General features: G+C 51.0%; 1 protein-coding gene and 1 non-coding gene across 3 annotated transcripts; one reads left to right on the top strand and one right to left on the bottom strand.

Moving 5' to 3' along the window:
- Positions 1 to 20,084: 20,084 nt before the first annotated feature.
- On the top strand, positions 20,085 to 41,430 carry Wdr5 (WD repeat domain 5). Of its 2 annotated transcripts, none has more exons than XM_020177348.2 (14): positions 20,085 to 20,190; positions 22,792 to 22,958; positions 23,673 to 23,781; positions 24,076 to 24,149; positions 24,415 to 24,504; positions 24,687 to 24,776; positions 24,929 to 25,012; positions 28,927 to 28,982; positions 33,594 to 33,640; positions 36,460 to 36,535; positions 37,511 to 37,544; positions 37,883 to 37,957; positions 38,691 to 38,778; positions 39,540 to 41,430. In XM_020177348.2, the coding sequence occupies exons 2-14, from the start codon at positions 22,878 to 22,880 to the stop codon at positions 39,638 to 39,640; spliced, it is 1,005 nt and encodes a 334-aa protein (XP_020032937.1). In that variant the 5' UTR covers positions 20,085 to 20,190; positions 22,792 to 22,877; the 3' UTR covers positions 39,641 to 41,430. The 2 variants fall into 2 exon arrangements, with proteins under 2 accessions (XP_020032937.1, XP_020032938.1); XM_020177349.2 differs by having other exon boundaries at positions 20,088 to 20,190; positions 22,805 to 22,958.
- Positions 41,431 to 44,130: 2,700 nt separating this feature from the next.
- LOC141416032 (U6atac minor spliceosomal RNA) lies at positions 44,131 to 44,256 on the bottom strand. The gene has a single exon (XR_012440959.1). It is a non-coding gene; the product is annotated as a U6atac minor spliceosomal RNA (small nuclear RNA).
- Positions 44,257 to 68,782: the final 24,526 nt, after the last annotated feature.

The following is a 68,782-nucleotide window of genomic DNA, read 5'->3' as shown; positions in this document are numbered from 1 at the left end:
GAATGTGGCAGTTGGTGTCAGAACCATGATTGCCTACAGGTATTACCATCAGGATCCCCTGCCTCCTGCCCATAGTAGGACATCGTCCACACGATATCAGGAGGTCCACAAAGATCAGGAAGAGCAGGGACCCTGGGTTAAGGAACGGGTCATAGAGTGAGAGTTAAGGAACGGGTCAGAGAGTGAGACTGCATGGTTGGGGTGACCTCCCAGAGCTCCACAGAGCTGAGGCTATATGGCAGAGGGAGCCACAGCCCCAGTGGTCTTCCTGAGAGCCTGGCATCCTAGCCATCCAGAGCGGCAATGGCAAATGTGACAAGGAATGGAGTGTGGATGCTCCCTCCCCTTAGATGTCACCACCCTGCAATGGACAAAAGGCCTGCAAGACACTCTCCTGGCCACACAAGAGGATTGTGCTCCCTTGCTTAACCTTTAAGGTCTGAGGCATGGCTCAAGTGGTAGAGCACTTGCCTAGCAAGTGCAAAGCCCTGAGTTCAGACTCTAGTACCGCCAAAACCAAACCAAAACAAAAAATCCTTTTATTTGGGCATAACAATATTCACAGAAAGTTCCTGTAGACCCCTCCCCACCTAGTTTCTCCCACTGTTACGTCTTACGTCTCATTGAGACATGCCTATCACAACCAAGGATGGATGCTGGGTCAGGAAGTGGGATGTCTCCAGGGCCTTGCTCAGATTTCCAAGACTGCTTCAGCTATTGTGAGTCTTCTGTGGTTCCAAATGAATTTTAGAAATGTTTTTCTGTTTCTGTGAAAAATGGCATTGGAATTTTGGTAGGATCTGTAGCTCACTTCTGGTAGGGTGGAATTTTAACAGCACTAGTTCTTCTAATCCGTAGACCTGGGTGTCTTTCTATATCTTTGTGTCTTCTATTTCTTTCATCAAATTTTTTTTTTTGGCATTACTGGAGTTTGAACTCAGGACCTCCCACTTGCTAGGCAGGTGCTCTACCATTTCAGCCATACCCTCAGTCCTTTATGCTTGGTTGTATTTGAGATAGGGTCTTACCTTATGCCCAGGCCAGCCTGGACTGTGATCATCTTACTTATCCTTCCAGTGTAGCTGGGACATCAGGTTTGCCGTAGCACCCAGCTTTTATTGGTTGAGGTGGGGTCTCTTGAATTTTTTTTGCCTGAGCTGGCCTTGAACTTTGATTCTCCCAAGCTTTACATCCCAAGTAGCTAGGATTACAGGTGTGTGAGCCACCATATCTGGCTCATCAATGTTTTTTTGGTTTGGGGTTTTTTTTTGGTGGTACTGGGGCTTGAACTCAGGGCCTCACACTTGCTAGGCAGGAGCTCTTATCACTTAAGCCACTCCACCAGCCCTTTTTTTTCGGATAGGGTCTTGTGAACTATTTTCCCAGGCTGACTTTGAACCACGATCCTCCTGATCTCTGCCTCCTGAATAGCTAGGATTGCAGGCGTGAGCCTTCAGCACTGGACTCATCCGTGTTTTTATGGTTTTCAGTGTACAGGTCTTTCACCTCCTTGGTTAAATTTATTCCTTAAGAATTTTATTGTTTTTGAAGCTTTTGGAAGTGGGATTTTTTTAATTTATTTTTTGGCTGTCCATTATCCATGTGAAGAAATGCAACCAATCGTCTATGCTAATTTTCTATCCTGAAAATTTACTGAATTAATTTATTAGTTCCAATCAATTTTTCTGGAGTCGTTAGGATTTTCTACACATAGATCATCATTTGCCACTGAGAAAATTTTACTTTTTCATTCCAGTTTGGATGGCTTCTAGTTCTTTTTCTTGTCTGGTGCCTGGAGCTAGTACTTCAGTACTATACTGCATGGAAGGGGAAGAAAGGGTGTCCTCACCTTGTCCCTGTTTTTAAGGGAAAAGCTCCCCATTAGCTGCTGGCTTTATATAATGGCCTTTATTCTACACCTAAATTATTGACACTTTTTCTCAAGAAAGAACGTTGGAGTTTGTCAAATGCTATCTTTCATTCTGTATGTCATGTTGACTGATTTGCTTCAGTCACATCAGTAGATTACAATCACCTTGATATATCACATTCACTGATTTGCATCTGTCTTACCTGGTCATCATGTACACTCTGATTTCAAAATATATTAAGACATTACAGTAATCAAATTGATATGGTCCTAGCATAAAAAAGATACACACAGATCAATGAAACAGGATAGCAAGCCCAGAAAGAAACCCAAGCATATACGGTCAACTAATGTTTGACATGGACTCCCATAAAGGGTGCTGGGGAAACTAAATTCCACATGCAAATGAGTGAAATTGGTCCCTCATCTTACAGCATTCACAAAAATCAACTCAAGTGGATTAAAGGCCTAAACATACAACCTGAAGGTGTTTAAGAGCCCTGGGGAAGACACAGGAGAAAAGCCCCTTGATGTTGACCTTGGCGGTGATATTTTCAATGCCACACAAAAACCTCAGGCAACAGAAGCAAAAACAAACAAGTGAACAGACATTGGACTAAAAAGTTTCTGCACTGGAAAGGAAACAACCAGTGACATGAAAAGTCACTGGTTGAAAACATTTACAAACCATATATTTGGTACAAGATCAATACCCAAAATATGTGAGGAACTCATACAACTCAACAGCAAAACAAAACTTCAAAAAAAAAAAAAAATCCGATTAGAAAATGAGCCAAGGGCCTCAACAGACGTTTCTCCAAAGAAGATGTGAGCATGCCGAGGGGTTCGGGGTCAAGTGATGGTGCTCTTCAGATTCCCAGGTGATGGGATTAAAGGAGGTTGTGTCATGATTGAGTCAGGAGCGCACCTCCCTCGTGAATGAGGTTACTGCCTTACACAGAGGGTGCCACGTGAGGACAGCGAGTGCCACCTATGAGAAACGGACCCTCAAATGAGTCATTTGGTGACACATGCCTGTAATCCCAGCTCCTGGAGAGGCATAGGCGGGAGGATCACGGACTCAAGGCCAGCCCAGGTAATATTAGCAAGACTCTATCTCCAAAAAAAAAAAATCATAGAGGGCTGGGGGTGTGGCTCAAGTGGTAGAATGCTTGCCTAACAAGTGTGAGGCCCTGAGTTCAAACCCCAGTACCACCAAAAGAAGCCCCTAATCATTAAAAATGGCCATCTCTCTTCTTGGTTCATATCCAAATGAAATCAGCACCCCACCAAGACGCCTGGCCTCCCATGTTCACTGCAGTGTTTTCACAATAGCCAAGATATGGAGCCAGCCCAAGTGCTCATGGGTAGGTGACTAAGGAAACTGTGATGTGTATGGACACCAGAATGTTACTCAGCCTTAAATGTCAGAGCTCCTGCTTCGGTGTGGTGGTGCAGGCGAGGCAGGAAGACCTAGAGTTTGAAGCCAACTGGGGCTGCTGAGCGAGACAAACGGATAGGAGATTCTGCTGTTTGAGACACTGTAGATGCACCTGGAGGACATGAGCGAAATAAGCCAGGCCAGGGAAACAAACACTACATGACCTCACTTCCATGTGAAGCATAAGCAGAAAAAATATCAAACACACAGAGGCAGAGAGCAGAGCAGAGGCTATGGGAGGGGACATGGGCCAGGGGGACAGCCCTGGGCTGAGGGGATGAATGAGTCTAGGGACCCGGTGGGTGGTGTGTGGACTTGCAGCTGATAATGTGTACTGCATACCAGAAACTCACCGAGAGTGGCTTGTAGGTCTTATACCACACAAAAAGAGGGGTGACTGTGTAGTGACAACCTGCTTGACTGTCTGAACTATCCCATCGTGCATATCAAAGCTTGTGCTGGTGGATGGAGGGGATGGTGTCAGGAAGGGGATGCACTTGGGTACAAAGAATCACTGCTATTACTCTACAGCGTGCCAGAGCAACTATGGTTGGCTAACTGTATATTTCAATTCTTTCTTTGTGTTGATGTTATTTTTCTTTTATAAGTCTATCTATGTAGCCAGTAGAAGCCAGGTGCTGGTGGTTCACGCCTGTAATCCTAGCTACTCAGGAGGCAGAGATCAGAAGGATCATGGTTTGAGGCCAGCCTGGGCAAATAGTTCAGGAGACTCTATCTCAAAAAAAAAACCCATCACAAAAACGGGCTGGTGGAGTGGCTCAGGGTGTAGGCCCTGAGTTCAAATTCCAGTACCACACACACAGAAAAAGGCAATAAAGGGGAATTTGTTTCTTTCTTTCTTTTTTTTTTTTTTGGTGGTACTGGGGTTTGAACTCAGAGCCTAGCACTTGCTAGGCAGGTGCTCTACCACTTGAGCGCCTCCACCAGCCCTGTAGAGGAGAATTTGAATGCTCCCAATACAAAGAAATGGCGAAGGTTTGAGGGGATGATATATCAGTGACCCGCTTTGATCATTACACACGTGTACATGCACTAACATGCCACACTCTATCTCATAAATATGTATGATTAGTATCAATTTTAAACTATTTTTAAAATTATATATTAAATGGATATAAATGTCAGGATAAAGAACCTGACATTGGTGCGCTGCTATCAACGAGACTCAGAGTGCATTTCGACTTCACCAATGTCCATACTCCCGGACAGAATCCAACCCAGGCAACCAGGCAAGGTGGCTTACTCCTGTAATCCCAGCTTCTTGCAAGGCAGAGATCAGGAGGATTAAGATTTGAGGCCCACCCAGGCAATAAGCCAAGACCCCATATCAACCCATAGGCTGGGTGTGGTGGTGCACGCCTGTCATTCCAGCTATGCAAGAGGCATAAATAGGATTTTGGTCCATGCCTGCCTAGGCAAAAATGTGAGACCCTATTGGAAAAATAGCACCTGCCTAGCAAGCATGAGGCCCTGAGTTCAAACACCAGTTTGAACTGTCAGAAAAAAAAAAGTAAGAAATGAAGACTTCACCCCAGGGCATGGGTCACTCCCATCCCTCACTGTTCATCAGTCTTTTCTTTTCTTTTTGTTTGTTTGGTTTTTTTTTTGGCAGTACTGGGGTTTGAACCCAGGGTCTCACGCTTGCTAGGCAGGCCCACTACCACACCACTCCACCATCACTTTTTTTGTGTTGGGTTTTTTGGAGATAGGGCCACTACTTGCCCAGGGCTGGCTTCTAACTGCCTTCCTCCTGATCTCTGCCTCGTGAGTAGCTAGAATTACAGGCGGCAGCCACTGCTCCCAGCTCATCACTCTTTTCTTATTGTCCATGACTGTGACAGTGCTGGGAAGTGCTGGCATTCCAGAGACTGTCCCTCAGCCTGGGCTTGTCTGAAGTTTTCCCAGGATTCATCTGCGTGGTGGGTTTTAGGAAGAAGGCCACAGAGGTGGAGTCCTCTCTGGTTATGCCCATCATGTTGGCTTCCTGCCACCTGAGTGCTCTCAGAACCCAACGCTGGGCCTGCCAGGTGTCTGAAGTTACTTTACTGTGTCCCCACCCTTGGGGGGCAAGGGCTCCACCTCCTGGCAGGGCCAGTAACTGCACACGGCCCTGGAGATTCTCTTTGAAGAAACTTACACAGTAATTTAACTTTTCAGCATGGCTTCATTCACTTTATACTCTGGGTCATAATCAAGTACTATGTTCTTTATTTTTAACTTGCTCAGATGGTTCCAACTTTGGGCCCCAGCACTCTTAGTTGGCTCCTGTGTCCTGGTGACTTTCTCCTTTCTTCTGGGTTCTGACCCCACGCAGTGCTCCAAGCTTTGTTGAAAGCTGTCACACTGACTGACTCTCCTGTCAATTCACTTAGTTTTTGGTAAGTTTTTTTTAAGTATATATTTTATCTTGGTTAGTTTTCAGTTGCTGTAACAGAATGCCTGAGACTGGGTATTTATGAAGGAAAGAAGTTTATTTCTCTTACAGTTCTGGAAATCGGAATTTCAAGGCCTGGCTAGGGCTTCCTGCTGTTTCCACTCGTGGTGGCACATGTGGCAGAGAGAAAACACAAGTGCAGCCCTGGCTGCCAGCAACACATGCTTGAGGCTGAGCAGCTAATCCAATTTCATGAGAAATGTGTTAATCACGCTTAATGAGTTAATCACCTCTTAAAGGCCTCACCACCTCTCCACCCCAGGATGCTGGGGACACAATTTCAACATGAATTTCAGAGGGGACAGACCACATCCAAGCCATGGCAACCTACTACTTCAGTAGACCAACTAGGAATTAGTTGGTCTTTATGAATTATTCACACCCTCCATTCTTCATCAAACTATAGCTCCTGTAGTGATAAATACCTGTAATCCCAGCTACTCAGGAGGCCGAGCTCAGGAGGCAGGAGCTTCACCTGAGTCCAGGAGTTCAAAGCCAGCTTGGGCAACACAGCAAAATCCCCGTATCAAAAATAAAAACAAAGCTGGGTGTGATGGTGGATGCCTGTGATCCAAGCTCTCAGGAGGCAGAGGCAGGACATTTATGAATTTGAGGCCAGCCTGGGCTACATGGCAAGATCCTGTCTCAAAAAACCAAAACCAAAACAAAGACACTACAAAAACAGCAACAACAAAAACCTCCACTGGCTGGTGGAGTGGCTCAACTGGTAGAATGCCTGCCTTGCAAGTGTGAGGCCCTGAGTTCAAACCCCAGCAAGCACCAAAAAAACAAAACAAAACAAAAACCACCACCACAACTCCAAAACAACCCAGCAGTCTGCAGGGTGGTAAGAGGCTTGGGGAATTATGGTGAGTATGACACTTGAGGTCCTGCCCTCACTGAACACACATTTGTATGTGGGGCAAAGAGACCTAAACTAATAATTAGAGCAGCTATGGGATCAGAATCCTGATCCCAGGAGGAGGTCAGGGAATGCCTGAACCCTTCGAGATGAACGGAGACAGTAAGTCTTGACTCTACCCTGGATTTTGGGAGCAAGCCACTGTTGTGTCCTTTCTGCAACTGTGAGGCACTAGACAGTGTGCAGGTCATTCTGTGGAAACCAGGGATGGAGCAGAACACCATGGTTGGGAAACACCAGCTGGTCCAGGACCTCAAAGCCCTTGACCCTCTTCCAAGCTGGTCTGGGTCCAGCTTTCCACACGGAAGGGTAATGGGAACCACAGCCAAGGTGCAGTGAACAGCGATGGTCATGGGGACCAGTGCAGGCATCCTTCCTGCTGCTGGACACACCTTCACCATTGAACCAAGCCAGCCAGCCTCTCCATGCCTCATTTCCCCATGTGTGAGTAGATTCTGCCTCCCAGGCGGACATGGATCTCAAGTGAGATCATGGGCCTCAAGTGAGGGGGCCTCACGTGAGGAGGCATCCCTGGGCTCTGACACACAGTAGGCGCTCAGTGGTGCTCTTGTAGCCTGGTGATGCTCTTTTTATACCAAGGCAGAGGGAACCTGTGCACACGTCCATCATACCAAACTTCCCAGCTGCCAGATATCTGTAACCATGGCAACCAGCCTCCAGGCCTGTCCAGCAGCCCTCTGCAGCAACCTGTAGTGCCTGCGTGGGCAGCAGTCTCTGGTCGCAGGCCGTGCACTCGAGAGGCTGGTGTTCTGTGCAGGACAGAGAGCCAGGCCTCAGCCTGGGGATGTCCACACTCACTGGGATTCTGGGATCTGCATGGGATAGGATTCTCTGCCCCCGCTCAGCACTGGGGTGGAAGACCTAGAGCCCAGGCAGTAGGAGCCCTGCCTTTGTTTTTTTTTTTTTTTTCACCATGCCAGGGAAAATGATGGAGAATGGAGAAAGGGAGGAATGAATGGTTCTTCTTTACCAAGAGGTGGGGAAACTGAGGCAAAGGAGTGGCAGCTGAGTTTGTGCAGACAGCAATGCATGCACCCATGTGCACTTTCTCCCTCCTGACCTGGAACTGAAGCCAGAGTTGACATCCCTTAGATCTGGGTTGTGTCCCCAGCCTTGTTTCCCTCCCGTGGTTCGTTGCCTGCTGCTAGTATTGTTGCTCCTTCCAGAATCTTGAGGCTCAAAGGACTGAGCCTGGGGCAGAGCATCTGCAGACCAACAGCCACCGGCTCTGCCCGTCCTCTGGCACCCTAGTGTGCCTGGAAGGGAGACGGTGCTTCTGATCCTCTGGGGTCCAAGAGGCTGATTCACCAGGGTGGTGCCACTGGGATATGGAAGAACCTTTGAGAGGCATGAAATGCAGCAATAAAAAATATCAGTCTGGGCATGGTTGTTCACGCTTGTAATCTCAGCATTCAGGAGCTGAGGCAGGAGGACTGTGAATTCAAGGTCAGTCTGGGGTATGTAGAAAGACCTTCTCTCAAAAAAAATTGTCAAAATAGATTGAAATCTATAACTATAAGCAACTCACTTTAATTATAAGTAATTTAAAAGCAAAAGGATAGAAAATGGTGTATGTGTTAGTCAGCCTTCTGTTACTATGACAAAATACCTGACACAGCTAATTTAAAGGAAAGAAGGTTTCTTTCATCTCATGATTTCAGAAGTCTCAGTCCATGGTCTCTTGGCCCTGTTGCTTTGGCCTTATGATAGCACAGAACATCATGGTGGAGCAAAAAGAGAAAAGAGGAGGCCAGGGTCCCAATATCCACTTCAAAGACACGCTCAATGACCTAGCTTCCTTCCAGCAGGCCCACTTCCTGAAGGCTCCACCACCTCCAATGGCACCACAGGCTGGTGACCAAGCTTTAATTTAACACATGGGCCTTTGGGGAACAGTCTAGATCCAAACCATAGCATGTATGAACACCAATCAAGAGGACTCGAGTGCTAACATCAGACAGAGTAGGAAATCCATGGCGATGATGAGGGCTGTTACATAATAATAAAGTGTGGATTCTCTGGGAGACACAACCCTACGTGTTCACACCTCACAGCAGACCTTTACAACAGATGTGCGAAAGTGATGCCTGAAAGGAACAGGTGCAAAGCACAATGATAGTTGGGCTCTTGAATTCTTTCTCGGTAACTGACAAAAGCAAGCACACACACACACACAAAGAAGAAAAGAAAAGAAAGAAAATAGGTGACTTTGGTTGGTATGGTGGCTCATGCCTGTAATCCCAGTTTCTTGGGAGCCAGGTTCAAGAGGATCTCGGTTTGAAGTCAGCCTGAGCAAAGTCTTTGAGGCCCCATCTCAACCAATAGGCAGCTGGCTGTGGTGGTGTGTACCTGTCATCCCAGCTCTGTGGGACGCATAAATAGGACTGATCAAGGTCCAGGCCAGCCCAGACATAAACTCAAGACCCTATTCCAAAAAATAATGCAAGTGAAAAGGGCTGGGGGTGTGGGTCAAGTAGTAGAGCCCTGAGTTCAAACCCCAGTACCAAAATAAATAATAGTGAATTAAAAAATACGTTGAAAAATTGAAAAATATCTGACCCCGTTGATATTTCTAGAACACTCCATCCAATAAAAGACCAAAATACACTTTCTTCTAAGTGCCCACAGACTACTCACTCACATAGATTGTATCCTGAATGATAACCAGCCTTGAAACTTGAAAAAGAAAAGAATGGACAAAAAAAGAGGAAAATCTCTATAATTAATTTCATGTTACTATCACAAAATACATGATACAGGCTATTTATGGAGGAAAGAGAGGTTTATCTAGCTTAGGATTCTTCAGGTTCCAGTTCATTATTTAGTGGCCCCTTCACTTTGGGCCTCGGGTGACAGTGGTCCAAAGCAGAAGACATTACAGCAGAAGGGCATGATGGAGCCAACCACTTACATCTCCACCCAAGAAGGGAAAGAGGCCAAGACTGGGGTTACACAATAAAAAATATTGGAAGCCAGGTGCTGGTGGCTCACGCCTGTAATCCCAGCTACTCAGGAAGCAGAGCTCAGGAGGATTGGGCAAATAGTCTGCGAGACCCTTTCTCAAAACACCCATCACAAAAAAGGGCTGGTGGAGTGGCTCAAATGGTAGAGTATTTGCTTAGCAAGTGTGAAACCTTGAGTTCAAACCCTACTACTGCCAAAAAAAAAAAAAAACCCACAAAGAGGACAGAGGAGACCTTGGGCAACCTGTGCCTAGCAATTGTGGGTGAGGCTGCAAGGACAAGGAGTAGCCAGATGCCCACACCCCACTGGTGAGTACGAAGTGGTGCCACCACTCTGGGAAATAGCCTTGCCATTGTAAGAAGGCAAACCTATCCTTTCCTAAAGATCCCACAACCCCAGCTCTGTGGATTGACTCGGGAAATGAACAAAACCTCTATACAGATGTTTGTAGCAGCTCCACTCACGAGCACGAGACACTGGAAGTGACCCAAAAGTCCCAGTTTCATCCTTGCGATGGAATAAAAAGAACAAACTCCAGGATACGCAACTGCACCAGTGAGGTTCAAGAGCGTCGTGCAGAGGGAAAGCAGCCAGTTCTGAGAGTCTGCAGACTGAGCAGCCCCGCTGATGTGTCCCTCATCTGGAAAAGTCAAAGGCCAAACCAAAGTCCTGTGGTGGCACACAGACCTACCCATCTGCAAGACTCACAGAGCTGTATAGCCCCTACTCAATTTTGCAAGTTATTTCATTTTTGCAGTTCTGGGGATAGAACCCAGGGCCTTGTGCATGCTAGGCAAGTGTTGTACCACTGAGCCACACCTTCAGCACTATGATTTATTAATTTTAGAAAAGTGGGCTGGTGGAGTGGCTGTGGTGGTAGAGCACCTGCCTAGCAAGTGTGAGGCCCTGAGTTCAACCCCCAGTACCACCAAAAAAAAAAAAAATAATTTTTTTGTGAAGAATGGTATCTTCTGATTGGTATCACTGCCATTTTACAGATGAGGAAATTGAGGCATAGGGAGGTGCCAGGGTGTGTGTGACTCCAAAACCACCTTGTGGAATTAAGTTCCAGGTTCACACCACTTCCTGGTCTGAGAACTGAAGGCAACACTGGGTTGGGGGGAGACAGGGAAAATGCTTGTGGTTCTGTCAAGGGCGAATCTGGACTCCTACTCCTGCTGACCACTCAACAGGAGGCATGCAGGGCCTGAGGGACAGACAGAGGAGACAGGAGGGCCAAACCAGTCCGTCCGAGTGCACAGGCCAACTGGTGGTATGTTCATGAGTTGTCTGGTGGCTACCCTTGGTGGGACAAGGCAGCTGGTCACCTCACAGCTGTCCCTAAACTCCCCTTGGCCATCACGGACTGCCAAAAGGGCAGCCTTGAGCTGCCCCAGTGTACCTAGTCTCCAGTCTAGCTGATGAGGAGGGTCCAGGCTTTGGGATGGCCCTGGTAGATCCAATGTGGCAAGGCTGTCCACAGGAGGAGATCCTGTGGCCTCCCCAGCATGAAGAGGAGCCAGAGCCGGGAAGGTCACAGCCCTGGTGCAGATCTCTGCCAAGTGGGGAGCCAAGAGCTGGCCACAGGGGGACAGGGTAGGCTGTGAGCCCTGTCCATGGGGCACCATGTCTAGGTCACATTGGGCTGGACAAAAGGCAGAGTTTTTCCAAGTATGGCCAGGATCAGATAAGTGGTTAGAGTTGGAGATGCCTGGGCTCCATCCTAACCTACTGGGTGTCTGGAAACCTGTATTTCGCCAGCTCCTCCACAGGATTTGCTACACCCCGACATCTGAGAGAATTTTGCCCAAGTGAGGAGCCTGTGACCTCACCTGTCTGCAGGTGCAACTGTACAGCTGTGCCTCTGTGTGGGCCGGGATAGCCCATAGCCTCTCTGTTTTTTTTTTTAATTTAACATTTTAAAAATTATCATATTATTGTTGTACTGGGGGTACATTGTGGCATTTACAAAAGTTCTTACAATATATCATATTTGAATTCACCCCCTCTATCATTTTCCTTTATCTCCCCTCCCCCCATTCCTGGAATAGTTTCAACAGGTCTCCTTGTTCTATTTTCATGCCTGAGTGTATTTCCACCACATCCATCCTCCTACACCCTTTCCTTATATCCTCCCCACTGCAGCTTCTCCATTGTATTGCACCAAGTTCAGGGAAAGCCAAGAAGCCTGAGCCTTTATGGTGGTGCACACCTGTAATCTCAGCTCTTGGCAAGCTGAAGCAGGAGGATCTTGAGTTGGAGCCCAGTGTGGGCTACACAGCCAGATTCTGTCAAAAAAAAAAAAAAATGAGGAGGCAGAGAAGCAGAAGAGGAGAAGGGGAAGAGGGGAAGTGGGGAAGGAGGATAGGAGGAGGAGGAGGAGGGGAGAAAGAAAAAGCCTAAGGAGAAATCAATTCTGTGGGGACAGCTGTGGAGAATGGATGGAGGGACTCTGGCCTGTCCCGAGGGGCCCAAGGATGGGTTTCTCAGGTAGCCTAGACACAACCTCCCAGAGGGCAGATGGTGTGGGAGGATGGGCTGCTTGGTAGGGTCATGATGAGTGTAGACATAATGAGTATGAACTTGGAGCCAGCTCTGCGCAGCACATGAGCCCACTTCCCCCTTGGGCCTGGGACTGTCCCCCCCAATAGGACATGCTAAGAAGAGGAGGAGGAGGAGGAGAAAAAGAAGAAGAAGGAGGAGAAGGAGGAGGAGGAGGAGGAGCAGGAGGCAGGTTTGTCCCTAGGGATTGGGCAACCTGTAACAGGTCCTAGGCCAGGAGGCAGGCATGATTGAGTTTTAGTCCAAAGGGGTCAGTATGGGTGGCTGTGTCACTTAGGGGGCAAAGAGCCACCCCTCCCCCAGGCTCATGCAAGTCTGGTCAGTGTGGGCCCCAGGCTTCTCAGCTACCTCATTCTTTGGAGGCTGTGAGTGTCTCTGTGTGCAGATAGAAGTACTGTGAGCAGTGTACCTAGTCTCCAGTCCTGAAGGACAGGTTTTGGGAGAAACTAGTCTTGTGTTTTAATGCTTGGGATATATTTTTCTATCAGTTTTAAGGGTCCATATTTAAACCACCTGCCTGCCCTCATAGTCCCTAACCCTCTGGTCTCCAGCAGCTTTAACAGGAAACCCTAAGATGGATCAATGTCTGGGGTCAGGACTACCCAGAACCCTGGGCACCCCATGGTGCTAGCACACCCCCTCTCCCTGATTTTGCACAGGCCCACCCTTCCTACAGTGGACTCACAATGGTGAGCCTGGCCCAACTGGGCCATGAGGCTCTGGCCACGGGTCTGGGCGTGGTGGGTTGACTGCTTCCCTACTCCAATGTTGTCTTCCAGGCTGCACTGGCCTCAGAAAGACAGCTGTGAATAAGCCGCAGACCTACAGCCTCCCAAAGCCTCCTCCACATTCCTGCAGATGCTCTGGCCTAAGTTGTTTTGGGGGAAGGGAATGGAGGGAAGGAATAGGCAGATGGAGGGGCCATATTGGGGGAGCCAGGGATGGAGAGAGCTTGTCTGCAGCTGGGCTCTGAGTCCAAGTCCAGCAAAGGCCTCCGACTCTGGCCCCTTGCGTTTCCTGTGTCAGCTGTTCTATTTTAGGCTGCTGGCTCCTCCCTCAGGGAATTGTCTGTGAGCCTGTGGGAAACCTAGATAGGCAGCCACTGGGTCTGTCTAGCAGCCCCTGCATCTATCCGGCAGCCCCTGGGCTCCTTTCTTCAGCCCCCCAGGATTCCTGTTCTGTCTGGATGAGAAGCACAAACCATGCTGGCATGCTCGCCCAAACACGGGTCACCCCTTTTGAGGATGTTTCTATCTCTTGGATCCTGGATTTTATCCGAAACAGTTCATCACTGTGAAATCCCAGGAAAGACAGAACCTTGTAGCTGAGGGCCAGGAGGCAGCAAGAGGCTGGGAAGTGATGCTGGAGAGGAAACTGCGGTGTTGAAACTCCAGCTTTGAGTCTCCCAAGCTGCTATGGGCTTGTTTCCCTCCTCCAAGAGCCAGTGTGGTACTAAAACCAGAGTTTTGGACCCAAGGCCCAAACTCCTGAGATTCCATATGTCAGGTCCGACCACCCGCCCCTAAACGCCAAATAAAGAGGCATAGTGAAGGCAGAGAAAGGAGAATTATTTATGTCACAGCTGGGGACATGCCCTGGGAAGAGGCAGAGTAAGCACTCAGCTCATCCTCAGCCATCTTCTGGGGTACAGACATGAGCTATAGGTTTAAATAGCGAAAAAACCAGGGGGCAGGGAACAAAGGTATGCATAAACAGTCCCAGTTCTGGTTGACCATTATCTCAGTCTCAGGGTTGGGGTGGGGAGGGCCCAGAGAAGGTGTTATCCCAGTGTCCTCACTTGAGCGGAGCAATCTGGTTCCCATGGATGATTGCTCCTGCTCCAGGGTGCAGCCTCATTCATCATTATAAGTCATTGTCCTCATTTGGAGGGGTGGTCTGTCCTGCATGTTCCACTGTTCCTTATGGGAAGTTGTAGTCCCTTGTCACAAAGATGTTATCAGTTCTGTCCTTTCTGGAATCCAAGGTGATTGTAAAGTGACTGTGAAGAGCATGGCTTAGAGCAAAGACAGATACAAAATGGAGGCAGGAATGCCAAGCTTCTCCTGTTTTTAGTTAATTTATGGGCCCAAGTAAGGAGTCAGTGCTTTTTAGCAAAAGCAGTTTGAGTGCCTCTTACAGTTCCAGAACGTACTTGGGGCCTATGGAGGTAGAATCAAGGCCCAGCATGGCATTCCTTGCTATGTGACTTTGGGCAAGTCACTGAGGCTCTCTGAGCCCCATTTTCATCATCAGAAGAGCCCCTGTGATTAGGATAGAATGTGATGACTGAAAAGCACACAACAGGCACTCATAAAGAGCAACTGCGGTGTACTTTCGTTTGTTTTCAGTACCAGAGTTCGAACCCAGGGCCTTTCACTTGCTAAGCAAATGCTCCTTGCTCTAAGCCCTTTTTGGTTTTAGTTCGTTTTTGGACATATCTTTGCCCAGGCTGGCCTGAAATCCTATCTTTCTGTCTCTGCCTCCCCAGTAGCCAGGATTACAGTAGGTATCCACCATGCCCATCTCTAAGGAAGTTTGAATAACACGGACACATGGAACTAGTTTGGCATGATGGTGAAGCCCAGGTAGAATATTAGCAGCCAGATTTATATTTTTCTTTTAAAACAACCCCAAAACCCACTATCCCACAAAATCTAAAGCCTTTGAAAATTCCCCTTGGTTTTGGGGTCTCTGAGCCCTGTGTGGTCGGTTACAGCCTCGCCTTTCTCCCTGATCTTTGTCAGGTCCTCCCTCCAACCAGGGGAACATGCCTGCAACCAAGGAGGGAGGGGCATCCAGACCGCGCCAGGTGCGGCCTGGCTTTGGAGGCCCAGCTGCATTCCTAGGATTCCTGTTAGAGACTCGCCCGCCCGCCTGGCCAGGGGCCAGACTGTCGCCCTGATGCATCCGGGCTTGGTTGCTGAGTTCCCAGCACCACCTGGAGGTTGAGCAGGGCCCATCTCAGGGGACACTGGCCTGGAGTAGGCTGGAGGCTGAGGGCGGATGGACATAGTCAGGAGTCTGAAGCAAGTTTAGCACAAGTTTCAGTTCAGCAGGAAGTGAAAGAAAATACCGAATGATTCATGCACCTACTGTGCAGACACCAGGTTTCCACACCAGAGGGGTGGACAGTTGAGTAGATGCCAGCAGGAACAGTGGTGCCTTGAGGAGGGAACAGTCCTGGTTGCCAACTGTCTGAGTTTCAGCAATACTGGGGTTGCCAGGATGGGGACTTTCTCTTTCTCATCAGGGAGAGTGCCAGGCAACTAGGCTGAAGTCATCCTGGACAGCAGCAACCTACAGCCATCCTTAAAGGGATGCATGGGAGTAGTAGTCGTGGAAGGGATAAAGCAAAGACACTGGGATGCTGTGAAAAAGCCCCACAATCCCTGTCAAGATGGAGGTGGGCTCTTCCTGTCTGGCCTGATCTTCCTGTACCTGGGAAACAGGCCAGGGGAGGAAGGGAACAGCTGTTAGAGCAGTCAGGCTGAAGCTGTCAGCTGAAGGCCTACAGGAACCCAGGGCACAAAGAAAAAGTACCTGTCTTGATGACCATCAGGGAGGTGCTTGGCACAGGAGGAGGAGCCCAAAGACCCAGAGATGGCAGCATGAATCCACCAAACCCAAACTCGCAGCTCTGGCAGAGTTAGCAGGGGAAGGGAATTTACACAAAACTCCATCTATCTGGCTGGCGGACAGCTCCTGGCATGGTGGCTGAGTGGAAGAGGGCAGTCTAGTTGAGAAATCTGGTGAGAAGCTCCTTGAACCCCTGGGGTCCTGGTCATCCCCCTTGTCCCTTGTCAACAGCCATTGGAATCTACCCCCTCCCACCCAAAGTTCTGGACTCACCATTAAAGGGCCAGTGCTTCTCCAGCACCTGCTGTGGACACCACAGCCTTCCCACCATGGCTGTTCCTCTGCCACCTGCTGGCACACCCTCTCTGGGTGGGGCAGTCCACTGTTGCTAAGGAAATACTCGCTGATATGTGGCAAAATACAGTTTTCCAAAAGCTCTAAGTCCTAGTGAATGTGATCACAGCTCTGCCACCATCACAGACTCTCACCCTACTCCTGCTCACGCGGGGATGCTTTCTTCCTTGAAGACCTAAACTTTCTTATCTCTCCCTCATCTACCCACCACCCCATCCATCCAGATAAGCACTTATCCACCCACCCATCACCCATCTAGATCTAACCATCCAGCACCCACTCATCTGCCCACATAACCATCCACCTGTCCACTTACAGACCCACTCATCTATCCACGCATACTGTGCCGTCTGGAGTTAGGAGTGTAGGCTCTACCTAAGCCAGGCAGGCATGTTCACTGGCTGTGGGGTCTTGGGTAGCTATGTGAACCTATTTTCCTCATTGTAAAAGGGAATGATACAGGCAACCATTTCAATGGTTTGTTATGAGGGTGCAAGGAGATATAACGAACTTAATATAGGATTGCACACACGAGTGCTCAGCCATGGATAGGATGTCATCTCCACCTCCTGTGCCACTTCCAAAAATGCTGTGTGAGGAGCCCGACTCACCTCAGCCAGGCCCAGGGAACACTGAACCAAGAATTGGTGATGGAAGAGGAGTGGTAGGAGTTGAGTATCGGAGAACTATCACTGGAAAACTCACCCACTGAGGGTCAAGGCAGGAAGCCCTGGTGAACATTGGCTGCTGGGGGTTCCCTGAGGAGGTGAGTCTGGAGGAAGGACCTGGGGAGTGGGGAGGGTGACCAGGCCAGCTTGCACTGTCTGGCTGTTAGGAGAGCCTTGGTTCAGGGTAGGGATGAACTTTCTAAAGATGTATTTGTAAAAACTGGTCATAGAAAGTTTCACCTACCAATTCACTCCCTGTGGTCAAAGCCCAGATAATGTTCTGAAAGACTTCTCCAGCACGTCCCCCATTTTCTGTGGTTCTGATTGTCTCTTCCATTTTCACCTGAGTTTTCCCAGGCTGTCGCCACTTTCCTTGAGTGGCTCTACCCTGTGGCATTATTTGCTTCCGGGGTTTGATCTATAACTGCAGGGTGGATTGTGAAAACACTCCTCAGAGTGGAGGAGCCTTCCTCTTCCACCAGAAAGCTCTGCCTCTGTGGGAAGGGCCAAGACCATGTCACCTGAAATTCTGTCAGGACCTCCATCCCATCTGGCCTGCAGGGTTGAAGGACAGAAGTGCTTTGGATTCTGGAATGGAACTTGGGGGTGCACAGCTTGGGAGGTGGTGCTAGGCTGGAGAGGAAGGTCAGGTCTCAGCTTGGATTGGATCGGAGGGCAATGGGAACTTCAGCAGGGGAGTGAGATCAGAGCTGGAGAGCTGGAAGTTCCTCTGGTCAGAGGGGAATGGAAACGTTCGGGTCTGAGGTACAGGGACAGGGGCAGAGGAATGGACGGATCTGAATGCCATGTGAGAGATGGTGGTGGGACTCCAATCCCTGGTGGGCTCTGTTTCTCGTCCAGGTGGAGAGAGACAGCACGCTGTTCTTCACCACTCACACTCCAGGACACCTGGCCGAGGGATTAGGCCTCTTGGGTATGCAGGTCCAGGTGGAGCCCTCCCTGTATTTTTCCTGGACAAACTGCCAATCTTTCTCACTTCTGTAGCTATGGCAACCACACATCTCACATTCCCTGGGTATCTCCATTTCAAATGCTCTGCCTCTTTGTTTGCACAGGTTCCTGTGTCATGTTTGGTATTCTCAGTTTTAACTGGAAAAAAAAAACAGATCACAGGTTATTCTACTTACAGGCATGGGGCTGCAGAAGTCATGACTTCCTCCAAGATTCTAAGACTCCATGTGGTAGCAGAAGTTGGACGGTGAAGTGAGAACGTGTAGACCTGCCTTCAGGTTCTCCCTAGCACCTGTGTCCTCCTCTCTGGGCATCCGCTTCCGGGGACTGAACCCAGAATCTTGCACTTGCTAGACAAGTGCTCTACCACTTGAGCCACACACCATGCCTCTTCCCTGTTTGTAAAGAAGGCAGGGGTGGGCTCACAGGAGAGAAGGCTGTGAAGTCATTTGCCAACTGCAGAGTAGCCTGCCTGCAAGTGACTGTTACCATTGTGAAAATAAAAGGAAAGGTATGATGAAGCAACACTGAAACAAGGCAGGACATACAGGGAACAAGGCATGGGGACAGGAGACAGGAATGCAGAGAGAAACACCGTGTTAGTGCATACCATGATTAAAAGCACACAGGTGCTCCTTTCTTTGCTTTAGAAGTCGCCTTCCTCACTGAGCTGCAATATAGTTAAAAAGAGGCTGGAGGTCTGGCACAAGTGGTAGACACCTGCCTAGGAAGTATGAGGCTCTGAGTTTAAACCCCAGTACTACCACCAGCAGTGCTCTCCCTCTGACCTTGCCCGCTTGCCCAAATGATTACTAAGCTCTGAGACCTGAGCAAGGGTGTCTTAGAGAAAGACACTTGGGGGAAAAAAGCATGACTCCTTGAATTACAAAAATGTTTGCAAAGGAAAAATGTGTTAAGGACAGACACCTGTCTTAAAAGGAGCAGCTAGTAAACAAACAACCCACAACCCATCCTTTGTTTAAAGGGACTGTCAAGGAAAACACACTGTCATAGTGACCCAAACTTAGTAAGCTGACCAGACATGGTATCTCTGGGCCCAAATGATAATGTCAAAATAGTGTAACAGCAAGAATTTTAACTAAAGTGCACCAGGTGTTCAGAACAAGGAAAACCACTTCTCTCAAGGGGTGTTGAACAGAAGCCCCCTATCCACTTTTTTTTTTTTAAATATATACAGTGGGATTTATTAGAGAGAAAGGAAAGGCTACAGCTAAGGTACTGCAGCAGAGCCTGGAAGCCGGTGACTCTCCACTTTTTCCTACAATGATGTTAAAGCACTCAGCACCTCCTGCCAGATGTGCCCACACCCACGTCTAGGTATGCACTGCCCTTTCCTTTACCAATAAACTGTCCTGATCTCCACCTCCATGTGTCCCAAGTATCTGTACCAGGTTGGAGAGCTGAGAACCTCTCCCTCTGGGGATTTCCTTGGCCCACCTTGGTCCGGGTGACAAAGAGCTTCCAAAATGGAGCTGGAGGCTATATGGGAGCAGGACTTAATGCAGCCCCCCCCCCCATACTTTAGTGCTGCCTGGACCGTGACCTCAGGCATCTGAAGTGTCTCAGCTAAGGGACAATTACATTGTCCCAGAAGCTCAAGATGCACATCTAGTTGCGTATGGGACTCTTGTGTTATGGACCACTTGCATTCTGTCTATACATTTTTGTCTGTGTCTTCCAAACCAGGCAGCTCCAGCACCTTCTCAACCCATAGGCATTTCCTCCCCTTCCCCTAACACTGATACAGAGCTCTTTGAACCCTGTCTCGAATTGCAATTCCTAAGAACCCAGATAAAGTCGTTTTTCTGAGTCTGCACTGGTGCACAGTGCAATGTCCTTGTCGCACGGCTCAGAGCAGAAGCAGGTGTGTCCGCCTGGGCTCTGGCATGCGGAGGCGGCAAGCGCCAGTCCTGCGGTGGGCTGCCCGCGGGGAATCCGGGTTTCCGGACCGTGTAGACACCCAGGTGTGGTGCTGGTTCATCAGAGCGTCAAGAGGATTCCTGTCCGCAGGGGGACACCCCCTGTGACACGCGAGGAGGAAACTAGCACGTTCCCGCGCGTCATTCTATACCTGGAGCTTCAGAAGGGGCAGAGGAAGGGCCTGCACTAGCCAAACCCGCGATGCAGGCCTCCGAAGCGGAAGCGCGAGCTGGGCACTGCCCCTTTAAGGCGTTGCGCCTCCCAGGCTTTCTGACCCTCGCTGCAGCCCGTCGCCCCGCCCCCCGACGCCGCCCCGCCCCTCGCGCACGCGCGCTGCGGCCCGCCGCCCGCGCCGCCGCCGCGTCTAGCAGCTTGTCCGCGCTCGCGCGCAGGGGCGGCCGACGAGACGCCCGAGCGCCCGGCCCCGCCGCCGCGGTCCGGCAGGTAAGCGGGCGGCCCGGCCCACGGGCGCAAGGCGAGTGGCGGTGGGGCGGGCGGGCTCCCCGAACCTAGGCCGCCGCACGTGTGTCCCGCGGGCCTCGGGCCCGGTCCGCTGCGGCCGCGCCCCGACCCGGCCACCCCAATCCGCCTCGTGGCCACCCCGCGCCCCGGCGCCCGCCACGCCGCTCGCGCCCCGATCTTCTTTCCCCGGCGGCCCGTGACAAGACCTGGGCACGACCTCTTTTCCCCTCCTCCCCTCTACTGCCCTTCCAGAGACCCCCCCACCCCCGGGCCTGGGAGCCCCCGTCCATGTGCGGTGCCCTCGCCCCGCCGGTCCCTTTGGCCCGGGCCGCCAGGCCCACCTCGTCCAGGCTGGGGTCCCTGGGTTGCGGTCCTGTGTCGCCATGGGGGGAACCAACCAACTTCTCTCTGGTCTGCTAGGGTCAGCTTGGGCTCTTGTAACACGCCTCTCACTGGGTCCCCATGGAAGTTCCTACCTGCTTGGCACCTCACTTCCGTAGCCAAAGGGTTTCTAGGCTTTGGTTGGGGCAAGTGCTCTGTAACCCCTAGGGAAGGCAGGTAGGTAAGTAGGCAGTGGTCCCAGGCAAGATGCCCACAGCGGGTACCCTGGAGCCGGGTCAGGTAGAGGTGTTGCCCGGATTTCAGTGCGACTGGCCACCTGCGATCACCCGGGTGCATGTTTAAAACGCGATTCCTTCCTGTCTCTCCACACCTGTGCACTGAGTCTCTGAGGTGCAGCCCAGGAGACTGCATTTGACGCCAGGCCTGGAAAAGCTCGCAGAGTTAGGTACTGTATCTTCTGTGGTCATGCTCACCTGGGTGAGAAGCTGTGTTTGCCAAGAGGTGGCTGCGGAGGTGAACTCCTTCTTCCTGATCGCTTGTAGCCTGAAAACTGTTGCTCCACAGAGACACCTGAGTGTTCTGAAAGATGCTTAAGCCTTGGACCTTTCCCATGGGCTTGTTCATATGTTAATGTTTTGTGAGCCTAAACGCTTTCTTGTAAGACCACCTAAGGGTTGTTTCTTGCCTGAGGGCAGCCACTTGTCTGCAGGAGTCACCACACACCCCACATGTAGGCCAGTCTCCTTTTGCTAAAAAGAGCTGCTTCAGCCCCACCCCTTCACCAGGGCAGGAGTGGTGCTAGCATCTTCCAAATGAAACTTTCCAGCTTTTTTTTTTTTTTTGCTTAGTTTTCCTCAGTGCCTCTCTCCTGCTGTCAGTTCAGACCACCAAGGAAAAGATGGCCATGAGGTTACCGTGGCACAGCCAAGTTGTGTTAAGAATAAGTGGCCAGAGCTCTGACTCCTGGACAGATCCATGGCACCTGCCCTTCTCCCACTCTGTCCCTGTGTTCTACGCAGTCGGTGTTGTGATTTCTCTCTGTCTGTGAAGACAATGCTCTTTTTTTTTTTTTTGGATGGCCTCCATTTCACTTTTGTCTGGGCCTGTGCAAGATTTCAATTTTAAGCTCCAAGCTGGAGTTTATCGTGTGCACACTCATGTTAATGGTTGAGGATCTGATGGCTGGTGACATCTGCAAGCATGTCAAGCATGACATCTGCAAGGTGGCTCTCCTTTTTTGCCCAGGCTGGCTTTGAACTGCAATCCTTCTGATCTCTGCATCCTGAGTAGCTAGGATTATAGGCGTGAGCCACTGGTGCCAGGCTAGTGGCTCTCCTTTTTAATAATTTGTCTCTTTCAGAGTCATTTGGTGTGCTTTTGAGATGTAAGCCATAACAGCACCTGTGATAGAGGAAACTGTCGCTCATTTGTTTCTGGTGGTCTGTTGTCAAGCAAACCAGATTGAGCTGCAGTCCTTTTTCCTCTGCATCCTATTACTTGTGTGCAGAGTTTTGGTGGTGTACTTTGGGCGGCTTTTATAGACATTAGGACATGGAAACTCTAGAGGTGGGCCCCTTCTGGTTTGCTCTTGCAGGTCTTTTGAAGACGGTGTCCTGTCTGGTGCATGGTAGAGCCCTGTAGAGTGGTAACTTTCTGGTAGACAGCCTTGCATCCACCCCTGAGGCAGGCTGCCAGGAGCATGTTCCTCTTTGCAGACAGGGCTGTTAATGTGCCGAGGCCCTTGGACTTGTCTTAGGATTTGGATGAGCTCCCAAACACTTGCACCCTGAAGCCCAGTTTGCTGTCATGTGGCCAGGTAGTTTCTGTCAGAAGCCTTGGGTTTTTTGTTTTTTAGTGTGTCAAGGACTCTTTGAAGCGAATTGCATTTTGTTTGCGTACGCTGTGCTGCATTGCTGTAGACATCCTAGGTAGCACAATTTGAAGTTCTCTTGAGGGTGTAGTCTTAGGATTGCAAAGAGCAGGGTATCTCAGTGAGTTGCTGAAAGTGTTAGCCTGGAGTTAGGGATAGTCAGGTTGCTCAGTTTGGAACAGCTTAATTGCTACAGGGCACAATATGATGGTCACATGTTTTTCTTTTTTATCCTTTTTCCTGGAAATTCATTTTTTTTGTGGTGCTGGGGATCAAATCCAGAGACTCTCACGTGCTAGACAAGCATTCTCCCACCAAGCTACATCCTCAGCCCCCCAAATTCATTTTTAAAAGGAATGATTTGTTTATAGATCCCCTCTGTAGGGTTCGGTTAGCAGACAGCCTCTTCCATTGTGAATCCCCACCCACGGCTCCCTTCCTGGTGGGCTACTGAGCCATGGCCACGGAGGAGAAGAAGCCCGAGACAGAGGCTGCAAGAGCACAACCCACCCCTTCCTCGTCGGCCACACAGAGTAAGGTGCGTGCCAGGGCTCCTTGGGAGCCTCTGGCCAAACAGGCTTTGGAAGTTCCTGGGGGTGTTATCTCAAGCTTGTTAGTCTAGGTTCCTGTACTCACTTAAATATGCTGCTAATTTTATTTATTGACCACATAATGGAATGACAGGGATTCCCAAACCTATTGGGGGGGGAGTATAAGAAGAGCAAGTTATTCTGATTGTAAGAGTCTGTAGAACCCAGAAAACCTCTCTGAATAAGCACCTCCACCCAGTCCCACAGTTTCAGCTCCTATACAAGTCTTCAGACTCCTCCCCAGGCAACAGGAATTGGGTATTATAGCAGAGGGTGCCCGGCCTTCATATTCATTCAGGGAGGTGGAAGGGGTATGGTTCAGCCAGCAGCTCAGCAGTGCCAGGTGTTTTGTGGGGTTGGGGTGGGTGGGGCCTGGAGGGGCCTTGGACATCTAGCTTGGATGGTAGAGCTAGAGTGCTGAGGTGGGGGGGCGGGGCTGCAGGAGAAGCAGAGGTTTGAGGGGCAGATAATGAGCTCAAACTTGGCTCTGGTCAGTTTGAAGGGTGACATCAGAAGAGGTTTCTAGTGGGCCCATGGCTTATGAGTTTGGAGCTAAAAAGATAGGCCTGAGTTTGGAGTTAAATTTTAGGAACCAAGTCAGTTGAATTGGACAGTGGTGGTTACTTATGGCTCACTGAAGTTGTACTGTGTCTCTCCAACAGCCTACTCCTGTTAAACCCAACTATGCTCTAAAATTCACCCTGGCTGGCCACACCAAAGCGGTGTCCTCTGTGAAATTCAGCCCGAATGGAGAATGGCTGGCAAGTTCGTGTGCGTATTGTTGAGTACCACTGCTGGGAGAGATGGTCTGAGCTGTGGACAAGAAATGGGTGGGGTGGGGTGGGGTGGGTTGTGTGACTTCTTAATTCTGCCATGGATCATTTAGCATGCTACCTGTTCCCTCTCCAGAACATTGCCGCTCTGAAGTGAAGTGGCCTGGGGGCCTGGCCTTCCTGCACATGGCCACGCTTAGCAGCATGCTGGCTCCCCGAGTGCAGTGTGGGACAGCACAGTCCCTGTACTACATTCCTGCTCTGAGCCTCAGCTGTGTTTTGTTTCTTTTAGCTGCTGACAAACTCATTAAAATTTGGGGAGCATATGATGGAAAGTTTGAGAAAACCATATCTGGTCACAAGCTGGTAGGTCCCCTGTGACATGGTGTCGAGCAGGGTGGCAGGACCATCTGAGCATCATGCCTGGCCTGGGCTGGTGGATGCAGATGGAAGTTCCCCTGTGTTTCTTTGTGGTGATCTATTTCTTGTGTTTTTAGGGGCCTGGGAGAGCCACCAAGAGTGGCCTTTTCCTCTGGGCCCTGTGTGTGTCTTCTACGTTGGAATTTTGACTTTTTATTGGCTGTTTGGGTTTTGTCTTAAAAGATGGTAATTGTGTGTTTTCCTTTCCAAGGGAATATCTGACGTAGCCTGGTCATCTGATTCTAACCTCCTTGTGTCTGCTTCTGATGATAAAACCTTGAAGATATGGGATGTGAGCTCGGTAAGAGACTCTGGTCTTCTCCAAGGGAGGTTTGTGTGGCTGAGGAAGGGCAGGAGGAGAGCTGTACACAGGGATGGGAATAGCCAGACACTAAGAGGTGGTCAGATTTGCTGGGAAGCCAAAGGCTGGTGTCTGGGGAGATGGCTCCTGGGAGCAGGTGGTCTGATTCCACTGTGCTTTAGGGAAAGTGTCTGAAGACCCTGAAGGGACACAGCAACTATGTCTTCTGCTGCAACTTCAACCCACAGTCCAACCTCATCGTCTCAGGGTCTGTAAGTGCGCAGGTTTTCCTCCGGGGGGGAGGGGTTGCTATGATGTGCAGTGTCAAGTACCAGTGGTCAGTGTGGGGTGGGCAGGTGAGCTTCCAGGTGAGGGGTAGGTTTGGGTCCTGTGGAATCACTTTAATCTTCTCTCTTGCCTGTAGTTTGATGAAAGTGTGAGGATATGGGATGTGAAGACAGGGAAGTGCCTCAAAACTCTGCCTGCTCATTCGGATCCAGTCTCAGCTGTAAGTCCTGCCTGACACGTGGACTTGGCTTGTGTCTGGCTGATTATTCTGGCACACAGCATCTGGGTGACCAGAGGTTGGGTTCTGGGGTCACGAGACCTCTTAGTCCTGTGTACCATGGAGGATGGGTGGGTTGGGTTCCTGTAGGGAGTACAGGGAAAGCATGTGGCCAGTGTTTTTAGTGGGAGGTATCCAGCATGCCACCAGGCCTGGAAAGGCATTTGGAGAACAGGGGAGTTAAGAAATGGGCAGAGTGGCCACAGGTAAGGTGAGTTTTGAGTGGAGTAGCTTTGATTGATGGGGTGGCTGGGATGACCCACTTGTGAGAACTGTAGGTGCTGGGGCCCTCAGTAGTGAATGTATGTGGTATGTCTTGTTGCACGGCCACCATCTCAGTGTTCAGACCATGTACATGATCACAAATGGTCCCATTCTGGAAAGTGACTTAGGAATGGGGATGTAGCTCAGTAGTAGAGTGCTTGGTTAGCATTCATGAGGTGTGGGTGCCATCCTCAGCACCAACAAAAAAGTTGCCCAATAGTCCTAAGGAGCCCAAGGTGGTTCTGTAGTCATGTTTGTGTCTTTGCAGAGTAGGGTCCTACAGGGTAAGATTGGGTGTCGGCAAACTGTCCCAGTAACCCACAAATGGGCTACTCAGTTAAGTCTTGTGGGTGCAGAATCTTAAGCATTTTCAGGCTTGGAAAGCAGAAGGGTGTTCCAGCCTGTGCACGGTCCTCACTGGCCTAAAGCCACCACTAGCGTGTAGGGCCCTTTGTGCAGAGATGCATTGTGCAGGGTGTACACAGGCCCGGTTGTCTTCTGCTGGCTGCCTCTGCTCTCTAGAGCCATATGGGCTCACAATCAGGTAGAAGTCATTTTCATGCTGGGGATGGCAAGTGAGTAAGGGACACACTAGTGAAATGGTCTTCATGCAAAGGACTGTGTGACTGGGCAGTGGTTGGGAACAGTTGCAGGGCACTGAGATTGGAGGTAGGATTTCAAACCAGTTTTTTGCAGAAGTAACTTGTGCACACTTAACCCAGAAAAGTGACCCCCAAGTATAGATGGTCTGTATGGTCAGTGTGACTCTGAGAGCTCAGAGTCCATCTTTTTGGGGTCTTTTATTTTAAACATGTGTTTTCCAGCCTTCCTCACCGCTGGTCTATTTTGTTTTTTCAGTACTGGGGTTTGAACTCAGGGCCTCATGCTTGCTAGGCAGGCACTCTACCACTTGAGCCACTCTGCCAGCCCTTTTTTGTGATGTGGTTTTTCAAGATAGGGTCTTGCCAACTATTTGCTGGCTCCGAATGGTGATCCTCCTGGTCTCTGTGCTGAGCAGTGAGTATTGCAGCGTGAGCCACTGGCACCTGGCTACCACTGTTCTATTTTAAAATGACAGTGGTGCTGTCTCTAGCTGCTGTCTTCCACTTCAGAAAGGCCCCTTGGACATCTTGGATGTCCATGCAAGTCCATGCCCATGGTACACTGTTAGCCACTAACCTTCAATGGAGACTTTTGTAACCCCACTTTTGTCAAAAGGTACATTGACTGTTCTGTTTGCATGGCTTTGCATCGTTGTAGAACAGTTAAGCAGGTGTACCCTGGAGCTGGAGACATCAAGGCCCAGAGAGCCCTTTGCTGGCTCCTCCCATCTGTCAGTTCAGGGCTGGCTTCCACTGAAGGCCCTCTTCTGTCCCTACACCCTGGCTGCAGTCTGTGGCCTGCCATTTGCCTTTGTGGACACCCAGTTCTCACTTGGCTGTCAGCCGTGTTTCACCCTTGCTGATGGCTCTTGTTGATTGTTGACCAGAGGTGGGCTTTGTCTTGCTGCCCTACTTGTTGCTCCTAGACTGCACAGTATGGCCCTGTTGCTTCTCACCTGAACGCTGGTTGAATGGGAAAGCTAGGCCACTTTGGCCAGCTTCTGGTCAAGTGAAGAGCAGCTGGCCTTGTGAGTTTAGGGAACCCGCGTCTGCTCATTACTGTTCAGCAGATTGGCCTCCATAAGAGCCTTATTTTTCATGTTTAAAGAAAGGGATGAATTTGGGTAGATGAATTGCCATGGGTTGAAAAAGCTTTGAGAGGCTGGCAGCCAGGTGGGCACAGTTGAGTAGCTGGTCCTGCACGAGCATCCTGTCAGCACAGCTGGTGGGAACAGTGGGGGCGACAGTAGGCTGTCCCCAGCTGCTAGCAGGACTTTGAGAGCCACTGTACACTGTGCAGGCCACTGACTTTGGCACCCAGACACAGGTGGAGCTGGAATGTGGTATTTATGCTTTCGGATTTCAGAGACTTAGCGCAGCAAACAAGTATGTCGAAGTGTCTTGTAATAACTTTTGTAGTTTACATGTTGAAGCATCTTACATATATGCGGTTAAATAAAATCTGTCAGTTTCACCTGCTCTTGACTTTACTCATGCAGATAGCTGCCCGGAAGGTAGTCATAGCTGTGGCTGGCTCACAGCGCTCTTAGGGAGTCCAGCCTAGTGGTTTTCTAGGTGAGGTCGCTGGGCCAGCAGTGACAGCATCCCCAGGAACGTGTTTGAGAGTACATGCTCTTGCACAAGCCTATAATCTCAGCCCTTGCAAGCCAGAAGCAGGAGGGTGGTGAGTTTGAGGCCAGTCTGTACTATATGGAGAGACTGTCTCAAAGAAAACCATGTTCTCAGTCCTTACTGCTGACCCCTGAGTCAGAATTCAGAAGTGGAGACTGAGCTGCCACTGTGCTTCACAGCCCTCCAGCAATCTCTGTGGTAGTGAACCTGACTACATTTAGAGGTGGTTGATTGTTGCAGCTATATACTGCGGCATCTCACGAATGAGGGACTAGGTTGAACTGCACAGGACCCCTAACCCAGGAGTGTTAGTGTTCAGGGCTGAGCAACTCGGATGGGAGGTGGAGGAAACACTGCCTGAGCCTCATCACTGAGCTGCACAGGAGTTTCTTGTATGGCTTAATTTCACAAAGGAAATTATGTCCCATAGGAGGGAACAAGGCATTTTTAACAATGCATTTTGTTTTTAAAAAGTTTTGTTCTGGGTCACATCTGTCAAGGACTCAAATAAAATAAATAGAAATTTATGATAGGCTCTAACTCTTAGCATCATGATTCCTCTTATTACCACTGGAGATTCACTTGGAAAAGGAGTAAAAACAACTGAACTGAATCAGCCGTTGTCAGGCGCAGTTTCTTCCTATCAGGTATCTCAGTCTGCCTCTGTGGTGAGAGGGCAGGTGTCAGGCAGAGTAAATGGTTGGAAAAGCCCTTGGTTGTCTTGTGGGGCCGTGGCAGATAGACTTAGTTGCCCCCAAACACCAGGTTTCAAGAGGCCTGGATTTCCTTGATGTCTCCTGTAAGCTTGAGGGGCTCTGCCTGCTCAGCTTCTGAGGTGGCGGTGGTTCAGGTGTCTGGAACTGAGGCTACCCATGTCGCTCATTGGTGCATGCCAAGGGAAAGGGCACCAGAGCTCCAGTCTTCAGACTCACTGGAAGAGTGGGTGTTTCTGTCCAGCCCTGTAGTCTGCCATTCTTTCTTACTGTGCAGTCAGGGGAGTTACCTTTAACCATACTGGCTTTGTCAGGATGTCCTCATAACAGGACAGATGAACATACAGATCTAGACGCCACATCTCCTTCATGAAGCTGTATTTAAATGATGCTTTTTGAAGCTGATTCTTTATGTATGGTTCAATCATCCATTCTGAAACAGACTGATGGGAAGACTGCCATTTCATTTGAGTTGCTCCTGCATCCTGTTGGAGCGTCTGGGCCATGAGTAGTATTTAAAGGAAAGGCGTGGCCAGGTACATCCCCACTGTCATGGCATCCATGGGTAGGAGGGCATTGGGTAAGAAACCGTGTGCTGGTGTCAAAGAAGTAAGCTTTCTTGTCCTCTCCCCTCTTTAATACTTAGGTTCATTTTAATCGGGATGGATCCTTGATAGTTTCGAGTAGCTACGATGGTCTCTGGTAAGTGAGAGATCTTACTTCATATAACAAAGTAAGTCAAGGCCTGTGGGTTACACTGTTCCAGCTTTGGGGTTTAATGAAAGGAGGGGGCATGCACCTTCACCTTCCAGAAGCTGTGCCTCAGTGGGCTACAGACATGTTGACAGACACGGTACGTGAGTCCAAGCTGTGAAAAGTTGCAAAGGGAAATGGCAAGGCTGGCAAGGTCAGGGGAAGGGTCTTAGGCCTCCCAGGTGGGAACGGAAGCTCCTTGCAGACCCTAAGCTCACAGGAAGTGGGCAACTGAGCTCACATAGTGAGCCCTGGGCAGGTGAATCAACAGATACCAGCTTAGGAACAGGAGGAGGAGCTGGGGCTGTGGGCTCTGAAGAACTTGCAGTTAAGGCTGAAGATTGTACCGCAAAGCTGATGGGGAGATTGTGATGTAAGTGCTTGGGTTCTTTAGGAGACATAGGGAAAATGCACAAGTGAATGTTTACACTTGTTGAGTTCAAAGTGAGGTGGGTGTGGGAGTGAAGATTTTGGAGTGTATTCTGGGTTTGGAGGAGATGGTAGGGATGAAGGGAACTGTGACAGCCATTGGGTTGGGTTGGTGATGCTAGTAGGACTTCCCAGTTGATGGGAAGTGTGGCTAGAAGCATGTCCACATTGAGCAGAAATAAAAAAGATGACAGACAGCAGCAGGAATAGCACATACCAGATTATGTGGAGGAAATGGGAAGCAGTATATTAGGTTTACGGGAGTGGTGGACATGCTGAGTACCCTCATGAAGGGCTGTCAAGTTTGGGTTTTAAAAATCCTTCTGACTCAATAGTTCCTTTAAGAAACACCTAAAAGGAAGCGATCGGGAGGGTGTGAGCATGAGGACAGGCAAGTGATGTTATGCTAGTGCACAGCAAAGAGAGTGGAGTTGAAGGACAACAGAGAGAAGCCAGGAACATACCAGGCGGACTGATGAGAAAGAATCATGGAGCACAGTGACCAGAAGCTGAGGAATAAGACCTAGACACGTAGGAGAACTTGACTTCATATTTATTTATCTGGTGCTGGGCAAGTGCTGTGCAAGTGCTGTGCCACTGAACTACATTCTCAGCCCTGTGAGGTTGTTAATACCTTGCTTTAACTCTGACAGAAGAGGACTTAGGATTTAATGAAGCTGGTCAGCACCATTAGTTGTTTAGTCGCTATGTATGGAGTCTCTTGTGTACTATAAACAAAATACTTCCTTTTTTTCTTGCACAAAGTTTATTTAACAAAATAAAGTCTGTTCTTCCAAAATATAAAGAAGAGCCTTTTTGTTCCAACTGTGCAGGTTCACCATGTGCTATGTTGTCACTGTCACAGGCAGGGCAGCCCTGAGAGTGGGGCCAGGTACTTCGAGGCTGTCGGAACCCAGATGGCAGTGTACATGAAACTTGCTTTCTAGTCCGACTCCACAGAATGTTGGCCAACAGGGAACTGGGGACCTATGAGGGTGTGCCAGCTGGAGCCCCAGAGGCCCAGTCTGTAGCCAGCACACATGGTCCCATCCACACTCAGGATGGGCCTGGAGGGAGACGGACATCTGAAGACCAAGCCATCCTGCAGGGAGAACCCACCAGTGCCCACATGGTGGTGACTTTTGGTCACTAGGATGAGCTGCAGCCCCTATGCTGCCCAGTAGCAACCAAGGATAAAGCCATAATTCAATGCAGCCATTTACCAGTTTGCCATAAAGGGTACAACTCAGGAAGAGACAGGTGGAAGAGACTTGAGTGAGCCGGGGGGTTCAGCAGGAAGGGGATCTCCAGGCATCCCTTGCAGCAGCTTGGCTCCCAGCACCTTGGTGTGTTGACCAACCTGGGAGTGCTGGACATCTTAAAGCCTGGGACAGTCTCTTGAGTTGTGTGTGGACCCTGCTCCACAGAACCTTTCAAAAAATTAAGGTATACCAGAGAAGCAGTAGGAACTTGTAAAGTTAAAAGGTGGAAGAATGGGAAAGTAAATAGGAAAATTTATATCAGGTGTATTTGATAAAGAGTTAAAACCTTTGTATGCCCAAACAAGGAGAAAGCAAAAATGAGCAAGATTAGAAATTGAAGAGGAGGCCACAAATTCAGGGAGGATAGAGGAGAAAGAGGTGGCCCAGCTGCCTCAGTGTGCTCTGGGCTCTAGGGAGAGATTACCCTGCTTTCTGAACGGCCAGGGAGTAGAGCTGAGGATCCTGGGGAGGTGCCAGCCGTCTGAAAGTAATGTTGGTCCCTCTGATTATATACACAAATCCAGCCAAATACAAACTTGTAAGGTTTCTGGCTGTTTCCAGACCAGAGGAAGAGAAAGGTAATATGGCATGACTTGCTCCCCAAACCTGATTGCTAGGCCTGGAACCCAAAGGCAGCTTGCTGTACATCGATGCCAGAATTCCACAGAAAATGCTAGCAAGCTGCATCCGGCAGCACACCAAAAAAATACCATGACCAAGTGAGTTTGCTCAATAGTGCAGGATTATAATGGCATAAATAATCAGGAAACCCGTGATCTAATTATCTCAACAAGTTAAAGACAAATAGCCGTATGTAGTTTATTACTAGTAGAGGTCAAAGGTACCTGATAGTGTCCAGCAGCCAATCCTACCCTTAGCAGCACAGGCCAATATTGCCAGCTATGTACTGGGAACTCAGATTTTGTGACACATGGTGACTTGCTAAAACTGCAAGTCGTGAGCAAAGCCAGCGTGGCCATTCGTCCTTTCAGCGTTGTTTGGAGTTTCTAGTTAAGGTGATAAGAAAGTAAAAATCGTTGTGTGAAAGATGGACAGAGATGCATCTCTTTGTAGATGGTCTGTCTGTTTTTAAAAACTTAAAAGCCACTTATATGATGCTTTAGCAAAGTTTTTGTCTATTTAACCTGTGATGGTGCCTTGATTTTTCTCTGTTGATCTTCATTTCTCATTTGGGAAGTGGAGGCAGGTATAAACACCTGCCAGTTGTCTTCAGCTGGTGACAGACCAGTGTCTTAAACCATGTGTGAGCTGCACAACCCAGACTCTACCACAGGCCTTGGTGGCCATGATTGGGAGTTGCTCATTTGTGGGTGTTTGAAGATAAACTCCCTTTTTCTTTGTTAGTAATTACCAGTTAGAAGGTGGGAGAAAGGTCTCTGGGTGATAGTGACAGAGACAGATGTGCCAGGATGTTTAACCAGAGAACAGAAGACTCAGTGAGTTGATAGTGTCCAGCCTAGAGGACACACCAGAGAGTTTAGGATGAGAATGAGTTGCAGTGGTGTTCAGTGTAGTTGTCCTGAGCCTGTGTGCTGTAAGGTAGTTGCATTCATTCATTCATTCATTTATTGGTGGGACTGGGGTTTGAACTCAGGCCTTTGCGCTTGTGAAGCAGGTACTCTTTAAGAGGTACACTTTAGCCACACCCCCCGTCCATTTTGCTCTGGTTATTTTGGAGATGGATCTCATGAAATATTTGTCCTGGCTGTCCTGGAACCAAAATCCTCCCAATCTCAGCCTCCCAGGTAGGTAGGATTATAGGCGTGAGCACCAGCGCCTGGCTGCAGTTGCATTTAGAACCCTTCAGCCCTTCAGGGTGTTTTGCTACTGAGTAGAGTGGATTTAAAATCCATAGAGGGTCCAGACATGGTGACACATGCCTGTGGTCCCAGCTACTCCAGATGCTGAGGCAGGAGGATTGCAAGCTTGAGCACCACCTGGGCTGCACAGTGAGACGCTGTCTCAGAAAGTAAAGTAAAATCCACAGAGAAGTGTAATTGAGCTGAGAGAATTAGGGAAGTGAAGAGGAAGAGGACGAGAGCTGACTCTTGGTCCTCAGAGTTGGTAGAGTAACCAGGGCATTCAAGGGAACTAGTGGTGCTGAAATCAGCCTTGTAGGATCTCTCCTGATTGGGGTGGAGGGAGGGCAGAGCTCACACTAAGTAGCCATTATGGCATTCTTACCTTAGGGAATAAGGTCTAGCTTGGATGAAGATGCAGGGACGTGGAGGAATGTGGGAGGACAGTCTGTTTACTCCAGTGCGTTGAATACGTGTGTCCCCTTCATCCTGCACCCTGCTGTTAGGAGTCTGCCATAGAAGGGTGGGAGCCTGTCAGTGTGTGTTCCAGTGTCAGAGAGAGAGAGAGAGAGAGAGAGAGAGAGAGAGTGTGTGTGTGTGTGTGTGTGTGTGTGTGTGGTCAAAAGTCTCAGAAACCCTGGAACTGGGCCAGTAGCTGAGCCTGGCTTGTCTGTTCTGAATATGTTCTTTTTTCACTTCACTGAAGGGATGTCCACAAAATCACATCTTGCCTTAAGCACGTCCCACTGCAGTGGACTGCATGCTTGTCATTTTGGCCTTTGCCAGGCCAAAAAGGGTGAAGGGGAAGTACACCTTGGTCTTTGTGCCAAGATGGACAGTATAGAGGGCTTGTCCACAGTCTACTAGATGAAGGCTGTTTGCAGGTGTAGTGCCTCATCTGTCCCTAGAATGTAAGAGAAGCATAAAAAAAAAAATAGATAATGAAAGAAGGGAAAGTGCTGGCCCTAAAACTCATCAGGTTAGTGCTAGTACACCCAGGTTTCTTATAGTGATTGGCTTTCTCAACTGTTTTTGTTCTTGCTTTGAAGCCGCATCTGGGACACCGCCTCAGGCCAGTGTCTGAAGACGCTCATTGGTGAGTGCTGTGGGGAGGGCTTCTCGCCATGTTTGCTGCCTGTGCTAGCCTTGGCCTTATGGAGCCTTCCATTCTCATGAGGCTGCCTTTCTCCTCTGTCCTGGGCCTGCGATCTTTGGAGGAGGCCTCCCCATCTATTGGCCCCCCCACCCCACTGCCATCACCTTCTTTCTTGACTGTAGGAATGTACTCATTTTGTTGAACTTGCTGCCATGTCTTTTCTTTGATGCTGCTTTGGGGCCCTCCGCCTGTGCCATCTGCTCAGAATTGCTCTGAGCAGCTTTAGACCTTCAGGCTCTCCACCTATGCTCACCAACCCTTGCTCGTTCCTGGCTACCTCCCTTGGTGTTGGGGAGGCATGCCCCTAGGGGACTGTGAGGCAGACAACCCTGGAATAGGAGTGCAGGCCTGAGTTCTCTCTTGGAGATGAGGAGGAAAGGATAGGCAGAGATGGGTCAGGGCTGCTGCTGTGGCCGGAGTGGGGGTGGGGGGACTTGGAAGGATTTTACTTGGAGAGGGTTGATTTTGAGGAACTGGTCACTGTAGGCCAGCCCAGAGTGTCAGAGCCTTAGAGATGTAAAGGGCTGGCTTGGCCTTACGGGTTCCTGCTAATGTGGCCTTGAGGGAGTGGGTGATGGGGAAGGGAGATGTGCCCACCTGGGGCAGCAGCGCCTTCCCGACTCTTTTGCTTCTCTAGACTGTTGGGGAACAAGTATGGCTATCTTGGGCTGCCAGGTGGCCAGGACAGAACACCACAGGTTGGGAGGCTTGAACAGGAGTTGATTGCTCTTGTGGTCCTGGAGCCTGGATGTCCAGGATCAAGGAATAGGCAAGACTGGTTCTCATCTCCATATAGACATATGTGTCCATCTTCCTTGTAAGGACAGATGGATGGGGACCACCCAAGGCCTCCTCTTAATGTGGTCACCTGTTGTGACTTAGGGTGGGCTTTGTGAGTTTGGGGGGACACAGTGGTTTTCTTGCGTGCCGGGCCATCCTTCTGGCACACCCTGACTTCCCACAGCAGAATCCCTCAGTTTCGGTACTCTCCCTCCCAGAGACGGGTATCTAACTCTCCCACCCTCCCTGGTGTTGAGAAACCCATCCAGGTATGTAGCAGGTACTGTAGACATATACTCAGGGCTTATATCTTCCCAGCCATCTACAGGTATGGGGTAGGCACCTGAAGCACAGAGAGCTCAACTAACTAGCTTGAAGCTCAAGTACATCCATTCTTTGGTATCCCCAGGGGCCAGGTTCCAGGACCTTCCAGGGCTACAGATCCTCATATGTGCAAGTCCCTTGTAGAAAATAGTGTAGCATTTGCATAGTACCAGCACACATCCTTTGTTACACTTTAAGTCATCTCTCCGTGAGTTGTACCTCCCACAGCGTAAGGGCGGTGGAAGTAGTTAGGACGGTGTTTGTTAGGACCTAATAATGAGGGAGGAAAAAGTGCGGGTTCAGACAGATGGCACTGTTGGCGGCAGATCTGTAGAGCACTTGAGGAGATGGATGGCAGACGATGCCCCGAGCTTTAGCAGGATGGCCCACACGCTGCTTCACTCTGAGCTTCATGGCAGTGCTTGTCCTGTGGTAAACTCAAGTTTTGCTGTTCCAAACTTTCTGAATTTTTTTTGGGGGGGGTGGGTGGGTGGGTGCGTATGCGGATATTTTCAATCTGTGATTGGATAAATCTGTGGAAAATGTGACACCTGACTAGGTGCTGGTTGGGATTTAAATGAGCCCTAGGTTGCCGGCTGCGTTGAGGAAGAAGTGCTGGACTGGTGGGGCTGCCACCTGTCAGTCTCTTCTCTGGCCTAGGAGTCGGGCTGTCAGGCACAGATTGGGGTTGTCTTGCTGAGGTGGCCTGGGCGAGGACCCCTCAGTACAGGGATGGAGATGTACAGTGTACAGCGCTTGCCTCGCATGTGCCAGGCCCTGGGTTCATCCCCAGCACTGCCAAAAACAACAAACCAGAGGCTGCTCCACATCGGCTCAATTAACGGGCCTCTTTGTGGCCTCAGTCAGACCTCACACTGTCTTGTGTGCCTTTGCAGTGTGGGTGACCATCCCAAGAGATCGGATCCCCCAGGGAGCCCATGGTGGTAATGCGTGTGCTCGGGTCACACCAGCCAACGCGTGCATGGGCTCGGGTAACTGGGACCTTGCAAGCCAGACAGACCCACTCCGGGGCACACCTCCTTCTTCACCCAAGCAAGGGGCAGACTCCACGGTTCTGGTGTGAGGATCATAGTGTCACTGCACCCTGGAAACTGGCCTTTCCATGGGAAACCTGGCACTTCAGCTCCTCTTGTCTCCCAGAGCCTGGGGCTGAACTTAGGAGCCAGGGCGTTAGGAACAGAGGTGACGTCCTGCTGAAGACTGGGGCAGGGCTATGAAGTAGGCAGGTGGCCGTGGGCTGCCCCATGCTGTTTCCTCCATGGGAGGCTTCTCAGCCTTGTTGGGCATCTGCAAGCCTTCTTCCTCACAGGCCTCACAGGTTCCCATCTGAGGATGCCCTGTGCTGGCAGGAGGCCCGGGGTCTGAATGGGGCTTGCCTCTTGCCCTTTGTTCCTGAAGTCCTGGTGACTGAGGGGACCCTTGGGAATAGAGGGTTTGAGAGGCATCAGGAAGAGTATGCCTGCTGGGACAAGTGATGGGGGAGAGTGGTGTTCAGGGCTCTTGGAGGCTCCACAAGGGTGGTGGTGTTGGCACTGGTGACAAGGACCTCCTGCAGATGTCCTGCACAGGTGATGGTAGAGCAGGCTCTGCCTGTCCTGCCGCTGTAGGTTAGCCCATCTCGGTTTTCCATGCAGATGACGATAATCCTCCCGTGTCGTTTGTGAAGTTCTCCCCAAATGGCAAGTACATCCTGGCAGCAACCTTGGACAAGTGAGTGCTCCCACTTCCCTGAGGGGTGGCTTTGTGCTCTCCACTGTGGACTCTGAGCCACCTGTCTGGTGGGAAGTATTTATGCTTCGGCATGGTGCAGGTTCCTTTGGAGCTCAGAATCGGGAGTGTGGCTGAGGGTCTGAAGGAAGACTTGCCCATCCTGTCCAGGACAGGTCCAGGGTAGATCTGGTTTCAGAAGGATTTGGGGACTCACCTGCTCCTTGGGTGACTACAGGGCAGGCCGTCACCTTCCTGCATGGAGCAAGGGGTGTGTGTGGCCTCCAAGGGTCTTTGTGGGTCTGACCTGAGTACCCTGTGTGGCTCTTCAGGGACCAACTGGGCCTTGCCCAGCTCTCCTGAGGGTCTGTCCTGTGGTCAGGCGTTTTCCCTGGTCAGCCCTCCACTCCCCATGGTCAGGATGAACATCTGCCCCTAGGATGAGCAGAGAGGGGTTCTGGTGCCATCTGTTCTGGGCATCTCTGCAATTGAAATGACTTTTCACGTTCTTCTTTTATTTGATGGCACTGGGGCTTGAACTCAGAGCCTTGTACTAGAGCTACTCCTCCTGCGTTTTTGCTTTAGTTATTTTTCAGATAGTATTTCATACTTTTGCCCACGCTGGACTTGGACCACATAGCTGGGATTATAAGTGTACTCTACTATGCTTGCCCGCCTCCTTCATACTTTTTGAGACTGACCAATGATTTCAGGGGTGACAGCACTTGCATCTTCCTTTTTAAAAAGTCTGTCCTTGGATTGCACGTATTTGGGGTTCTGTGCTTGTTCCCGTGTGTCATGGCAGACCGGAGAGCCCCTCAGTGTTGGGCACCCTGCCTTCATGGAAGAGGGGTTCCAGCCCAGTGGGCCTGTGGCTTGACACTAATGGTTGTCGTGATATGGCTGTAGCAGGGGCAGGGCACAGCCTCAGACAGGCAGCCTTGGGACAGCCGCTTACCCTGTCTCTCTGTCTTTCAGCACGCTGAAACTCTGGGACTACAGCAAGGGGAAGGTGAGCTCCAGGCACATGCTGGCCCGGCCTGCTGTGTGTGGTCCCTGGGCAACGCGTGGGCAGTAGCACAGCACACCCCTGAGCTGAAGCAGGAGGGACTCTGGGCTGGGGACTCTAGACCATCTCCGCTGAACTGGTTCAGTGCGAGTTCCTTACAGACTGGGGCGTTCGTGGACCGCTGATGTGTGGTTAGAGCTTGGGCCCTGTAGGTTCTGCACCTGTAGGGTCAGTGCACTTTCTAAAACTTACCAGCAGTCAGATGTCTGCACCCACACCTTAGAATCCTCAGGAATGCAAGTGAATGCTGGGCGCTAACAGTCTGTCACCTGCCTTTTCAGTGCCTGAAGACATACACTGGTCACAAGAATGAGAAATACTGCATATTTGCCAATTTCTCCGTGACTGGCGGGAAGGTGAGTCCCTGCTGTGCCACCATTACCCTGCAAGCTCCCTCCTGAGAGGACATACGTCTCTGGTGACTTCTTGTCCTGAGAGACAAAACAAATTGGGGTTTCTGGCCAAAGTGAAATCACAGTGTCCCAAGCATCAGGACTGAGTGTTCCAGGGACATGTCTGGTCTGCTGCTGCATCTGCTGGATTTTGGTTATTGGGGACAAGCTGTCCATTGTGAAGTTAGACTCTTTATTGATCAGTCTCGCCCTTACTGTTAAGGATGCACAGGTGTGGCATTTTGTTCACGTGTCTCCAGGCGCAAACTGCCAACACCAAGGCTACTCGCCGGCTCCTGTTGGGCCCTCTGCCCCAGCAGAGGAGGGTGCCTTTTCCTACACTGGGTCTGCCTGACTTGAGTCTTATACTGAACTTGGTGGAACGTCTAAGAGTTGGTAGTGACTCTGGGCTAAATGTGACTGACACAGAAACAGAAGGTGACCTAAGGAGCATCTTCTAGCCAGAAGCTCTCCTGTGGTGTCATATGAGGTGCTTGCATGTCCGTGAGAGTGAGGGCTCAGAGCGGCACCAGGCCCTGTTGGAGAGGAGGTGAAGCTTTGTGTTGTGAGTTCAGCACAGAAGCTACCAAAAGGATGGGTGGGGACTAGGGGCAAAAAGTGACAGGGAAGTTCACTATTCCTCCATCCTGAACACTGATCTTGTGTTTTCTTGCCTGTCTGCCACTGTGTGGCCCAGTGGATTGTGTCTGGCTCTGAAGATAACTTGGTGTACATCTGGAACCTGCAGACGAAGGAGATTGTTCAGAAGCTGCAGGGCCACACAGGTGGGCTCTGCCTTATGTAGCCTTGTTGGGGAGGGAAGTACGGTCTCAGACTGAACAGGGCTGCCTGTGCTCCTTCCTCAGCCCCCACAGGCACAGGAAGGCACTTGGCCAGTCTGGAGGCTGCTCTCAGGTACTCTTGTCCCAGGTCACAGGGCTGGTGAGTTGTGGGTCCTGACTCAGAGCCAGGGCTCCTGGGAGAGCATCTGCACTCCTCCCTGGTCCTGACACATGTGGCGCTAACTTTTCCAGGGTGCCACATGCCCTGTCTCTTGTGTGGGAGAGCTGCACTTAACTGGCTCTGGCCTTGTGCCTGCCCAGTGGATATCTTGCTGCCTGGCTCTGAGTGGTGGCTCATGCAGATTCCCAGGCACCCGTCCTGGTTGCCCCTGCCCTATACTTCTGTGGTGTTGGGGGAGCAGGGGCTTCACTCTTCTTGGAAAACCTGAGGAGTGGGCCTGGGCTCATGACATTCCCTTGATCTGGTGTTGTCTGCCATATGTGGCTGGGCATGTGTGGGGTGGGTGAAGCTACCCAAGGGAACAGGCAGAATGTCCTGGGGTTCAGTTGGCATAAAGTTGTGAAGGCATGGATGGTGCTGACCTCACATGCGGCTCCTTGGTGCCAGTGGCCCTGCCTGGGATGCAGTTGGGAGGCAGTGGGAATGGTCAGCCCTGGGCCCTGGTGAGGAGGACTCTGTGCACAGCAGGCTTGGGCAGTGCTTGGTAGTGCCCAGCAATTCTGAGCACTTTCTCCATTTTCAGATGTTGTGATCTCAACGGCTTGTCACCCGACAGAAAACATCATTGCCTCAGCCGCATTAGAGAACGACAAAACGATTAAACTGTGGAAGAGCGACTGCTAAGTCCCTGGTGCCACGTGAGAGACTCTCGGGTCCAGAAGATCCGGATTGGCAAGAAACGTGCGTGTGGCAGGAGCGTCCAGGTTGGCCTGGTGGACAGGCCTGAGTTCGTCTCCTCTGAAGACGTTGGCTGAGGGGAAGTGGGTGCCACCGGAAGGTTCTTACAGTCGCTGTGACATTTCTTGCCAATTCCTCTGTCCCTGTCCAGGGAGAAGTACCTGGTCTACTCTGTGCTCAGAGGCAACACAAATTTTTAATTTTTTATTACAAAAGAGTGACGTTCAATTTATCATGGGTTGTGTTTTTTCCAGTAATTGTTCTGTACCCTTTTGATACCTTGCTATCCAATGTGGGCTCTGTGACCAGGCCCTACCTGGGCTCTGGCCTGACCTGTCCCCAACCTTGGCCTGCTGTGTGTTTTGTCAGGTCTCGACTTTGCCTGCTCATAGGGCCCTGTCTGTAGTAGTTCACAGTGCATTTCCAGCTCTTTCTGGAAAACACAGAAGTTTGTAAGTTGTTCTCTGTGAAGTCCTTTTGTATTTTGGAGTTCATAGTTCATACACTGAGGGCATGGTGGTTGCAGACAGCGTCCCCTGTGTCACTGGTACTCACATGACAAGCTGCACTCACGGTAATAAAAGGTGGGGTTTTGCAAATGCTGTGGTCACTGAGTTCTCTGTGAGCTTGTCTCCACCTGGGTTTTGGAATCAGTTTCACAGAGGGCAGGAGGCTGTCCACAGACCAGCCCCCTGGCTATGCCTCCTTTCTCCTGATGGCTGACATTGCAGGCACCGAGCGCCACATGCCTTGGTGTGGTGGGATGCTCAGCTGGAACAGCCTTTTGGTGCTATCATGCATGGAGGTTCTGGTTCTTCCATTTCAGGTCAGGCTTGGGTGTCCAGCACAGGAAGGAGAGGAGCACAGGGTAGAGCCTGTCTTGGAAGGCACAGCCTCCTGCCATCTGGAGCTGGCTCCTCTCCCTCCCAGCTCCTGGCCTGCTGGGGCCTGTGCATTGTCCCGGCTTATGGTGATCAGGTCTGGGGAGAGGTGGTGGCGAGACTCAGAACTGCATGGCAGTTTGTCACTGCTGCAGGCTGAGCCCATGGACCAAGGCAGGTGCTGCAGGGGTTCCAGCCCTGGTTTGCTGTCTGAGACCTTGGTGGGTAAGGTGTGTTTGGCATAGTAGAGAACCATGGGACATGGGGAGGCACATTTACCTCTCCTGGTTGGCCTCAGCCGCATCACAGCAGTGCCAGTGTTCTATGTGGAGGAAGCCTGGTGGCCCAGGTCTGTGGACGCTCCGGGTCTGGACTAGCCAGTTCAGCCATTGTTAAGGGTCCAGAGTAAAGTCTGTAGTGCCCTCAGATGGGTGACCCAGTAGAGGAGTGGGGCTGCAGTCCCCAGCTAGGCTCTCTGGGAATCTTCCAGTGGTTGCTGTTCAGCAGGGAAGGTAAAATCCTGAACGGTGCTGGGAAAGAAGCTTCCTGCTACCTGAAGAGGCCCATTGCTACAGTGAAAGGGTGGCTTCTGTCTCTGACATGTGGGTCTGGGCTCTGCACCTGTTTGATAGATGGGTGGTCATTGCTGAAGGGACAGCAGTGGAGTTTCCTGAGGGACAAGAGGCCCTTCCAACTCTGTCCTGGTGGTGCAGCCCTCCTAGGAGGGGAGGGCTGCTTGCTATGCCAGGTACTGTGTCCCTGAGTATAGTTTATTTTTTCTACAGTTGAGCTCTGTTGTAGATTTGTGTAAAAATATTCTTTTGAAAATAAAGATTTTCATGTCTTTTAATTGTCTCAGTAGAGTTTTGTAACTTTTTAAATGCACAAATCGGCTTTTATTGACTTTTGATGAAAGATTTAGTTTATATGTCTGTGAGGGTATGCATCATTCCCTGTGTGCAGTGGCCGTCCTCCGACCACTGGGGCATCTCCATGTTCTCAGCGGATGTGCATGTGTCCCCGCCCAGTGAGAGGCAGTTTCACGTCGGCATCTCCACCCGGATTTGAGGTAAAGCTTTGTGCTTCGACAGTGCTCAATGGCAACGTGTGGCCTGCTTGCAGCCTTCCAGGGACATCTGCCCTGTAGACTGCCTGCTCCCGTGGGGATGGGCCAAATTTCCTGACCCTAAAGACATGGTTACCCTGTGGGGAGGACAGCGGCCCTGGCCACTGTCCCTCAGTCTGCCCAGTGTTCCCAGGGTGCCCCAGTGTGCTTTGGAAGTCCTTGCTCTTTTAGAAAGTAACCTTTTCTTGTGAAAGCTGGACACTTATGCTGGTCGTCAGCCATGGTGGGCAGGCAGGCAGAGATACAACATTTTGGGGAATGTCTTGAGTGTATCCATTACAAATGAACAATTACAGAAGTGGAGACGGTGGTGCGGTGCACCCCCTGCCCTGTCACCTGCTTCAGAGATTTATACCTTAAGCTCTTCCTGGGCACTTGGGTGTGAACCCAGAGTTTTCATCACCGTTGGCATAGTGCCACCAAGACCCGTTCTTCAGACTTGTACCCACAGAACTAAGTATCTGATGTTCAGATTTCTCAGCTGTCTTAGTGTTTAAAATGTGTCCGTGTGTGCACGTGCATGCATATGCACACATGCATGTGTCCACACACATGCCCACACTGGCATAGATGTGTATGTGTGCACACGAGTGGATGACAGGCACATGTGTACACACATGTTCTAGCCTTCTGGGAGCCTCTGGAGGTTTGTTTCCAGCTTTGGGGAACTGTGTGTAGTTTAGTTGCACTCCTGGACCCAGAACATCCTGCTCTTGAGTTGATGACAGAAACCTCACTGGTTGAGGTTGTTCGTTGTGCCAGTCCACTGCCGTAGCAGGAGCCAAAGCTGCCAGGAAGACTTGGGTGCTGTTGCCAGAGGAAGGGACAGGGATGCTGAGGCCTCAACAGGGTGATGCCCCGTCCAACCAAGGAGAGTGGCTCCAGGCCTCAAGAGGAGGCCCTCAGCTCTCACCCCCAGCCAATAGGAGGCAGCCGCTGGGGGTGGGGGGAGGTGAGGGGAACTCAAGGGTTTTAACTAGTGAGCAAGGGAGCCTGTGAGATGTTCGGAGCACTGCAGGCACAGGTGAGTTGCAGACATTCAAGCTGGCAATGACTCGATCCGCAGGGCAACACGCACACCACTGGGTACAGACAACATTCTGCCATTTAAAGTTGTCAGTGAGCCACCGAAGGCCTAGAGAGGACGTGGCCTCAGACTGCACAGGGGTGTTTACTTTTTTTCTGTTTTCTGCTTCAAGGTCAATTTTCCATGACACTAGCCTGTTCAGGGAAGGAGAGGGAGAGTTCAGATGAGGCTTTTGGGGGCTGGAAATCCAGGGTAACACAAGGGGAAGGGCCAGCAGGTCACAACAAAGGGAAGCTGCCTGGAGCCTGTTGGTTAGGTCTGCATGACGGTTGCTTCCAGTCTCCCTGTTTGCAGAACACCCGGGGCCAGGCTTCATATCCACTCGGGTCTCTGTCTACACCTCCTAAGTGGGGTGATCCATGCGGTGGACAGGAGCCCAGCTCCTGCAGCCTGGCTGTCCACAACTGTCCTGTGGCCACAGTTCTGTCCCCTGCAAGTTTCCTATCCGAGTTGGTGGCCCAGTGGAATAAACTGGCATTTGCCCTCTCTGCTGCCCTCCACACTGTCAGCAAGTCCTTGCCTTGGAAATGCCCCCACGAAGTGGCTGCTTCTCACTACTCTCATCCCTTGTCCTGGCCACACTCCCTGCTGACTTTCCCAGTAGCCGTTTTTTACCTGCCCCACTGTGGCACCCAGAGGAATGCCTAGTTAAATTCTGTCCCTCACCTTTGGGATATCCTCAGGGTCTCCCCTTGCTGAGCAAACCACACCTTAAGTCCTTGCAAGGGCCCCTGGGCCCCTCAGATGGCCTGTCCTCTGCTCCCTCTTCCCTGCCTCCCAGGCCTGTGCCAGCCTCTGCATACTTACACTGGCCTTTGCACCTGGCCTGATGGCTCACCTTTAGTCAACAGAGAGGCATCCTGTACTGTGCCATCCTCACCACCCTGTGCAAAACTGCTGGGTTCCTCTGCTGGTACAGAGCTCATCTCCAGGGCAGCTGAGACTCTGGGATGGTCTACAGGAGCTCCCCTGGTAAGGTCATTTCCATGCCTGGAACTGTGTCTGATGGAAGGCACCTGCTCAGTGCCTGCTGTTCTTTGAATGAATATTGATCGCAAAGTTCCGTCAGGTTTTAGTGAGGCCTCAATGTCCCAAAGCTGATGAGAGGAAAAAAATGTAAACTAGTTAGGCCCTTCGGCCAGCAGGGATTCGCCCCCAAATCCTGCCTACCCTTGACCAGGCTGACCTCACTTACTTCCCAACTCTGGCCTGCGTACTCAGGGCACCTCCTAGCGGACCGCGCCTGTCGACCCACGTGACTGGATGCAGACACAGCTGGCAGGGCTGATGCAAGGTGGTTAGGAGAAACTTTGGAAAAATAGTGGAGGGCCATGAACAACAAAAAAAACAGTGGTTAGATGCCACGAAGTAGGTGGCAGTGCCTTAACCGTATGCGTGTTGTCAGGCCCGAGGGCCTCTTCCATCCTTGTCAAGGGGAGTGCTAACCTTCTCTCCTTTCATACAACACGGCTGCGGCCCCGCCTGCTCGCTATATAGGCACCTAAAGACGCTACACTTTACGGTGACGGTGACTTTCTGCTCGTCCATTACAGAGGCATTAGTGGAAATACCCACATCAGTAGAAATCCATAGGATCACATTCGATCACCTCTATTAGTTTAAATGTGTAAATAAAACATTCTTTTTCTCGATGCTCTAATTATTCATAAAAATAGCCAATCAGAGGCGGAGAAGAGCACCGGAAGTCCCGAGCGTTCTTCAGCGAAGCAGATTCCCCCGGAAACAAAACAGGGCGGGCGCGGACGTCCTACGGGGACACACTTGCAGACAGCCGGAAGAGGAACGGAACTGTCTGCGGAAGTGGAAGTGGCCGCTAACGAATCAGAGGACGAGTGTCGGAAGATTCCCTCCACGAACTTCCGGAAGCGGCCCTTCGCCCGGAACTGTGTGTGGTGCTGAGAGCCTGCGGGCGGGGGATGCCGTCTGCGCATGCTCCGGGCTTCTGTCCAGGTCCGGGTCCACTACGAGCCTGCTCTGGCCGCGGGTTCGAGCCCCGCGCGGAGAGTTCGGCTCCTAGCCGCGCGCGACCTCGATGTCAGTCTGGAATTGACTGTGTTGTGCCCAGCCGGGCTCCCTGCTCTTGCGCCCGCCTCTAGGGGACTCGGGTTCAGGATTTTTCTGATTGATTAAAAAAAAAAAAAAAAAACCTTTAGCAGCCTGGTTGTAAAAATATGATGGTGTCATGTGTCCCCAGCTGCGCAGGGCACGCTTGTGTGCCTGCAGGCACGCGCGTGCACACGTGTGCACACAGGGTCCAGTGCCTATAACATGCACAGGTTCCCCACGCATGTGTGGCCCTGCACATGCGCGTATATGCACACAAATCTGTACATACGCGGGTGTGTGCACATGTGGAACGTGCAGAGATCCACCGGGCCAACTCAGGGTCTCAGAGCACTGGAAGCTGTGAATGACCCGCTGTATTTATTTCTCTATGCTCTTCTGGATGTGCGTGTTCCCAGTTGTTCCCTAGAAAAAAGCAATGTAGCCGGGAGTGGTGGTGCAGCCCTGTAATCCCAGTGCTCTGGAGGCTGAAGCAGGAGGATCCTAAGTTTGAGTCCAGCCTGGGTTACACAGCAAGATGCTGTCTCCAAAAGCAAACAAAACCCACCTAATTTGTTAAGACCCTTCGTAATCTTCTTCAGCCCTAGAGACCAGGGTAGGGGCTGAGTCTGTGAGGGAGTGTGTCGGGTGTGTCCCCAGGGCGCTGCAGGTGCAGACTGGGGTGGACACAGCCCGCAGAAGGCCAGCCTGGCCCTGCCTCTAGTCTTTTTTTGAGAGGTTCCAGGGAAAGCCCATTTGTTAGATAGGAACCTGACCAAAGTAGGAGGCGAGAGGTTGCTGTCTGGGCATCTGGGCACCCAGTGTCAGCTGGACCCCAGAGTCAGCTGAGACCTGTGGTTGGGAGTGCCATGCGGGGACCTCAGGTAGGTCTGCAGGGCAGCAGGAGGCCCGGTGTCACCTGGAGTGAGGACAGTGATGGATTGGAACAGGGCTGGTGAGGAGCGGAGGCCTGTTTGTCGGTTGTGTCGTCTGAGACTGCTTTTCTGGTGTCCATTGCTGCCCCAGGCCTTGAACTCTGGAAACACCTTCTGTCCTGTTGACCGCAATTCACAGGGAGGACCACAGCACTTGTTGAATTCGTGCCTGGTCAGTACGGGTCTTCTTACGCCAAGGTCTATGGCTTTCAGCCTCAATTCTGGCACAGCCTCACCCAACTCCTAGGGAGCCAGGGACACTGGGAAAACCCTCGGAGCCTGCACTGGGGCAGGAGGACAGACAATGTGACCACAGTGGTCACCTCTGAACTTGAGTCTCTCTCCCCAACAGCCATCCTTAAAGGCCCCTGGGTGAAATCTTAGGCTGCAAATGGAGAAAGTTCCAGAAGTAAGAAAAGGTGAGGTCACCTCACTGACCTACTCATTTTATACCCACCCAAAAACTTGGGGAGGGAAGGAATTTGCCCGTTGGTACTAGCAGGTTGTCACTGGAGTGGTTGGGACAGGACCCAGGCAGCCACCCCAGGGAGTTGCAGTTGGGTTCTTGTCCTGCCCTGTGGAAGCCCTGGACCCTTGAACACCTCTTCTACCAAGGACCATGGTGGAGTCGCTAGTTTGAATCTGATACACCGGCTAACCAGGGATCCTGGATAAGCAATGAATGACTTTCAAGAGTAACTATGTCCCATATTTCATGGGAATTATTCATTGCAACTTATTTTCTGAAATTCACATTGGCTGGAGCGGCCTGTGTTTTTATTTGCAGAATTTGGCAACCCTGGTAAGAGGGGAGGGGCGTTCCTGTCGTTTGTCCATGAAGCAGTGTTTCCTGACTAGTGACCTTGCCCCATGAAACAAGAGAAGAAAACTGAGAATCCTGTGTTAGAATCGCAGCATTTCCTTTTCTTTCTTTGCTTTGCAGTACGGGGGGCGGGGGGGCCGGGGTTGAGCCAGGGCCTCACACTTGTTAGCCCTGCCACCTGCCCTACCTCCCTTTCTTTCTGAGGGGAATGGGCTTGTGAAAACCAGGACTTGGGGGATGAACCTCCTCAGTCACCTGTGTCGTCTAAACGGGATCTGTGCTGGTGGCATTGGTTTCTGTGCTCTGGGAAGGAAAGAGCCAGGGAAGGAAAGAGGACAGAGGAGAGGGAGGCTGTTGGGGAGGTGGCCCCCAGTCCCGCTTTTCTCTGGCCTAATCATGCTCAAACTCCCCCCTGACACCCCCTGATGGCAGCCTCTGGATTTGCAGGCCTAGACTCTAAGACTTTGAGGCGCAAACCCAGACCAGTTCAACTGCGCCCTAGCAGCCCCAGGAAGCACTCAACAAAATAAACTGAATGCAAGGCTCAGACGGTGGTTCCCATTTTTCAGAGCCGAAAGCTGCATCGGCCCGCTGACAACACTCATCCCCAGGCCCCAGGACTTTGGATAAAGTTTCTGCTTTAATCCAAAGTGTCCGGGTTAAGTCAGCGAATCAGGACTCAGGTAGCTGGAGGGAAGCTGAGGTCAGGTGGGGCTCTTGGCTGTGGCCATTTCCCTCTCTAGGCCGTATGGGTGACCCACTCCTCGTAACTGGAAGTGAGGCAGACTGAGATAAGAAAAGTTCCAGACTCTTAAAACATTTATGACTTCGTATAGTATTTCAATTGAACTTTCCCTGAGCTTCTGTTCAATAGCAAACATGTGCGGGTTATTCACACCCTGGCCCAGGGACAACTCAAACCAGCCATACCCCAGCCCGGGGACCTCCCATAGGTCAGCGCAGGGTTTTTTTTTTTTTTTTTTTTATTCCTATGTGCATACAAGGCTTGGTTCATTTCTCCCCCCTGCCCCCACCCCCTCCCTTACCACCCACTCCGCCCCCTCCCGCTCCCCCCCCTCAATACCCTGCAGAAACTATTTTGCCCTTATTTCTAATTTTGTTGTAGAGAGAGTATAAGCAATAATAGGAATCAGAGCAGGTTTTAAAAGCACCTGGAAAGAGGAAGAACTTTCTTTTCTCTGCTTCTGCCTCATAGCTGGCTCACCATGGCTGTTTGTAACTTTTCCCCTAACCTTTAATAAACTCTTCCTTCCCTTACCACACCCACATGTCCTGCCTGGATGCTTCCACATGGGACACAAAGAATTTGGGAATCTTCTCACCAGAGACTATAGGAGCTGACAACAGACGCTCTGGGCAACACCAAGGAGGGTGGAGCCAGAGCCACAGTGGGACCTGGAGACTGGGGGTGGACTAGAGCCGGGACACGGTGTGTGGGTGTTTCTGGGAGTCACAGTCTCCCAGCAGCCTTTGTGGGTTTCGTGGGTGAGGCAGGTTCCCATCCTGCCCACCTCCAGCTTACAGTCCTCCACTCCTGCTGGCCAGCTGGCCCCAAAGGCCTTTCCAAGGTTATGAGAGGCTCCCGAGAGGAGCGGCAGAGTCAGGTGACATTGCCAGGCCCTATGGACTTACTGCCTCCTGGAATGGAAGGCCTTGGTGACCCAGGACCCTCCTGAGGCCATCATGATCCTTTTGCAATGACTGCTGGGGCCCAGAGTGTCAGTTTCAAGGCTAATACCAAGGTGGCGTTTGGAATTGGGTGACCCTGGCCTGGTGGTGACTGGTGGGCTGCCCAAGCTAGGTTCTTCCGGCGCCTCTGTTTTCATTTTTTGGGGGAAGAGGCATGGCAGGTGATGGGATCCAGTGTCAGACTGCTGAAAGGGAGAGCACCTGAGAATGCCTGATAAATAGAGACAGTGTTCCTCTCATGGGGGGCCTGGCTGGGCGATTCCAGTACTGTCCACCTGGGGGCAGGCTCGCCCCACTCAGGCTGCACGGGCACCATCCACACTGGTGCCTGGGCCAAGGGCTGTATACTCCCCCTGCCAAGTCTCAGCCCTGGGGCAGAGCCAACTTTCTTAACTCACACTTGTTTGTGGCCTCAGGCAGGTCATCTACCTGCTCTGTGCCTCAGTTTCCTCCCCTGAAGGGACTGATCGCAGAGCTACAGTTGCCACTTCCTAGCTTGGTCCTGGGGAGGGCTTAGGAAAGGCGGGCTGTGGCTATTGCATTTTCCTGATAGAGAAACTGAGGCTCACAGTGTTTACAGGGTTCATGAAGGTGACACCTGTGGCCGGCAGTGGGGTCTAGAACCCCAGAGGTGGGGAGGGGGGTGTTGGGAGATGTCTTGGACTGGTGGCCCGCCATGTGCAGGGTCCATAAGTGCTGCCATGCGGGGACACCAGGTGCAGGCTGGACACCTGTGGTTTGGCTCTTTGAAGAAGTTCGTTTTTCTGTGTCACACACGGTTCTCTGTAGAACAGAGCATTTCACACCACACACAGAGCAGGATTAAAATGCAAACACAACTGTCCTAATCTTAGAAATGGCTCTTCCCAGGGCGCAGTTTGCACTTCTGTTCATTGGGATCATCCCCATGGTGGTGACTTCTCTCTTTGTCACTTCCAGTGAGTGAGAGGCCCTGAGAAGACAGCGGAGAGGACACAATTGGCCGGATGGTTTATCTGCTTCAAGGTTTGGCCTAACTCCCCCTGAAAGGGCCGGGCTGTGCAGAAGACAAAGGAGGGGCTGGACCAAGCCTTTTTGTTGGGCAATGTTGCAGTTTTCTGTGTATATTACAAGACCAAGTGGCTTAAAGTAGGACCTTTCCTAGTGTGGGGACACTTCTGTCTTGCCGCCGATATCCTGGGGACAGGCCGTTGTCCAGGCCATTTCTTCCCATGTGCTACAGTGAGGTTGGACTGTGCCCACTGTCCAGGAGGGGAGATGATGGATCTCAAAACCCGCTTCTCCTTCCTGTGCAGTGCCTGTGGTGCCTCTGGACAGAGGTGACGTAACCCTGCCTCCGAGGGTCATCCTAGGCCCCTGGCCAGGCCTGCCCACAACTGCCTTTCAGCCCGTGCAGGGAGTTGATGACCGCCTGCTGGGACGAAGCCTCTCCTCAGAGGCCTCTATTAATAAAGTGACCGCTGACCCCCGGACGTGGGGGGTGGAGGGGCAGCATGTTCCCAGTGTCGGCATTTGGCCAGAGACCTTTCCTGCCTGACCCAGCTGCCTCTGCAGTTCTCCTGTCCTGCCCTGGCCCCCACAGCTGATGGACCGGAAGCCTTGTGTGGACCAAGTGCCGAGGCTGCCCTTCCTCCGGGATATAAATATCCCAAACCCGGCTCCCTGGGAGTTTCTCCAGGGCCCAAGGGAGGGAGGGGCAGAGCCAGGGGCCTGCAAGACAAGGCAAAACTCAGACACAAGTCAGCTACCCTCCAGAAGCTGGCTCAAGGCTTCTGGGACCTTCTTGGGCTGCGTGTAGACTGCAGAGGCAGCCTGAAGAGGGGTCTTGCTTGATTTCCCCCTCATTCAGTTGTTTCCATGGGGGTTTGTGGCTGTGGACTGGGGACAGATGAGGGAACAACTCCTAGCACCTTCTGAAGTTCAGCTGTGGCTGCAGAGGCAGGAAGGCAAGGATCCAGGAGGGAAGTTTTCATGTCTGGTTTGTCAAGAGCCACAAGACCCCTGGGGGTCCAGGAGGGAGGAGGCTCCATGAATCAAGCCACTATGAGGACTTGGGCTAACCCAAGGTGGGCCTGGCTGCTGCTCACATCTCACAGGTGAGCAGCCTGAAGCACAGATGGCCAACCGCTGGCCTGAGACCACACAGAGCAGGCAGGTTGCTGGGACAAATCTGCTTCCTGGAGCAGAGTCCAGCTTCTGAGAGCTTTGCGGTAGCCCTGGGTGCGGGGTCTGGGCAGAAGTGGCAACCTAGGCCTTAGCACTGTGGTCCCACCGGCACCCTGTGTATGGCATGGCCGGGGTGGATGGTGGGCAGCCAGTAGACACTGGTTGAGGACCGCAGGTGCCCAGTGTGAGCAAAGGCAGGTGCTGGGTATCTGCTGGCTGAGGAGAGGGGCTGGGTCTGGCCAGGCTGGAGAAGTCTGTGGAAGTTTCTTGAGGTCGGTCCCAAAGACCTGACACAGTGCTGACATGTCAGTCAGCCTGGTGTCACTCCAGGTACCCCATCCTGGTCCTGAGTGGAGCTTCCTGGGCTCCGAGGCTTGGCATAGCCTCAGTATACCCTGGAGAGGGGCTGGCTCTGGGCTGAGGTGCCACTTTGGGCAGCTCTTCCCTGGGGAGGGGGGGATTGCGCTGCTCTCCAAGGCTGTGAGGACTTACCCTGGGGGCAGCTCTGAGCCTGGGTGGGAGGCTAAAGCCTCTTCTCCAAGAAGAGGTCCATCCCCAGTGCCATGGGAGGGACCCAGACAGCCTGGGCGGAGTGCTGGTCATGCCAGCCCAGCAGCTGCTCTCTCCTTGCCCTGTCCCCAGCAGTTCTGCACCTACCATGCACTCCAGGGTCAGGCAGCACTGACAGTGATGGCGTGTCACAGACCCTTTCTGTGGGTGCCAACACCCACCTTAACGATGAAGTTGGGAAAACTGAGTTAAAATGCTGCCAGATAGAGATGGCTGATTGGGAGGAAAGGGGGAGCCAGCTTCCGCCTTTCTCTGTTGTGCCATGTCCCCCAGAGCCTGCTTGATGATGTTTCTGGCCCCTGGGCGCTGGGCACAACTCTCTCCTTGTGATAGAGGAGAAAGCTGAAGGTCGGAGAGGAGCCCAGCCAGCAAGGAATGAGGATGAAGGTAGCTCCGCTGACTGCAGAGGCCAGGCGCCTCTGCTCTCCAGCAGAGCACGAGGCTGGTGACCCACATCTGCAGGGTTTCCTCCCTCCCTCTATAGGGACCCAAGGCCAAAGATGTAGGAAGGCCTGCTCATGGTTCTCCCTGAGAGCCAGCATACAGCATGGCTAAAGGCTCTGAGAAGTCCTGTGTGGAAGAAATGTCTCTTGCTCACCTATGCTTCCCAAACTTCTGTCACCGAGGAGCAGCTTGGTCATCGCCGTGGGCCTAGGACTCTGCAGACAAGTGCTGCCCTTCAAGGAGCCAGGAGGCAGGATGCACACTCCTGGACACCAGGTGGACTCCTTGCTCCTTGCCTGGGTGGTCCATCCCTGGGCAGGACAGGGAGGCCTTCTGGTACCTGGCACTGGGCTGAGACCAGCATCCAACTCTGCAGGGCAAATGCTGCTGACTGGTTGCCCAGGATGCCCGGCTCTACTCTGCACGAGCCTCGGCACCCCAGGGCCGGCCCTGTTCTCTGAGCCCTTCACTCAACTATGAAGCTGGGCGTGGGGAAGGTGCCTCAGAGGGTTGCCATAGCCCCACATGGGGGCTTTGGTTAGTGGCAGATGAAAAGGCCCTGTCCCTATGAAGAATGCAGGTGACTAGCTGCCGTGCCAGCCTCTCAATGCTGTGGTGCCAGGCATCCATCCTGCCCAAGTCCCAGCGCCGTGCCTGGGAGACTGCAGGGCTGCTTGTGCTTCCCAGAGCGGTGTCAGCCTGGCACAGAGCTGTGTCACACAGCTGCCCCCCAGCAACCCTCCCCACTGCCCAGGTTGGAATTTGGGGACTTGGGTCTGGATGCATTCACTGGATATCCGTGCCCAAGCTCTGAGGGGAAGAGGAAGTCTGGGGACTGTAGGCAGGGACCCCATCATTTCACAAAGCAGGCAGTAATTCCCAAGTTTGCCCTTGGTGAGTGAAGCCCCTGAGGCCCCTCCCCCTGCTGTTCCTTGGCCTAGAGTAGGAAGTGGGGGTCCCTTTCTAGTAGCCCCCCCTTGTACTGTCTCCCTCCACTACGATGGCAGTGAAGGCTGGCAGTGTCCACTTGGGGAGGCTGACTGTGCACCAGGAGACTGGGGAGTCTCCTTGTTTGGGAAGGAGGAAGCAGATGGGGGCACTGGATCGTGGGGGGTCATCCTTCAAGTTTTGTGCCCAGCCCCACCGGCACTGTCTGTGAGTTGTAAGATCCATGGCGGGAGGGCTTAGATGTTGCCTCTGCTGGTCTGGTCTTCTCAGTATTCCCGAGTGTCCTGACCCTGACCCAGTGATCATGGCCTTGCCTGGTGGCCCCTCAGTTCCTGCCATTTGAAGCCCTGCTGACATCGCAGCTTCCTGCAGGTGCCACAGAGGAACGGCCAACGCTAGGCCTGTGCGTGCTCAAACCGTGAGGGGTCCCCAGCACCTCCTGCAACAGCTGTGGCTGGTCACGGGGGCTGCATGCTGTGATGAGGGCAAGATGGGGCCTGGCTCTACTCTCCAAGCTTTCTGGCCAGGGTGGTCTGGAGCTTAGACCTGGGCCCTACATCCAGGGCTGGGTCCCTGTTTTGCCCAGGAGTTTCCTGGGGCTGTGGCAAGAAAGGCCCATGACCTGGGCTTGAGGCCAGAGAATTTATGTATTCTCCCTGAAATGAAGATGTGGCAGGGCCACCCTCTCCCAAGGCTCCAGGAAGGGTCCTTCCTGCCTCTCCAGCTCCAGGGTCTCCGTGTTCCTGGGCTTGAGGCTGCGTCAGTTCAACCTCCACCTGGTCTTCCTGTGGTTTCTCTTCTTTCTGAACCCCCACCACTGTCTCTCATAAAGACACGTGTCATTGGATTTAGGGCCTGCCCTCATCCAGGCTGATCTCATCTCAAGATCCTTACTTATTCACAGCTGCAAAGGCCTTTTTTTCTAGGATGGATCTTTCTGGATCCACACTCAGCCTGCTATGCTCACCAAGCCTCCCTGCGTCTATCCACTGGGGCTTCACGAAGATTGGCCAGGTGGGCAGCACATGGTTGTGATGGCACCTTAAGCTCTGTGGCCACTCTTGTGCCAGCCCCCAGGGTTCTGTCCCTCCAGGCAAAGCAGCCCTCCGACCTGAGCCAGGACCCCATGGTGGCCCTGCTCTGTGGCCAGTCTTTTTTCATCCTTGAGGAGACCACTGTGTATGACATTCGAGGTCCTTGCTGGGGAGTCTCACGGCCTTTGCCACTTTGGCAGAAGTCTTAGTTTTCCAGAAGGAGTTAGGCTACTCCAGCTAAGGGGCTCCCAGGCCGTAGAATCTGGGTGTATTCTGTGCTTCAAACGCACTGTTAACTGTCCATCTGCTCAGGTGACAGGCAGAGTTTCTCAGCTCCGCCAACCCTGTGCTCAGCCCCACCCTTCTTCCCACCCCTCCAGCACCCTCAACTCTTTCTGCCTCAGGGTCTCAATCTACATGGTTCGCTCATCTTCCAGGGTACCCTCTGAGCTGACCTGAATCCCTACTAGGTGTACCCATGCTGGACATCATCTCCCCACCACCTCTTGGCCAGCCATGTGCCCATTCCCTGTGTCCTGGCCAGTGGACATGAGCAGGAGCCTTGTGGCAAAGGTAGGATCTGAGGGGCTTCAAGACCACAACTGAGGGGTGGCCAGCAACCAGGGCTCGAGGTGGGGCAGCAGTGAGAGCCAAGGAGAGAGAGGGAGGCCTGGCGAGGCCTGGCGTGGGGGTTATCCACAAGTTGCAGGGGCTTCCTGTGTGGGCTCTTAGGCCACCTGTGCAGGGGTCAAGGGCAGAGAAGAAGAAGGATTCTTTCTGTGTCAGGTCCCTCTGCAGGTGTCTCCAAGATGCCAGCTGAGGACTGTCTTCACCTGTGATGTGGGTGCCACCCGCCCAGGTGCTTGACAGGTGGCTGGCGTGGAAAGATCAATTTCTGTGGCTGGACTGAGGGAGGAGCAGCTGTCAGGTGAGATGATTTACCTTCAAGCTCAAGGCCATGGCTAATGGGCCTGTGACTGAGACGTGACAGGCCAACCCCTGAGCAGGTCACAGCTGAGCTCCAATTTCCCCTCAGAGATGTGGTGGGCTCTGGTGTCACATTGCTCCAGGAGGGAACAGAGGCCAGGGGCATGACCAGTTCCAGAACACACGTGGAACTCTCTAGGAGCAGCTCTTCAGCCCTGGCCAGTGCCTGGGGTTTGGAAAGGCAGCGATGTTTAGGGTTCATTGTGAAAGCATCATAGAGTCACTATTCAAAAGGCAGAACGAACAGCTGGGCACCGGTGGCTCACGCCTGTAATCCTAACTACTCAGGAGGCAGAGATCAGGAGGATCAAGGTTTGAAGCCAGCCTGGGCAAAGAGAGAGACCCTATCTTGAAAAAACTCATCACAATAAAAAGGGCTGGTGGAGTGGCTCAAGTAGTAAGAGTGCCTAGCAAGCATGAAGTCCTGAGTTCAAACCCCAGTACAGCCGAGAGGGAGGGAGAGAGAGAGAGAGAGAGAGAGAGAGAGAGAGAGAGAGAGAATGATTATCAAAGTAAAAAAGAGAAAATTAATTCTTCCCCCTGCAGACCACTCAAATCATCCTTTGGGTCATTGGGTGCCTGTCAGACATGACTTTCCCCAGTGTGGGGGAGGGGTCTGTGTGACCGTGTGTGGTGTGGGCTGTGAGAGAGTGTGTTTGTGTGTATACACCCATGTTTTCAGGGTGTGTAGTCATTGTCACCAGGGCTGTCTCCTTACCACTTGCCACCTCACTTTTTCATATCATCCTTGATGAGATTTTCTCTGACATGACCTAAAATGGCCACGAGATTTACACTGTATAAAGTGCAGTAAGAGCTGCACGATGCACCTAAGCAGTGGTGGTGGAGCCCACTCATGAACCGTTTGAATGCGTCCGCCACGACCAACATCGACACCCAGCAGACATCCTGCCGGCTTCTCCGAGGGGGAGAGCAGCGGAGAAACTGCTGGGTACAGGGGCCACCTGTGCCTCAGAGTCTGCGCAAAGATGGATGTGTCTCCTTCTAGATCCACGTCAGGGCACCTGGATGCTGCCATCGTCCTGCCAATTGTGGCAGTTAGCGTAAAACATTGACCGTTTGCGGGGGGTAAGGAGATGTTTTGTCCATTACAAGACAAGGTCTCCTGTGCACCGCTGGCCGGCCTGGAGCTTGAGACTCTCCTGTCAGCCTCCCGAGGGCTGGGGAGACAGGCATGAGCTCACCAGGCTCTGTCCTTCTGTTTGTTACGTCTTGGGACATTGTGACTGGCTGCTCATGCCTGTCACTAGCTCTCCCTCTAACAGGACAGCCATCTTTTCTATGCATTTATTGGAACGGGCTTTTTTTTTTTTTTTGGTTCTGGGGTCTGAACTCAGGGCCTTGTGCTTGCAGGGCCCACATTCTACCTCTTGAACCACACTCCCAGTCCATGTTGGAACTCTTCATGTTTTAGTATATTTTTCTAAGTTTGTCTTTTCTCCTTTAACTTAGCTTTGTGATTTAGTTTTCCCTTTTGCATGTTATTTTTTTCTGTTGGTGTTTTATTTTGAGACAGGGTCTCAGCCTGGCTACATATTCCAGGCTGGCCTTGAACTCTGGATCCTTCTGCCTCAGCCGCCCCCCACTCACCTTTGGGCATGTTAATTTTTATATCTACATGGTCAAGCCCCTCTTTCCTTGATGGAGGTCGTGTTGGGGTGTGTGCTGGGCAGTTTGAAGGGTGCAGCCTGGGCAAGGCTGGGGTGGAGGGCTGCTTTGTGAAGCATTCCGTGCAATGGGGCTTTCGGCCGGGTCCAGTGAACTCTTCCTGGAAATGCATTTTGTGGTGGACAGTTCAGGGTCATCCCTGCTGGCTCCTGTCCACCTAAACAGGACATTCTGTTGCAGAAACAGAGATTGTGTTTTGTTTGTTGGAAAATCAACAAGATATGAGAGTGTGTGTCGGGGGGACTGTGTGTGAGGAAATGGGGCAAAAGTCACCCAATTAGCAGTTTTTTTTAAGAGGCCTTTGGTCATCCTAGAGAATCCACTTCCTTTCCTGTCTGGCGGGTGGGCCGGGCGCCTTTGCTGAGTGCCTCATGTCACACAGAGTCCCCCGAAGGGCCACAGCAAGTACAAGTGCCAGCCGGGGCGCAGGTCATGAGTGTCCATGACAATAGGACCCTAGAGCGCCTTTGTGGGGTTTTTTCATTTGTTTTTCTGGTGGGGCCTTGCTGTGGAGCTCAGACTGGTCTCATACTCCTGGGCTGAAGCCACGCTTTGCCTCAGCCTCCTGAGCAGCTGGGATGACAGGTGTGCACCCTGACATAGCTCTGTCAGCGGCTCCCCTGCCCGGTGCCCTCACAGGCAGGCACAGTTCCTTGAACCATTTTGAGCACATTCTACCAAGCTGTTTGGAGGTCAGGCTTGCTCTGGACAAGGCCACATCTGACAGTGGCTAAATCCTGCTTCTAAGCTTGTGTCCTAAGTAGCAGGACGTTGAAATCTTCTTCAGACCCATTTCATAGCTGGGGACACAGTCTGGGCACAGGGGGAGTCAGAGACCTAGATGGAACAGGAATCCCTTTCTCCAGCTCCTGCCCCATGTCACAGGACTGCAGGGGACACAGGGATGTCAATGCTGCCATCCCCCAGGCCTTTGGGGTCAGGGGCCTGGAAGTCAGGGCCTCAGCCTGGGGAGGGTACCATTTCTGCTGACTCGTGCCTGCTGTGGAGATGTGCCTAGTCTTGTGTTCTGTTTTTGCCTCTGTGAGATGGGCCGATGGGCTAGGACACGGTCACTGTCACAAAGATTGCAGTAGGTTCTGAGAATTCAGTCCCGGGCATACATAGGTGCTTTGTCAGTGATGTCCAGGATGGGATGGAAAAGGGTGGTGTTTGTGCATCTTGAGGTTGTAGGCAGGGAGGTGCTCCAGCTGGGAACGAGGACTAATTGAGTGACTTGGAGATGGGTCTAGGGGCAAGTACCCTCTCCCCAAAATGTGAAACTTCAGCCATGAGTTGGGGTGTAGGCCAGTGGTAGAGAGCTTGCCTAGCATGTCGAAGCCCTGGGCGCCATCCCCAGGGCCACTAGAAAACAGAACAAAACAAAAAAACTACTTCAGCCGTCCAAGAAGGTCAGAGAACTGACCTCCCACGGATGCCCTAGAGTCAGTCCACCTGCCGGGTGACTAGCCTTGAGTCCAGGCTCCAGGTCCTTGGACTGCTGGGCCAGGCAACTTGGAACAGAAGATTGCCTCTGGTTTCGGGCCCTGGACCCACCCTTCCCTAACTGGGTCATTACCTGCGGGAACCTCTGTGTTCTCCTCTGGAAAATGGGTCTGAGAAGCACTGTCTGCCTGGTGCTGACCACCAGTGAGGACCACTGGACATGGCCTGTTCCTGTGGTCACCTGTCAGGCCCCTAGGAATGAAGAGTGCTTGACGCCGAGTAGGTGTCCTGCTGTCCTGTGGGTCGGAGCTTCAGGACCTGAGTGGGCATCAGCAGATCCTGCTAAAGCCTACCGCAGAGTCAGTTGAGGTCTCTCCTTCCGTAGCAAGGAGGCGAGTCCTCGCTCGCTGCTAGCATCGGGGTGCCGGCCCCAGTGCTACTGGCTGAGCCAGCAGACACCCACTCTGCACCTGCACCCAGAGACTTTCTCCGTGGAGGCGCCAGCTGAGGCCCCACCCCTGCTCCATCCTCTGCCCTCTCTCTGCTTGCACAGGCCATGTCTGCACGCAGCCCTCTCAGGATAGAGCCTTACACCCACCCAGATAGGCAACAGGAGGGTGGCGGCATGAAGCAGGGCTGTCCCCACACCTCTCCAGCAAGAGAGGGTGACCCCTTAGTCCCACCAGTGGAGCCAGGAGACCTGACCCTGAGCCCTCCTCAGTGTTGGATGAGGAGAAAGCTATGGGGGGGCCCCCAAACATACCTCGGGCTGGACAGAGGTCACGGGGGCCCCGGCCAGTCTCCATAGCTTTCAGGTGCCTGGAGTGTTTGATTTTCTTCCCATCCTGCCCTGCGCGGGATTCAATTAATCAATAGAAGAAATCTCTCGCGTGGCACCTCTGTGAGCCCTGCAGGCTCCTACAGGATTGATTAATACAAACATCAATTTCTTGGGCTGCACGCCTCTGAAAACACGGCACTTTTTCAGATTGAATTGCTACTGTGCACCCGGTGTAAATAAAGGAGAGGGAATAATAGGCAAGATTTGTTGCTGTGTGCTGCAGCTCCCTCTCTGTTAGTGCTGGGAGGAGAGGGGCCAAAGGGAGAGAGAGGAGACAGAGTCAGACAGAAAGACAGAGAGGTGAAGGACAGTCAGGGAGAGTGGAACACCTGAGCGATGGGAGGGAAGGGCTAATTGCTTCTTTATTTTCTCTGGCAGTCTGGGAAGGTAGCAGTGATGGGGTGGCCTGGACCTTGGCTGTGGGGTGTGAAGGGGCTGCTCCATGAGGCTCCTCCTGCTCTTTCCCTCCACACCTCCCTCTCTCTCTTCAGTGCAAAGACAGGATAGTGCTGCTCAGACTGGGTGCCTGGTGGGCAGGACCCAAAGGCCTGGTGAGGAGGCCAGGAGGCCAGGAGGCCAGGAGACCAGCCAGGGTAGAGGCGTGGGCATTGGGTACTTTGTCTCTGAGCGCAGTGCCTGGGCCACACCCTCCCTGCCCAGCTCTCTTCTGCAGTGATCGTGACTCTGGTTCTGCCCCCAGGCCGGTCCCTCCCTCCCCAGCCAGCATCCTCTGTGCCCCCACTGCCTCCACATCTCTGGGATCCTTTGTCAGGGCAGTGGGGCTCCAGGCAGCACCAGTGCCAGAGTCAGAATCTGAAAGCTGCTGATGACCAGGTAGCAGCCTCACAAGAACGGAAAAAGAAACAGGTGAAGCTGGTGTCAACAGTGAACTTCCCTGCAAATGGACATACCCTTCTGTGGCCACCTTATCCTGAAAACGATGAGACACAGAGACCCCCTGCAGAGGGTTTTGTGTGGAGTCTGTGACCTGCCTGGGCTTCACATTTGTGGCACCCTGCGGTGCTCATGGCCAGCATGGTGAGGGCTTGTGGCAGGTGTGTGGCTCTGGGCCTTGTTTCCAGCACTCCCCTCCTGCAGCAAGGCTCACTCTCTCCAGGTGCAGGTGACATTCAGTTGTGGCAACACACCTGTCTCAGGTGAGGGCCTGGCATAGCTGCCGAGGCTGAAGTTGAGGAAAGAAGCCTGTGTTCCAGACCCACGGGGGAAGCCCCAGGAGTCTTTCAGGTGTTGAGAGCAATCAGACAGCAGGTGGCGGGTGACAGGGAGCTTCATCTGCATTGCTCAGCTATCAGGCAGAAACTTTGGCTCCTCTGTCAGTTGGTAATGGGTGGCCTGGGTCCACAGCTCATAGGGGCTGGGTTCTAGGGAAGACAGGCTGCTTTTTAAATGTGGCCTGATCTTACCAGTCTTTGGAGTAGCTGGGACCAGGGTCACTACTAGCCCTGAAGCTTGCTGTCAGTCCAACTGTACGTGGTGTGTCTAAACTGCTTTGGGGGGAAATGGGACTTGGGTTTGCAGAAGTTGTCTGTCCTGACCATGGTTCTCCCTGCCTCAAGCCCCTCACGGCTCCCTAGTGCCCTCAGAGTCAAGCTCAGGTGCCTCCCTGTTCCCTCCAGAGTCTGCAAGATGGCACCCGCATAGCCTTGCTTTTGTGCTGTGCCTTGGCTGAAGGAAACCCTGCCTGAGTTCTTCTCCCCAGCCTTCCCAAGACCAATTTGGGTTTCTTCTGCTCCCTCAGGGTGTGGCAAGTGTTCCTGAGGGTTCGCCATGTGTTGGTGCTGGGAGTACCCAGGCAGTTCTCTGAACCCAGAGTTTGCAGTTTGCAGGTCCTGCCTTCCTTCTGAGATGGGGCCTTCCCAGGGGTCTACCAGCCTGGCCTACAGCAGGAGGGCACCTCAACCTCAGGGCTTGGCAGCCCTCCCAGTATTGGGGAATGGGAGGGTGAGGGTAAGAGTCCAGCACTCCTGCATGCCTCCCGTTGCCGCCCTTGCTCGCCAGCCAGGTCCTGAGCACTGGCTGTGAGCTACCCTGACCAATGTCAAGGGGACAGGTGTGCTCCCCGTCTGGACAGACTAGAACACATGCAACAGCAGGATGAGTGAGAGGGTCTGAGCAGGTGTGTGGCACAGAAGTGCAGCCTGGCATCTAGGCAGGCTTCTGGGGGAAGTGGCTCCCACAGGTGGACACCTGGGGAAGGAACCAGGTGCAGAGACTCAGGAAGAGACTGGGAGGTACTGGAGGGTGCTGGGCAGGGGCAGGTGTGGTCAGATGTGGGCTTTGGAAAGATCTGGGGTGGGGTTCAGGACGGGAACTTGGATGGCTGTGGAGGGATTGGGTGGGTACTGGGGGGCCAGAGGCAGGATGGCCATGGTGGGCAAAGGCAGGAATGAGGCTGGTGCCCTCCTACCCTAGACACCCTGGGAAAGTCCCCTTGTCCTTTGCTCTGTCATCGCACCAGAAACTTCCAGGGGAAGTGAACCAGTGAGGCGGAGTCCCCACCACCCCTGGCTGTTTTCCTCCTCCTCTTTCACCTTGCAGTCTCCTCCCCCATTGAAGAGAGGATGGAGTGCTGGCCTACTCCTTCCTTGAGGACCCAGTGTGGCTTCTGTGTTCTGTTTTCCATTTTATCGCCAGTTAATTGGCTTTCAAGAGCTGGAGGGTGGAGAGCCCGGAACCCAGGCTGATGCACTTTAACTCAGCACCCTGAAAACAAGCCCCCACTGAGGCGAGCCCGCTGCGCTGATGATGGGCAAGGGCCCATCCGCTGCTGAGGGTTTTGAGTGAGTCAGCCACCGTGGTGGCAGCGGGCAGCGGGCACTCAAGATAAGTGTGGCTAATTTGGTACAAGAGCATGATGCCACAGGTAATTTCTGCGTCTTGGAGACAATAGGAGATGCATGGGTCCTGTTTCTGACGTAGCAAGAAGGGGGCCAGGAGAGAGCGCTGGGCAAGGGGCCTGGTGTATGGGGTGGGGGCGAAGCACTTCCTGCAGCCAGGGCCCTGGGGTGGGCTGCCTGCAGCCTGTGAGGCCTCATGGCAAACTTGGCCCCATACAATGACTCTGTGCTCTGTGAGGGTGTCTGCTGGGGGCCCTGTGGGCTGTGAGCTGTAAGGAGTCAGCCCCGGGGAACAGGAGGGTCATCATTTTGCCTGGGCCTGGGGAACAGAGCCACCTGCCATGCCTGGTCACAGTTGCCTGTGGCTGAAGACTTGGCATTTCTCTTTAATGACTCTTTGCCTGGTAATTCCAGGACACAAATTTCTGTCGGGTTCTGGACTAGAAGGAACTGCATAGGAACCAGCAGGCGGGTTCACTAAGTGTGGTGACACATGGCTTAGTCTTGATCTGGCACCCCGCTTCACTCTGTCCTGAACGAGTTCTCCCTGAGCTCCGGGGACCTCCGAATCTGTCAAATGGCTGATCTGCCATTCCACCCCAGGACGGACCTTCCCGCTGGGTGAGCTGCTGAGGAATCCCAATGCTCCTACCTGAGAGGACTGCTATGGGCTCAGGGACGATGGTTAGAAAGTGTCCTTGCTATAGTGTAGTTGCTGTGACCATTGTCCCTACCATATGCTTGGGTCAGTGGATGTAGAGCCACAGAGGTGAAGTCTCTCTCGTTGGCCCTTGGTGACCAAGAAGTACCCAGGCATCAGGAGGACTGGGGCCCTAATGCCATACCAGGCAGAATGGTCAGAGGAGGACTGAGCAGAGGAACACTCAGGGTGACCCATCTCTCCCCTGAATTGCTCTCTGGAGATTGGTCTGGAGCAGTGTGGAAACTCGGCAGGAATACTGGACGTGGGGCCCCAGAGTCCCATCCCCAGCCCATCCCCAGGTGCCCACTGATCCCACTTTCCCAGGGCCACTCAGCTTGTATAGGGGATAACTAAGACCAAGGGAAATGTCAAAATTGTTTGAATCCAATACAAATTAAAATACAGTTTTTTATGATATAGCTAAAACAAGGAAAACTTACACCATTAAATTAAAAAAGGAAATCAGTGACCTAAGTATTTAGATCTTAATGAAACTAAAATGAAACCTTAGGAAACTAAAAAAAAAAAAAAAGCAAACTAAATTCAAAGCAAACAGAAGGAAGGAAATAGTAAAGATAAGAATGGAAATTCATGAACTTGAAAACAGAAAAGCAATGAGAAAACAATGAGAGAAGCAAAGCTTCTTTTAAGAAAAGATTAACTGACAAATCTCTGATCACAATGACCAAGAACAAGAGAGAAAAGACAGATAACCAATATCAGGAGCAAAACAGCAAGCATCAGTACAGATCCTATAGACACTAAATGGATAATTAAAGATAATTTATTTTATGCCCACACGTTTTACAACTTAGAAGAAATGGAAAAATTCCTTGAAAAATATTTACCAAAGTTCACTCAAGAAAAAAAAAATGGATGGCCTCATATATATTTAAAAAATAATATTTGTTTGTAAAAGTCTTCCAACAACAACAAACTTAGGTCCTAGATGACTTTCTTGGCAAATTCTGCCACACAGTTTAGGAAACAATACCAATTATATATAATCTCTTTCAGAAAGTGAGGGGATAGTTTCCCAGGTCTTTTTATGAGGTTTGTATTACCCTGATATGGAAACAAGACAAAGATACAAGAAAAGAAACTATAGAACAATATCCCTCATGAACATATACACAAAAGTCCTCAATAAATATCATGTCAACCAAATCCAGCAAGATGTTAAAAGGATAATACACCTGACCAATGGAGTTTATCCAGGAAAACCAGTCTGGTTCAACATTCAAAAGTCAATCGATCTAATTCACCATATGGGCATGTTGATAGATGCAAAGCCAAAAGCATTTGACAAATTTCAGCATTTCTTCATGAAAAATTCTTAGCAAGCTGGTAAGAGAAGGGACCTTCCTCAACCTCAACAGGGACATTGCAGTATTATATGATTGTATAATGATGGAATACTGAATCCTTTCCTCTAAGATCAAGAAAAGCCAGGGCACACAGGGTCATTACTGCTTTACAGGATTGTACTGGAGAGGCTAGCCAGGGGAATAAGGCAAGAAAAAGAAATAAAAGAAAGAAACGGAAATGCTTCTGTTCTCATGCAGCATCAGTGTCTATGAGAAAATCTCCAAGAATCTATGCAAAGGCTACAAGAACAAGTAAGTTCGGCACAGCCACACGCCACGAGGTCAGTGTACAAAGAAGTAACTATGGCTTATGTACTTTAAAAAATCATTCCCATGACTGAAACTAGAAAGAAAACATTTATAATAGCTCCAAAACCAATCTGCTAAAATGTGTACAAGATTTTTACACTGGGGATGTGGCTCAGTGGTAGGGCACTTGCCTAGCATGAGCAAGTCCTACATCCAATCACCAGGAGTACATAAAGAAAAAAATGATTTTTATATTAAAACCTCAAAACACTGATGAGAGAAATCAAAGACTTTGACAAATGGAGAGGTATACTGTGTTTATGAATTGGAGGGCTTTTTTTTTTTTTGTGGTACTGGGGTTGGAACTCAGGGCCTACCCCTTAAGCTACTCCACCAACCCTTTTTTGTGATGGGTTTTTTTGAGATAGAGTCTTGTGAACTATTTGCCCAGGCTGGCTTTGATCCAAGATCCTCCTGATCTCTGCCTCCTGAGCAGCGAGGATTACAGCCACTGGTGCCCAGTCTGAATTAGAGGATTCCATGGTTAATGTCAATTCTCTCTGTTTGGGGATTTAATACAATCCCAATAAAAGTCTCAGCGGGGTGCTGCATGTCTATAGTTCCAGCTCTCAGTAGGCAGAGGCAGGAGAATCACAAGTTTGAGGCCAACCTGGCCTACACAGTGAGACTGTCTCAAAGCAACAACAGCAGACTCTCAACAGGAATGGTTATGGAAATCAACTCATGATTCTAAAATTCATGTGAAAGGCCGTAAACCTAGAAGAGCCAAAATAGACTTGAAAAACAAACAAACAAACTCGGACGACCTACACAGTCTCATTTCTTTGCTTCAGTACTGAAGATGGTGTGGTTCTGGCAAAAGGATTGACACATAGTCCAGTAGAACAGCATTTAGAATCCAAAATAGACCCCGTGGGTATGCTTCCTGGAATTTCACTAAAGGTGTGGAATATTCAATTTAGAAGCAAAGTCTTTTAAGCAAATTCTCTGTGATTATGGAATAGTGGGACATTCAGATGCAAAAAGCCAAACAAATGAAAAGCCAAACCTTGCACCCTGTCCAGAAATTAGTTCACAGAGAAGAAAGAAACTTGTGGTACCCCAGCTGCCAGGAGGCTGAGGCTGGAGGGTCACCGAGCTCAGGATAGGGCTGAAGTACCCTGTGCCAACTGGATGTCCACATCTGAATGGAGTCACCACCTAGTATGGTCACTTTCAAGCTGGGAACTACCAGATTGCACCTGCTGGTAGCAGTGACTTGAATATCTGCACTCTCACCTGGGCAAAAGAAGGAAACTCCATTTCCTACTAAAAAAGAGAAGAAAATAGGACCTTTTTATCCCCTTTAATACTGGGGTTTGACCTCAGGGTCTTATGCTTGCTAGGCAGGAACTCTACCACTGAGCCGTGACCTCAGCTCTTTTTACTCTGGTTATTTTTGAGATAGAGTCTAAATTTATGCCACGCTGGCCTGGGCATAGAAAAACTCTACTTATCCTTCCTCGTGTAGCTGGAATGACAGGCACTTACCACCGAACCCAGCCACTGATTGAGATGGGTCTTGGGAAATGTTTCCAGGCTGGCCTTGAACCTTGATCCTTCCATTCTCTACCTCCCAATAGCTAGGATTACAGGCTTGAGTCATTGTGCCCAGACTAGAGCCAACTTTTAGATTTAAAGCCATAAAACCTCTTGAAGAAAGCAGAAGAAAATCTTTGTGACCTTGGTTTTGGCAAAGATATTTTATGTCTGACAAAAAGAAATCATGATCCATTTAAAATTTGATGAAGTAGACCTTGTCAACATTAAAAAAAATTTGAATGGGGAGATAGCCTACAGATTTGGGGAAAATAATCTTCAAAACACAAATCTGGTGAATATGTAAAAGGCTTGAAGACACAAGGCCCTGAGTTCTATCCCCAGCACCACCAGACAAACAGACATGCAAAGTTGACCATGCCAAGGGGCGGTGAAGACACAGAGCTACTGGAATTCGCAGACATCACTGAGGGAACACAAAATACTACACCATTCTTGGTTTTATTTTTCTTGTTTTTGGGGACATTACTGGGGTTTTAACTCAGGGCCTCAGGCCTGCTAGGCAGGCGCTCTACCACTTGAGCCACACCACCAGCCTTTTTCTTTTCCTCCTCCCTCCCTCCTTCCTTCCTCTTCCTTCTGTTTTTCCTTTTCTCTTTCCCCCTTTCTCCCCTCCCTCTTTCTTCTTCCCTCTCTCTCTCCCTCCCTTCCTCCTTCCCTTCCTTCCTTCCCCTTTCTTCCTTTCTTCTTTCTTTTCCTTCTTTCTTTTTTTCTCTCTCTCCCCCCTCTCTCCCCCTCCCTCCCTCTTTTTTCCTTTCTCCTTCCTTCCCTCCCTCCCTCCTTTTTTCCTTCCTTCCTTTCTTTCTCTTTCGTTCTTTCTCTTCCTCCCTCTCTATCCCTCCCTTCTTCCCTCCCTCCCTCCCTTCCTCTCTCCTCCCCTCCCTCCTTCCTTCCCTCCTTTCTTCCTTCCTTCCTTCCATCCTTTTTCTTTTGCTCTGGCCGCTCTAAGAAATGGTTTGATGGTGTCTTGTAGAGGTGAGCGTGTACTTAGGATGCGAGCCAGCAATCCACCCCTCAGTAGTTACTGTAGACACTTGAGTGAGAATCTGTGGGTGTTTAGAGCAGCGTGGGTCACAGTGGCCCCCAAGGCAAGGACTCACATTTTCTTTAGAGCATGGTGGGCTGTAGGGTAAAGCTAACCAGCAGCGGAGGGGGTGGGCTGCTGGTGCACGAAAGAACATGAATGAATTCACATGAATTATGCTGAGCAAGAGATGCCCAGACTGAAGGCTGCATTCTGTGTGGTTCCTTAAATTACAGCCTAGAAAAGGCAAAACTGGAGAGACAGTGACAGATGATGCTTTCCAGGGATGGGGCAGGGCTTGGATTTATTACACAGCAGCCTGGGGAATTCTGGGAGGTAGAAATGACTGTATCTTGATGATGGTGGTGGTCACATGATCATTTCAGTTGTCAAAATGTCCAGAACTGGCTGGGCGCTGGTGACTCCCGCCTGTAATCCTAGCTACTGAGGAGGCAGAGATCAGGAGGATCGAGGTTCGAAGCCAGCCTGGGCAAATAGTTCAAGAGACCCTATCTCGAAAACCACCCTTCACAAAAAAAGTTCTGGTGGCGTGACTCAAGGTGAAGGCCCTGAGCGCAAACCCCAGTACTGCAAAAAGAAAAAAAAAAAAAATTCAGAACTGGGCTGGCGGAATGGCTCAAGTGGTAGAGAACCTTCCTGGTAAGGTGCTGAATTCAAACTCTAGTACCGCCAAAAATTTTTAAAAAAGTATCCAGAACTATGTGCTAAAAAGGGGTGACTTTTATTGTAGATAGTTACATCTCAAAAAACCTAACTTTAAACCAATCAGTCTGGGAGAACTGTCTTCATGATGTCGAGGTTCCTGGACTGTGAGCAGTTTCAAGTCCCTTTTATTGAGGTCTTCCTTAACATCTAGTATAAAGTTGCATGAATTTTTCTAAGGTCTTGTGCATTTGTGCATATATATATATATATTTTTTTTTTTTCTTTTCGGTGGCACTGAGGGCCTGTGCTTTCGACCAGGCGCTCCACCACTTGAGAGCCTTTGTGCTCCATTCTTCAGGTGTGCTCTTTGCCCAGGCTGGCCTCAGACCATGCACAGCTGGGATTACAGATGCTTGCTTTGTTGAGATGGGATCTCACTTAATTTTTGCCTGGGCTGGCCTTGAGCTTTGATTTCTCTGATCTCCACCTCCTGAGTAGCCAGGATTACAGGTGTGAGCCCCTGTGCCTGGCTCTTGAGCATATTCTGTTAGAGCTGTCTCTAGGAACCCAGGATTTTACACATGCTCGGCAAGTGCTCTACCATAAATGCAGTAATTCTCATCATTGATTTTCAGGTCATTTCAGGTCTATATACACAATCACACTACCTGTGAAGAATAATAGTTTTATCTCTGCTTTTCCAGGAGCCTTTCCTACCTTGTATTTCTTTTTCTTCCCTTATTGCACTGGCTATGGTTGCTATTATAGTGTGGAAGAGAAATGGGGAAAGGAGAAATCCTTGCCTTGCTTCTAATTTCAAAGCAAAAGCCTTTTAACACTTATTTCTTAAGGGTGGTGATTGCTGCTGGCTTTGTACAGATACTCTTGGGCCGATAAAGGAAGTGACTTTTTTCTTCTGGGTTCCGAGAATTTGTGACATGCAGCAAGATTCTTAACTGTGCTTTCTGTGGTGACTTACACCAATTGCTTTCTAATGATAAAAATCTGCATTCTAAGATAAAAACTGCTGCTTCTTTTGTTTTTTTTCTTTTATTATTCATATGTGCATACAAGGCTTGGGTCATTTCTCCCCCCTGCCCCCACCCCCTCCCTTACCACCCACTCCACCCTCTCCCTCTCCCCCCTCGATTTTATTATTTAAAGTTTTTGCTAGCATATAATAGTTGTACAGGGGAAAACTGTTGTTTCACGATGAGATTTTTTTTTTATTGCTGAATTCAATTTGGTGCTCATTTGTTTTGTACTTTTGCATCTGTTAGTACCTTCTCCAGGGCTGGGACTACAAGGCCCCTGGTGGCCCCATGTAAGTTGGCCTCTGCTGTCTTCCTGACCTTAATCCTGGCCTTAACTTTCTCATGTATTTTTGCTGGTGTTTCATTTTAAATTCACACTACCCTTCCAAGACAAATCAGCGAGTATATCCTGTTTGTTTTCTGGAACAGTCTGTGCAGGACTGAATTACTGATGTTCTTTTTTTTTTTTTTTTGTAGTGGAAGTGTAATAAAATTTATTAGGAAAGGAACACACTTTCAAGAGACTGAAAGTGAGTCATCTCTTGAGAGAGAACGAGAGTGAACAACTACTGTCATTCTTGCACATTTGGTAGAACTTATAAATGAGTTATCTGGACTGTAGCTTCTCTATTTAGGAAGGTTTTTTTTTTAAATTACTGATTAAATTCGTATAATGATTATAGGACTATTTAGTTTTTCTATTTCTTCTTGAATTTGTTTTAATGAGTCATTTTACTTATTTATTTCTATGAGTGGCCCAGTCTGTCTAATTTTATAAACTTTCAGATGGATTGGTGTCTTACTCATTTTAATAGACGT

Source organism: Castor canadensis, chromosome 13, assembly GCF_047511655.1.
Source record: "Castor canadensis chromosome 13, mCasCan1.hap1v2, whole genome shotgun sequence".
Taxonomy (NCBI): Eukaryota; Metazoa; Chordata; class Mammalia; order Rodentia; family Castoridae; genus Castor; species Castor canadensis.
This window is presented reverse-complemented; position numbering and strand designations above follow the sequence as displayed.

Coding starts and splice junctions, on each gene's coding strand:
- Wdr5 (XM_020177348.2), top strand. CDS start 22,878: ATGGCCACGGAGGAGAAGAAGCCCGAGACAGAGGCTGCAAGAGCACAA. Junction 22,959..23,672: donor CGTCGGCCACACAGAGTAAG/GTGCGTGCCAGG, acceptor TCTCTCCAACAG/CCTACTCCTGTTAAACCCAA. Junction 24,150..24,414: donor CCATATCTGGTCACAAGCTG/GTAGGTCCCCTG, acceptor TTCCTTTCCAAG/GGAATATCTGACGTAGCCTG.